Below are 70019 nucleotides of genomic sequence, written 5' to 3' on the forward strand. Positions count from 1 at the left end.
ACACTTGACTGAGCTTATAGCCAGCTAGTCCCATGGCCTCTAGAAGATAGAGCAGTTAATGTTCCCTTTTATTTTAGAGGATATGTCACTTGTATCGCAGATTTATACCATGATACAGCAATTTTGTCCAAACAGATGGATAATGGTGTCACCAGCAAAAAGCCCTGTTTTTATTGAGTTTAGAGCATATTGTTTAGATAGGGGAGTGTGCTGAACAGCTCCGCCAGCCCTTTCTCTCTTTATCTCTCTAATCTTGCCAGTATTAGATTTGATCATTTTTGTTTGAAGGAGGAAAATGTGGTTGTAATGGCTTCCTAATAACAAACACAGGGGATACAAATCCAGAGGCCCTGTTCTGTTGTGCTTCCATAAGCACCACTGATTTATAGAGGTCTTTATGACAGAAAGGAAAATGATCTGCTGCAGGTATAAATCAGGTGAGGAGTAGGAAATTGAACTTAGATATCATCTTGTCAGATGCTTAATGCTCTTCCTCCTGTCACATTCGATAGGACCAATTTGGAGAATCCTGCAGAGGTAAAAAGAAGACAATTAACAATGACAGTGTGGTAATAGATGAAGCTATAAAATGAACCTGCTGCCTGCAGGATGCTTTGTATGATTTCCACATGAGGTAGTAGAAGGGATGTGTTGTCCTCGCTCTCCATTTCTTCTCCTCTCTTGTCTCTTTTCGGTGGTTTCTTGAGCGCTCCCCCTCAGAAAATATGCATGTAAAGATCATTTTCCGTGTTCTGATTGGACTCTATAATTGAAATATTGTCCTGCTCATGACAAGCCTTGTAAATTTAGGTTAACCATGTTTTTATGTTATTGATTCCCAGGACATGTTCCATCCTCACACGGAATTAAATGGAATCAATATATCAGTTGTCACAACAAAAATTACGTATGTACAGGAGCATTAAAACCAAACACAACTAAAATAACCTCCAGCACTGCGCTGGCATCCAAACCTGGACAATCCATTTTATATGAGCCACGTTTAAGCGCTACGTTGAAACGGATGTTTGCTCGCTCGTCTTCCTGCAAGCGTGTCCTCTTCTTGGGATAGTATGTATAAATATAAATATATATCGTGGATTGTTTTGCGGTAATAACTGTCAGACTGTGTCGGCGCACAAACAGATGCCATCGTTCAGTGGTATAATGAGTTCAAGATAGGACGGAGAATGACAATGCTCTCTGATCCCTGAATGTCACTCTGGTATAAACCACAACACTGGTTTATTGCTGGCATCATGCATTCAGCAGCACGCCATGATGTGACAGACAGAATATTGGGGGGGGAAAAAAGAAAGAAAAATAAATAAAAACCCCAGAAAGCCATCCATCTGGATGTTTAAGTTTCCACTGACCTGAAATTTTTGAAAAGCTAATTTCTTGGAAGCTGATGACCTTTTTGGAGAAAGCTTTGTCAAACGGCAATTCAAGCTCAGGCACCTAAAGAGCTTTACAGTAATAACCGGGGATCCGCAGCTCGGGAAGCATCACCCCTCGCAGCTCATCAAGCCAAGCGCTTGTATAATCTAATTTGATTTTAATGCTTCTCTGAAGGAGATTGTGCTCTTATTACTGTGTAATGATGCTGTTGTCAAGAGCCAGCGGCGATGTCTAATATCACAACCATGTTAACTACTTCTGTGACACTCCTCTCAGCGTTTCCCACATTGTCTCCAGTGCACAATGGCCTGTGCCGTATATTTATGACTTTGTTGTTCGGGTTGCATTTTTCTTGAGGAATGACAGAAACCCAGTAAATCCCTTAAACTCCCTTCCTTATTACCTTTGTCTGATATGGTACTTTTTTCGTATTCAGTACAGTAGATAGAGCATAACGATGAAGGTCTTAGCTGAGATGAGGAGAATTTTGAAGTGCTCACACTCGGGGGCAGCAAATGGAAAAGTGACAAGCCTGGTGCACTTGTCTATTTTACTTATTCGGTGCCTCTGTTTCATATTCCGCCTCGCACCGTGGGGTTATTTTCCTCCAGGGTTCAGGAGGGCACGCTCTTTCATTTCTTCAGAAAATTGTTTCGCAGGATTTCAATCTTTGGCTGCTAGATATGACAAAACACAATATCAAGAACACTTATGTTTCTTATCTGCCATTTTTTCTGGGTATAAATAAAAGATCAGTATAAATTTGAGTCAAGTGGCCTCGAATGCACATGTGAGAGATGAGTATGAAAAGAACTATGAACCTTGGGACAGCCCCACTGTACATTTTCATCGCTTGCTCAAAATTACCTTGGCAGCGGGGCTTTGTGTGTCATTCGTCATCCTTGAAAATCAATTAGTCTCCACATGATAGCAATCCAGATGAAATCTTTTGAACGTCCAGACAATTGGACACAAAAACCTCTGAGTGGGTCTTTGGATTTGACATTATGTAAACCGCATTTCTTTTATAGTAATAACTTGATATGATGGTCAATTACATGCAGACGGTGGTAACTACAGCATAAAGTCAGATCGCTGCAGGGCTGTCCCAAATATTGATCGTGCCTCAACAGACCTTCAATTTACCACCCAATAAAAATCATTGGACCACACCATAGCGAGCGCCAGAGTAATTATAACACCTTTAAAGGCAGTGATATTTAAAGAGAATATTTTCTGTTCTGCGATCATTCAGCTGTCCGTGGACATCTTTATGCATTAAATAAAGCCAAACAGAAACCTGAGTGCTGTTCCACCGGGTTGAACATCTAGCACACGTATAATAATTCCACCGACTGTGAAGTGCAAACTGTCAAGAAATGATACAGCACTGTGGAATCCAAAATATTCCTCAAACATATACGTTCTCAAAACACACGGCGCACAGATCTCTTGTGATATATCACTTATGATGATGCACATATGTGCACTCTATGTATACTGAACAAGCTCCCAGCGGTGTGAAAACATCCAAACGTTGTCCTATTGATGTCCCTTTTTTTTTTTTTTTTCCCTGTTTGACTCTTGTCAGAGGTCAACCTCAAGCAGCATGTGGTGGAATCAGGCGTTACTGTCGGTGTCACATTGATGCATTACGAGGCCCGGGAGGTCATGTCTCTGTAAACATACATTATCAAAACCCATAGAAAACGTGTGATGTTGACCTCACCAATAGCGGGGAAGCAGGGTCACACGGTGGCAGAGAGCAACTTTGTAGCCGCAATGACGTTCTTGTTGCAAATGAAGTGGGGGGGGGGGGGGTCAAGCAATCAAGACTGCTCAGACTCTGTGTCAGCACCATTATCTTACACTGTCTGAAATGATCAATGAGCTAAAATAAAATGATCACAAGCTAAAATTGGCCTGCTAATGAAAATGGACTGTTTAAATACAAGCTGGGGGGCGAGCAGCTGGAGAGGGAAAGAAAAAGGGCACCAATTTAAACGCCAACAAATGGGAGACAATACTAGTAACAAGAATGCCTTAGACCTTTTCAATATATGTATTCATAATTTTCAAGTTAATATTAAATTGCTTTTGTATAAACTAATAACCAGGAAAAGGTGTTCTAAGCACACACGTACAAAGATGTTCTCAAAGGTTTTAATATTGTTTATACAGTACAAGATTTATACATTCGGCAAACATCGTCATTTAAGACTGTAAACAGCCATTTTATTTCATTTCCTATGCATTAATAGATTTTATTGAAAATACTGTGAAGCACAGACTTAAAGTATAAAAGGCACTTAAGGCACGAAACGGCTTTCCTCTTCGTAATAAATACATGTTTATTACTATTATGGTAACGCGGATTTGTAAACATGTTAGCCCCTCCGTGCTGCAGAGGAACCCCGTTATCAATGTCAAGAAAGACGCAGCATTATAGAAAAATATTTATAAATAATTTCCCCATAAATAAAAACATCCATGCGAAACATTTTTTTTTCCTGCAGGTGCTCATCAACCCATCTACTGACCTCAGAAATCCAGCCAAAAACAAGTAAAATACGAGGGAGAAAAACAACACGGATAAAGACATTTTCTCAAACACCAACAAAGACAAAAGTGTGTTTCATCTTTTAACAGATCTGTTACGGACATGCGATCAAACAAAGAAGAAAAATGGACTGTTTGGCTGTTGCTACCATATACAAAGTCATATTCAGCTCTTAACTATTGCTACAACTCTAAAAAGCAATTCTCAAAAGAAAAGGGCAATCTGTAAGTTGACGATCGCATTAACAGCCGCGCTGCTCTGGTGCAATTTAACTTACGGCATTTACTTATCAGCTGATAGTTTCATTATGTTTCATCAAGAACGGAGGAATAAAAAAAATCCAGCCCGACTTGTGTTGAAACTGTTGTTCCTTTGCTCTAATTCACCTCCATGGCAGACACATCGTGCTCGCCGTCCGATTTCTCCGAGCCCAGGTCGAGCGACTCCGGCGTGTTTTGGCTGTCTGATGGAGAACTGGGCTCTGTGGACGCTGGTGTGCCCGGCTCTGGGGTTTCACCTCCAGCAAGATCGTCCAGGGTAGTGTTTCCTGATAAGAGATGATATTTCAATTTAGTACAGTTTCACAACAAAAGAATCAGATTTTGGTGACATCTGATGTGAGCATTACCGTTGAGATCCTTGTCGCCGTTCACTTCAGGAGCAGGAGGAGGAGCGGGGGCCTCGGGCAGCATCCTCGGTTCACCCGTGACCTCGGGGAGTCGGGGGGCCAGAGGCCTGGTCTTCCTCGCGGGGTTCAGGAAATAACAATACGCACAGCGGAAGGCTGAAACAACGCACAAAATAAATAAACCTGCTGTACGTAGTTTATGTAACCTCACTAACACATTCTGAGACAGACATAGATTAATATACATGAATACGAACCGATGACAAAAAAATGGCTGAGATGCATAAACATTTCAGATTGATGTGTGGCGCTACTTTGCATATTCAATCTTGTTGTGTTTTTGCTTACAGGAGTTGGTGGTGGCAGAGGCATTTAAGAGCCATATGATATACTACGCTGCCAAATGCTAGAGGGCAAATGAAGGCACAGTGTTTGATGGAGACTGACAAAGGGTGCTGGGATTCTTAAAGTCTTACCGATGTATTCAAATTCTTCTTTTAATGCCATGCCGTTATGAGACAGACACTGCTGACATACGAGAGCGTATCTAGGAGAAGGAAAGACAACCTGGTGAGGACGGCGGACCGTACAGCGGCCGGTCTTAAAGGCTCAAATGAAGCTCAGAGTGTTCACTGCTGTGTTTGGGAGGTGATCTTCGTTATAACACCAACACATTCGACGGTTTAGAGGACAGCAACTGCAGAGCTGTGTCACCACTGTATTTTTTTTTAGTTTTAGCTTATCAAGTGTACAACACATTGTGTTCCCATGAGAAATATGTAGAAAAATGTTATCCAAACCACAATAATCACACTTCTTGAATAGTAACACACTTATGAACATCTAAATAAAAAACAGGAACTTTCAAAGTAAACACGATTTATTGCAAAATGTCAAATGATTTATGTTCATTTAATTTCACACAAGTACACAAAATAAGGTATAAATGAAGTTTGATAAGTACACACAAACTAAAGATCAGAAGACAACACCAAATAAAACTATGTGAATCTTTGTGTACCCTGCTCAAATGAGGAGTATAAACGTCCTATGCATGCAATGACTAAATGTAATGTTGAAAATCCACTGTGTCCACTTGTACCTGTTTTGAGGGCCGTCGCCGACGAGATACTCGATGACTCTGTCCACAGCACCCCTCTCCCTGGGGAACACCGGTCTGGCCAGCGGCGGGCCTGGGGGGTGCATCCCTGCTGAATCACAGCATGGACGGCTGTTAGACGCTCTGCAGTCTCGGCCGACGGCGTTAATAATCAGGGCTTGCTTACAGTAGCAGCTCTGCAAAACAGTTTTCTGCACAAACCATAAAACAACTGCCCCTTTTTTTAATGAGTTAACACCGGCTCTCACTTGCAAAGCACGTCCCAAATCCCTGCTGCGTTGGTGAGTTGTAATTAATATAATCTAACATCAAGAGCAATCATAGGAAGATGACTGGTCATTTCTGTGAGACTTGGCAGAGTCTCAGCATCCTGCTGGTTATTAATTTACCAACATATGGAAACTCTGTGGTGACTCTTTGTATCAAATTGCTTTTCACTTTCAATTTTCAACAGGAGCAGGTGATAACATCAAGTCATGTAAACCATTTGTGAGGTGTTCCCAATGCCAAAGGCAATTTCACTAAGCATTAAAAGACATTTAGTGAGATTCCACCACCATTGCCCAGAGAACAAACGCAGGTCTGGCTAATTAATCATAGTTAATGTAGTCTTGCATGGAGCATACCTCACAGTTGGCATTCTACGTGGCAATTACAGCATGCAGCTTCTTCTACTCAAGAAGCACATTTTCTTTACTGTTCCCACTTTTTTCCCCCCAACACTGTGCTTACAGTCCAGCAGTAGTTAATACTGAATATTCAATACATCCAAATCACACACATACTACTTTATAAAAACAGCTCTATGGGACAGTTTTCATCTTGTTGATCGGACAGTTAAAAAAATCTTTAAACACAACCAAATATGTGGAATATCACTGGCCCCAGGAGAGTAAAACAAAAACAGCTCATACTTTTATCAAAAAGTAACCAATTTCTTAACTTCATTCACAATTACACACTTGTTTGAGAAAGGTTGGACCTCTTTAATAACATTTTAATTCTACATTTCTATAATTACCCATTACAACTGCTGCATAGCACACCGCAGCCTTGCTGACAACACAAACCACAGAGCTTTGAGCAACTGGGGACACCGAGCCAGGGAAGAGTAAATCACACCTTAATCGACCACATTATGATCCGGTCCCCCTGTGTGCAGGTAACTCACCGACTCCTGGAACAGGTGTTCCAAGGGTCACAGGTTTCCTCATCAAGCTCTGCTGAGCAGCCATGGCTGACAGGTTCCTCTCTGGGGGTCCACCTGGAGCAGAGTGGGAAGAACGTCCAGGATAGGTGGGCCCAGAGGCAAGAGGAGGGCGGGCGGCGGCAGCACCGCTCGCAGGATTCACCACCACTGGGGGGGTCTTCGGGATGACATTGCGCTGGCGGAGCTCTAACGTGGGAAGAATGCAGGTTGTTCAACAATAGAAGAAAATGCAAAAGTCGTTAATTTTTCTCAGAAGTGTTCAACTTTAATGTTACCTTGTCCTGGTTTTGGAGACATTTGAGGTCCCTGATTGGATTCAAGTTCCTTAAGCAAAAAGAGCACAAAAAAAAAAAAAAAGCATGGCTGAATAAAGAGAAAATCTGCATTCATTTCCAGTTAACTTTTAAGAAAAGGCAAAAACAGATGAACTCACAATTCTCCTCCTGGAATCAGGATCAAATCTCTCTAGAATCATCTTGGCGTTTTTATAGGTCTCAGTCTCCATGACTTCTTCAAGCTGAGAACAGCAGCAGCAAAAAAAATGATTTAAAAAAATTTTAACATTTGGCAAAAAAAAAAAAATCTCTCCTTCTATTGAGTCCAAAGTAATTATTTGGTAATCATTAATTGCAAATAATATGAAAGCGCATAATTAAAATACTCCACCAATAACACTACGAGTACAAGTGACGCAGAAAAGGCACCGTGTGCGCGTCAAAGAATACAATAGAAATACGTTATTCATCCAATTGTGAATCTTCATTTTAAATAAATATCAAACATTTCTTAATGTTTACATATAATATGAAGAATAATTACATTCACTACTTCAATAATGGAGATTGTGAAAATCCATCAGGCCTAATTATTGAAAGTTATTAGACTTGACAGAGGATGACAAGCAATTTCTCAGATTTATTCCTTTCCTGCACTAAATGCTATTAATTAAAGTGACATTAGCCGAGTGGCTTATTGGGTTAAGTCACTGCACCAATCAGATGCTGCGTGCACAGATCCTACCATGAGCAACTATCTTCCTGCAAAATGAGACAGTTCCTAAAGGCCCTTCATAAAACTCGGAAGGAATTTCATTTTACTTCGCTTCGAGGACCATTTGAAATCGAAGTGACAATGTGCTTCACAGATGTTATGAGTTACTCTACAGAACTGCTTTCTGTGACATTTAAAGAAACGTCTTAAAGTAAACCTGGTGAACGGAAAGAATTGTTGTCAGAATGCTGAAGCAGGTGAGCAGAAGATCGAAAGAACCAACTTTCTTGGTTTACTTTTTTGAGCAGCACTGGCTAGAGAAGAAACTGAAATATCACTTACTATTTTTCTTTTTTGTGCTTTAAGATCTTCTAATTTTTCATCTAGAAGAAAAAAAAGAAAATTAACAACAATCTGATGAAGAACCACAGTTAATATTAACTCATGAAAGAAAAAGAAACTTACTATTTTTTTCAGTTCTGCGTGAAAAAATAAAAACAAGCAATTTCCGAAGCAGCCACACTCTGGAAAGAAAAAGAAATAATTGCTGGTCACTTCATTTAGCGGACACACAAAATGTGCATTTCTAATTTTTTTGTTTTACTTACAACAATGGAAATACTATGAAAGGGAGAGAAAGTATGAGCCGCCCCATCAACTGTTCAGGCAGGTACCAGAAATACACGACCAGGCAGGTGATCAGGTAGAGGAGAGACGAGTAAAGCAGCAGCCGTCCGCCCCATAGCTTCAACTGCCGTTGATACTTTTCACTATAGTCTTCAAGAATCTGTATATCCTGTGAAGAACAGCACATGTTGGGTTATTAAAAGTGCCAAATGTGGCAAAAAAAGTTTGTTTTCATTCAATGCTGTTCCAGAATCATAGAAGCCCCTTTAAATAAAAAATCCACTAGACAGCACAAAAATCAATGTTCTGATGAGTTGCTGATAGTAGCTTGTTTAAGGAGTTAGGGGAATATCTCGGGTCAGGTGCAGCTGTTCGCATCTTCCTTCACTGTGTTTGACAATATATGATGTGGTCACCAAACGAGACAGAGACTAAGGTTGCCTTTTAACATCTTTAAGTTTCAGAGTGCAGAAGCCAGTTGAGGCACACTGGGTGAAGTTATTTTAACATGACAAAACCAGAGTGCAAACAGAGCCACACTGAGGCTGTGTGGCTGTATTGGTCCACACCAAACAACTCTAAACTATATATATACACATACATACATATAGGTTTTGAAACATTAAAATGATGGAGCAGTTCTATTTTTTTCCATGTTAATGGATGAAACTGCTGCTACTTCATATTAAAAGCACAGTCTCATGCTGTAAAAGAGGAGCACTATTTTGACCGAGACACACTGATTATTTTTGGGTTAGCAGTTCCACTTCAGCAATATCACACTACAGAGGTGTATAACTCACCAGCAGAAACACACTGAAGCTTATATATTGAGTCAAATTATTACATTTTGTTCATGGCAATAAAGACAAGCTGGCTCATTATATTGTAGTTGAGCAACAAGTAATTGATCTTCAGACTTGTTTTGAAACGGAAATGCTACACCACAGCTCCAGAGTGCTGAAGGCTCCGCCACACCTAAATATAGTAGATGAACAGAAGAGGAGCCACTCCTGGTCACTATGGGTCCACTGTAACATGTGTGTGTGTCACTCCAAGCACTGTACATACTGATCTCAGTATGCATGTTGTAACGGCACACATACACAATTAAAAACATGTCTTATAAAAGGCGATTAGAAACTAACTGGATCAACACCATTCATTCAGAACTTCAGGACCACCTGACAGCTTCCTGATATGAGGGTTTCACATGGCCCCAAGGACAAGGGCTGAAAATAGCCCAACACTAGCTTAACTGTAGGAGAGCAGTAAAGCCACTTCGCACAGCTCCTGGCATTCATCCACAAATATTTGCTGAAGATGAAAAGCTGCATGCTTACATTATGGGTTCAATGTTTTTTTTAATTATTATTTGATATTAATGACAGTCTTGGGAAGTCACATATGTCTAGAACTTTGTATTCATATTCAATTGCAATTTACTTTTTGCAAAAACTTCTCTTTATTAAGATGACTTATATTTAACCCACCACAACAAGAATAACATCCAGGCTGACACTTTGAGTGGACAGTATGAGTCGACGTTTTGCAGGCTTAAAAAGCAGATGTGGCCAAGGCATTAAAAACTGTTAAGCAATACCCAGTTTTATGCGCAAGTTTCTAGCTATAGATCAAGTACCACGTGTCACCAAACATGCAGGAAATGTCTGTTTCCCCCTGGTCCTTATCTGGAGTGGAATGTTGACCTCAATGCAAACAGATAAAATAACCTGCTTTTCTGCACAAAGTAAAGCTGATAACTTTCTACAATTCAAAAGATAATACATACCTTATCAATTCCTTCCAAAACATCAACAGTAGACGGCTTAGCCTGTAAGACAAACATTGAGAAGCAGAAAAATACATTTTTTTCACAACAGTGGTCTTGTTTGTCAGCACTTCTTCAAAAATATCTGGAAACTTCCTGTTGCTTCTTCCCTATATGCAGTGTTGTAACTTCACCAGTCTGTTTTGTATGCTAGTGTGATAGCAGAAGACACAAGTGTACACTGAAATTGCATCTTTGCTGTGACTATTTAGGTTACAAGGCTTGTTTCTGTCAACCAGCATTAATGTAAGCCATTTAAAATACATCAGAATACCATAACCAGTTCAGTTTTTGAATACACACCCTCCACCGTGACACCACAGCCCCCATGTTGACAGTCTCTCACTGGGATCTTCCTCTGATGTTCGCCCCCCCCTGTTGAAAACAGTGATGAGCTGTCGTTATTCCTATCTCCTGAAATAAACACTGGCGAAAATAAGACTAGAAATTGACCAGAGTTACAATGTCGTGAACTGACTCAGCTGACTGAGATTAGCTGAAAGGGTGACTTGAGGGTCCAGAGTTTGTGGCACTGCTCCGTGTGGTTAGTTATCTTAACCTCAGGCTGCTTCTCTTGTGCAAGTCTTCACAGGTGTGAGACATGATTAACTGCAGTCCAAGAGCCTCGCACAACACAGCTAAAACTCCCCTCAGACCCTGAAGCATACACACGTTTAGGTTAAATCACCTTTCCAGAACGCACTGATTGGCTGCTTTTGGAAAAAAAAACTTGAACACGCTGGCAGGAATAAGCTGCTCCTGCTAACTCAGACTAGCAAACCTGAGCGACTTGTCTGCGAGTTTTCGGAGATGTCAGGAATTTAAAGCGAAGAAACAGCACCAGCTGAGAGCCGGGGTCGGCTGTCACGGTGCTTGCTCGCAGCTACAAAAATCCACAAACGTCTCTTTTACCGCCTGCACATTCCGCACGGCTCATTAGCATTGTCGTGACACCGGCTAACTTTGCGCAGCCGCGAGCTAGTGAGGCTAACAGCAGTTCACGGCTAACCGGCCGGGTCAAACTTTCTCCAGACTTTAGCGGCGCGAGCTGGGCTAACGTGTCCCGGAAAGAGCGCGGCGGTTCCAAGGACGGGCGACTTTACCTTTAGCGGACGAGGTGTCCGGTGTGAGGAGCAACCGGTGTCAGGACGGGAGTCCTCCTGTCTTCACAGGGCGGGTGGGGGAGTGGCCGCGGGGGAGGGCGCGTGGAGCAGGAGCGCGGCTTGAGCCTGCACGCGGGGCCGCTCTGTGGCCGAAGGGCCCCCATGTGCTCACACAGGGGGGGGGCACAGGGGGTGTCAGGAGGTAAACCTGTTGAGGAACGCTACTATTAAAAATTCTACAGAGTTTTTATAACTTTAACTTTAAAGGTGCAACACTGGTCACATAACTTTCACACAGGTTGCCAGTTTAGGAGAGTGTAGACAGTTTAAGGACATGGCACTGCGCAAGGCTGGCATCAAACCTGCTGTGCCGACATAAAATATGGAATGCTGCACTCCTTGTTTGGCAACATCTGGAACTCACATAAGATTGGCTCGGGAACCCAGAAGTAGTGACAGCCTTGCCCTGCCCATCCAAGGTATTCCCTTTCATCAAATCATCACATTTGGATCATCTTGGTGATCCAAATGTAATTGTTGACCCTTAAAGACAAGTAGGAACAGGCACCAATACGTATTTATGTATTTTAACTCAGATGGTCTGAGTGATCTGTGAGTCATGCATATGATCTCATACGTTTGGTAGAGAACAATATGCGTCTTGAATGCAGTCTGGGACAACAGAGTAGCCAGACAATTAATCATACGCAGTGGCGGTTGGTGGCAAATTTCTTTGACTCTTTTAAACAGTCCAAAGTCTGGTGAAAACGTGGATCGTGTGTTAAAAATCCTCTTCTCAAATTTGAAGCACTATCCTGAATGCAAAGAGGTCAGTGGTTCCAAAAAATCAAAGTCAATTTGGAAGAAGCTGAGTCTAGTGACTGGGTTGTTTGGGTTCAATTCCAGTCAGTACTTCAACCCCTGATTTATTAAAGTAAAAATTTCTTTGTTTTTAATTTCGTGAGGAGAGTGTTAGAATTGCAGCCCTGATTCTATTCTGTGTTTCCTTCTGTATGTTTTTGTCACATTTTTGGGTGGGTGGACTGAAGACTGTGAAGTTTATTTTTGAGGTGTCAGTCCATCAGCTGTCAGACTTGAATGAACTCGCACTGTGATACGCTGTACACATGCAATCCTTCTTTTGAGCCCACCTTGTATCATTTATTGCACAAATGTTGTTTCAGAACAGAATGTTTTGTACTCTATGTTGAAGGGTAATTGTGCAAAGCATTGAACCTAAAATGACTCTCATTGTGATTACATCCTTTAAATGGTTATCACTCTGTCTGCCAAATGACTGCAATGTTGTCTCACTTTTACAACTTGGAAAATAAGTTTTAACAACATTAATTTACACCACATTCTATGGCAAATGCAATGCAATTATCAGGTGTATTATGTGTTAAAAAAGAGCAAATCTGAAGAACACAACAAAATGCCAATAGTAAAAGTTTCCCATGGTGTTTTAATTTGCAGGTGGTATACATAAAATCAAATAGTGAGACTCATTAGTGAACACAGTGCCAGCCTGGGGGTGCCCATAAAAGAAAGATCACAAAATAACCTATTGTTTGCTGACAACAACAAGTTAAGTTGGAACAAATACTACAAACATGTTGCAGTTACCTCAATGAGTATAACATTTGTTGTATTCAGTGAAACAGCAGGCTTTCGCTGTTTAAATCTTGACAAAATTACCTAGACATCAATTTGCAGTCAATTCACAGCAGGTAAATAAAACCAGTCCAAAGGATTTATCTGCAGATTTAAAAAAATGTTTTTTGTTTTTATGATTTAACTTCTGTTTTTATATAGGACTGGACTTCCAAAATGGCTTCTTTAAAAAAAAAAAAAAAAGCCTTAAGATTAGAAGATAGAGCAGGTTATGTCCACCATTTAACCAACTCCCCCTATTAACAATGAGCAAAAGTTGAAATGATCAAAATATGTCTGTTTTGAAGAATGGACGATGTCAGTTTTCCAAACTCTAATGCTAGAATTGTATTCAAAAAAGTATTCCTCAATCACTGCTGTGGAGATAATCCTCTGACTGGGCACAAAGAAACATTATGAAATATCACATAGACGCATGGTGCTGTTATGCTGGACGCTGCTATGTTGTTCAGGGCCATCATCAGTCATCAGATAAATGCTACGATCCAGCACTCTAAAATAACATTTCAACCAAATGATCGGGTCATTTTAGCCATTTTAGCCATTTAGAACTCACACTGACCACACGTTTATGGTCATGCAATCTGTTGTTTTTATGTTTCTATGGGTAATTTTGGATTAATATTTATGATTTTTTTTTATGTTTAATCCACTGTTTTTACAAATGATAAGAAACTTGCTTTTCATTTCTTCACTGAGAGTCTGTACTTTATATATGTATATGTATATGTATATGTATATGTATATGTATATGTATATGTATATGTATTGGATTATACATGATTAACAGTTTACATTTGTCATGTTGCATTTAGGTAATTTTATTTGCTTTGACATGTATTTGCAAGCTTACCCCTGGTTGTGTTGGAAAAGATTTTTTCACATGATCTTGTGGTCAGCACTCTCATCCAACAGTGAGAAGGTCCCTGTTTTCAGTTTGGGCTTGAGGGCCTTTCTGTTTTTTATTTTGCACACATCATTGTGTTCCAAATAAAAAGTTAGTTGAATAGAAAATCTTTTGTGACTCACATTTCACAGTTGAAACATAAAGCATAGAAGTTGTGAAACAGCAAGTTGACTGTGTTATCTGTAAATTCACATAACAATATGCCATTTTTTGTTTGCATTTCACATTGATTAAGTTTGTATTAATGTCTAGTGACAGTAGCCTTCTTTTTTGGTTTGGCAAAATTGCATTTTGGTTGTGTAAGCTTGAAAAAAATAGAGATTAAAAATAAACCTAACCCACATTAAGTACGTGATTTTATGGACTGTATGTGCTTGGGTAAAGAGACAGTCTGACATCCCATTCACACAAACTGTATCCACCACTGATTCTGTATGTTCCGCCATTGTAAGGACTGAATAGCTTCAACAGACACACCACAAAAACACTGGCCACTGGTTGACCACAGAGACCCAGCAATGGCCAAATGGTGTGCAAAGGCTGTCAGCTTGGTGTTTTAGTGCCCTCGGTTCCCTCCCTGCCGAAGCCTCATCATTTGGCACAATTTGTAGTAGTCTCTCATTTTTGTAGATGTCCTGCCCTTTTCCCCACTCAAATATCTGAGATCGAAAGTTGCATACATACATGTGACGAGCTAGTCAAAACCCATAAAACTGTTTTTCAAATCAGCCTGTCAGACTGTCCTCTCAGAGCACTTTTGGGAGAGATAATAATGGTGCTGCATGTCGATGAGTTCCAAAATGAATGAAATTAAATCTAAATGGCCCACGTTTTCCATTAACTGTGCTCTAATTAAAGTCCGATTCAATGCTCTGGATCCAAACAAAATGTGACCTGGCTGTTCTATGTAAACATGTACGTATATCTGCGTCATCTATCTATCTATCTATCTATCTATCTATCTATCTATCTATCTATCTATCTATCTATCTATCTATAGCCTATAGCATTTTAAATTCAGGGCAAATACAAACAGCATGTGTAGATTACGAGCACTGACAGACTCACACTACAGTCGTGTAGTGTATAGTGTAGTAGTAGGCAGCTTCTGTATATTTGTTTACCAGTAGTCTGTTCTTGACCAGTGGCGTGTTTGTTCTCTTTTACTTGTTTGTAATGTTAACCATGCAGCTACTGTGTATTGACTGACCTGTGGTCTGTCATTTGCCGTCCTTCTCCTTGATAGAGAGCACAGCTCGGTTTGATGGGTCCACCTTGCTGATCTACTTTTTTGTACTGGAGCTGGCTGTGCACCGGTGTCTGTACTGCTCATGTTGTCATGTTTTTATGTAGTTGTGTCTGAATGTGAATCTGACGCAAACCAAATCGCCCTTCAAGGGACAAATGAATAAAATGAACTGAACTGAACTGAATGATTCGTTGTTTCATTATGCCAGGGGTTTTCAAAGTACAAGATGAAATGGTTGAAATGATTTCAGTTTATACAAAGAGACATGTAAAGGGAATATACATATTTTCATTCAATTCAATTTGGGTTATTTTCCTCATTGGAGTTACCTGTACAGTATGTGTATGATAATGCCTGTTTAATAAACTGTTTATAGGGTCCTTAAATAATTTAACTTTGCTACAGTCTTTATTTCATTTTTAAAAGCAAAAACAAAAAAGTGCATTCTTTTATAAGTGAAAAGGATAACAGGGATTTAACGGGTAACCCTCTCACCTTGAAACATACTTGGAAAGTAAATTTTCTTCTTTAAGCAGAAGATGAACACTTTTCCATTTGACAAGATACTGAAATTTTGTTGGATTTGATTTGAAAAAAAAAAAAAAAGCAGTGATCACAGATACAGTTTGACCTCTATGCTTAGTTAATTATCCAAATAAGTACTTTTGCAATGTGCAAAACTTTTGACAGAATTATTTGAGTCAGCGGAATTGGGTATACCCAAAATCATAGCTTTGTTTTGATCGCAGAAGATTGGACTTATAGGCAGTAAGTTTCACATGTGGCCCTCATTGGAAAGGCTCGATCAACAGCTGACCTGGGTGTTATTTCTACTGTTAGGTTGCGTGTTTGCCCTCTAGTTTCCTGAGGACAGGATTGATCTAGGTTCAGTGTCTCACTTAACTGCCGAAAACCCTGCACCTCCCTGCAGAGTGGAGAGAAGACAGTACAACAGTCCACAGAAAGTTGACAAATTTGCACACCCATCAATCACCTGGATGGAATAACAACTATCCTGTCAGTTTAGTCATGCCTAAGTATTCTTTACTTATCACAATCATTTTTACACTGTAAAAAAAAATTCCGCAGAATTTACGGTAAAATACTGGCAGCTGTGGTTGCCAGAAATTTCCCGTAAAAATTACGGTAACCATGTAGATGACTTTACGGTATAGTGACTGTAAATTTTGCAGTATGAAACTGTTATTTGTTTACAATAATCTCCTGTCAAAATTACAGTCTATCTCAGTAATAAACACAACACTTCAAAAATTAATTGAATTAATATTTGTTCATTTCCCAAGCCACTTTGTCCTTTTCAGGGTCACAGGGGGCTGGAGCCAATCCCAGCTACTTGAGGCAAGGACAGGGTCACTGGACAGTTCACCAGTTTGTCACAGGGCTGACACACATTCACTGGGGGTAATTAACCTGGCATGCATGATTTTGGACTGCGGGAGGAAGCCAGAATACCTAGAGGGAACCCACACACACACACACACACACACACAGGGAGAACATGCAAACTCCACAGAGGCCTCAAGCCCCTACCGGTATTTGAACGTTGGACCTTCTGGTTGTGAGGCAAGAGCGCAAACCACTGCTCCACAGTGTAGCCCATACACACAATGTGCGTGCGTGCCTGCTTGCGTGCGCCCGTTGCAATCCAGTCGTGGGCCGGATTGGGCGGTTCAGCCCGCGGGCTGCAATTTGACTATCACTGGTGCATAACATGCTGAATGATTAATGGTTTTCTCCTGTAAATTTAAACGTACACATCTGTGGAATCCGTGATTTATTCTGAATAATACTGCAGATTATAGACTTATTATTCACTTTTGTCTTCATGATATTTCCTCATAAATTTTACAATTCTTTGAAAAGATCACAGTAAAATTGTCTGTCTTTTATATATTGGAAAATTACAGTTATGCACTGTATCTTGATTTACAGAAATTCAGTGTATTTACTATGGTGATACACAATTTTGGAATTGACGGTGCTTTGCTGTTGCTGTTTGACAGTTTTTTACTGTATTTTTTACAAACTTTTTTTACAGTGATAACATTTGGATAAATTCCAAATTCATATAAATAGATTTTTAGTGTCAACTAAGAATTTTCTTGGAAACAAGTTATTCTCTATCTTGTTGCATTTTCTAAACTATTGATTTGGTTCCAGGTTAGCTGAAACTTAGTTTGACCTTTATTATTTGAACTTTAACCTTTATTGTTTGAACTTTATTTTTAAGGGGATCAGAACCAGCCTCATGAGCAGAAACCATGAGGGGAACAGGGGTCGAAGATCTGTTTCCTTGGGAAAACAATTATTAGTACAAACAATACTTGAAATTAGAAAACAAAGTAACTGAAAATATGTATTAATTACAGTAGAAACAACTTTTCTCCTGTTTACATATAATTCAAATGAAGCCTGTGAAACTGTAAGAATGTTGTACATTCCCCCCATCATCTGCCTCACAATGGTTTGATCCACTTCACCGTTAGCTACCTGGACTACCTGCAACTCTGAAATCTGTCACAAGAACCAAGACTTCTACTAAAGGTACAAATTCACAGTTATTGTCTTATATCGGTTAAAAAAAGCCTCATTAACGCGTCTGAACACGCTAAAACACCACTTGTGTATACCAGTTTCACTAGCTAGCTGGCTACTGTTTCCCGCGTGGTAATTCTATGAATGTTGCATTATTATGTTATTTCACCGAAATACCTTCTATTTTGTGCAAAATAAGTTCGATTTTTTTCAATATTCGACCTATTATCAGGCAAGAGACCATACAGCCGCTGCTAACTTAAGCGTTTCCTTTGTATTTTCCTTCTTAGTCTTCAGTTACACGCAATGGTGAAACACTATGCTCAAAAATATTTCATCAAACGCCTTATAAAGAGTTAATTCTACTTTATGCTTCCCTTTCCTCAGAGTGAGGGTTTCACCCTCAGAACATCATATTGCCCTGGTTTTCATACAGCCAGACTTCCAAATGGCAGCACAAAGTGAGTATCCTCAAAGAGAGAAATGGCTTTTCTTGTTCAGGTACTGTGTCCTACACTCCTACATGTCTCCACTATGGCTCAAAGCCTGCAAGTAAAACTGTCAAACCTCTCTGTACCTCTGCAGGTGCATTCAAAGGCCCAAAAAGATAGATAGATAGATAGATAGATAGATAGATGGATAGCTATTTTTTTCAGTGTGTTATTAATCCCAAGGGAAATTCAAGATTTAAAAAGTGATATATTTTCAAGCCAAAGGTAGAAAACATTTTCCATGATTGTTTGCAACTGTAGTCCAAATGTTTGTCAAATAATTTTGTGGAAAACAAAAGTCTTCAGACAAAAAACAGTGCATGACAAAAAGTATTACCATTGTTTTAAGAAACAATGAGATGATGTGAGCTGCTCCGAGTTGCCATGCAAACTGCAAATAATATTTATTCAGAATTGATATGGTGCAAAATAGGACATATGGATGGAATATTGCACTTCAAGTCTTGTGAGGTCGGGTGGTGGTCTGGAATTTGAGGTTAATGGGTGGTGATGGACTGGTGAATTTTACTCATGCTTTATCTCTTCTGCCTGATAAGGATTTTAACTGTCTTTATGTATTTCATGGTGATGTCCACTACTTTAATATGCCTTATTTTATCGTAAACCCTTGTTTTACTAATGGAAGTCTTCACTGCCATGCCTTATTTATTTTTTTGTTGACTGATCTGTTTCTGTCTCTATATGATTTTATTTTACAGACAAAAGTTGTTGAGAGAGGCTCTTCATTTAATCAGAGCTTAATTTGATTAAAAAAAAGTGTCAGTGTGATCAAACTTGTTTTATATAGAATCCTTAAATTTGCCATAAAGTTTAGTCTTGATCATAAACTGAAACCTCAGTGAGGCTTTAGAGAAACACTCCATGATGTGTAACCTCCATATTGCAATTATCAATGCCTCAATTACTTTGGTATGGTAATGTACTGGTTTGAACTCTTGCCTCAAGGTGATTAACTCTCCAGTCTAATTCAGTTGCTATAGGCTTTGTGTTCTGAGTTTGCTTGTTCTTGCTGTGAGTGTTAGTTCTCTTGAGGTACAACAGTTTCTTTTTCCCAGTCTAAAACTATACATGTCGGTTTAAATTGTAACTTGCCAGTGGGTGGGAGTGCAGATGGGTGGGGTTGTGTTTCTCAGTGTTTTCTCTGTGATGGATTGAAGACCTGTCCACAGTGTATACTGTCTTCACCCAAACTCAGCTGGAATTGACTCTTGCTTCCCAAGAAGCACGAGATGTCCGAATGATGGCCTGAAGGCCAACTTTGTTCCATGGTACATTTTTTTATTGGCCCATAGCAAATTTGAAAATCAGGTCCACTTATGAAACCCACACTTCACTGTGTTGTATTTCTGAGTTGCAGCTCTGTCTTGAACAAGGTACAGAAACAAGACTTACTAATGAAAATCCTTGCTGCTGATGTCAAAGAAGGAAATACAATGGCAAATAGCAAGTGAGTACGGAAAGTGTTTCTTCAACAATGGCTCTGGCCTTTGTGTATTTTTCTGAATGTGGCTCTCAGTGTATGGAGTATGGAGATGAATGGATGGATGGATGGGACAGTGTTGTAGTGGAAAGCGCTTCCACCTCACAGGAAAATCCCTCTTTTGTTATGAGTTTGCATGTTCTCTCTGAGCATATGTTTTTTATTCTGGATAATCTGATTCATCCCTTCGGTTCAAAAACATTCTTGTTAGATGAAATGAAATTTCTGAAGCAATCCATAATTCATTGAAAAATGAAAAACACTGAAACAATAAAAAAGTCAAAAGGAATCTGAAAAACATCAAAGGTTTTGCACCCTCCTGTGAGAAAAAGAAAACTCCGATGTGGTCTTTTTGCTTCTAGGAATGTCTGATAGATACTTCATGTCACCTTATCCTGTAGAAAATTACAATTTCAAACACATAAAACATTTTAATATACAGCACAGCACTGACAACTGAAACCCTTCCAACTATTTCACAATACAACACCAGCATCATTTTTAAACATGCAGGCATAAGCTGAGGCTGACCACATCTGTTCACTGGTAATGAGAGAAGAGCCAGTTGTTCCTGCTGCAGGGCTGAGGGAGTAGGGAGACCCATTTTGGTTTACTTGGTTTCTCTCATTATATTATCAAACTCTTCTTAGTTTTTCCATGCTCACTTATGTCTTTTTCCGTTTGATTTGATCATATTTTATGATCCTTTTGAGACATTGGTATCCTTGTCTAGACACACTGTTCACACTTACTTTGTTAACCGAATCAGTAACTTGAATAATGAGTGATTGACAACCTGTCATAATCAAAGTGTAATATATTTCCACAGTAAAAGGTTTTAAAATTATGATTGTTTTCCCAGCATCAAGCTGCTATGAATGGTAACTCATTCACTGAACCATGTGAGACTTTGACCAGCTCAAATAACAAGAAATTATTATCAACACCCTCCCCATTAGCTTTAAAATGTAGATAACTGTTATTTATATGTGGACAGAATAAGGAAATTTGATGTTTTACAGTTGGAATAACTTCTTTCAGTATGCTTCAGTTTTGTTTTGTTTAAAAAAAAAAGTTAATATTCATCCAACCTAAAAGCTTCTCCCTGCACTGGATAGAATTCATTTTACTGTTGTTGCTGGTGGAGTTATTGAGTGGTTTTTGAAGAAAAAAAAATCATATTCTTTAGATCTTTTTGATCTGACTTGTGAAATATGAAATCTTTTGAAGTGACTCATTTGATAATTGGACTGTCTCAGCAGAATGAATCACTACACCAATATAAGCTGGGAAATGTTTCCTCAAGGGAATACTGAAAAATAAAAATACAGTATTTACCTTTAATTCAAATAATCCTGTTGTAATAATAATAATAATAATAATAATAATGATCCACGTATGTCAAGACGACTTGAATTAAAAAAATGACTCAAACTTAAAACTAACACAGAAATGCAGACATGATTAGTCTCGACCATTCATTACATAAATGAAGTAATTATTAGTAAATCCATTTTTTAGTAGTTTGAAATTCAGTGTGCATTCATTCTTTCTTTTTTCCTTGTGATTGTTGAAGTATTTTGTGGAAAAATGAGGATATGTGAGCCTTTTGGTGTTAAAGGGTTAAAACCTGTGACAAGGTCCCTGAGTGCAATGCTAATTGGGGCAGAGTAAATCTCAGTGATACTCAGGACCTGGAGCCCCCAATTTTGACAAAACCATCTCAGTAATGCAAATAGGTCCTGCCTTCACAATTCACATAAAGTCACATTTGGTATTGTTCAAAAATCTTCAGACATTCTCGATTAATAAAACCACATCTGATTACACTGTAATCAATTGTAAACTCTCAGACAGTTTGACACTGCTCTATCCCTCCTGAAGAAACAAATAAACAAGCAAACACATTTTGACACTGATGAAATCTGTTGTAACTTAATCCTACAGCAGCAGATAGTATTAATAATATCTCACAGATTTTCAGTGAAATGTCATTAGGAAAAGTTGCATGTATTCTTTTGTTTTTTATACTTTTCATTAAAAAAATGTTATTCCCCGAAAATAGACGAATAAATAGCAGTCTATAGTACTACCTTAACAACATCCGGAGCCATGGACCTCTAAAAGAATTACTCTTAAACCAATAAAGGCAATTTTCCAAAATAATTGAGAACACGTTTCAATACATATGCATGAAAAAAGGATTTTCCAAACGACCGACTCATAGACTGGTGTAATTGATTGAGGGGATGACCCGCTGTATTAAATGTTATTTGAGAACCATCAAAACGCGCAAAATTGCAAATTGCCCAGCTTGTATCTGAATTAATACCTCATTCATCATCATTATGAGTTGATAAGTTAATTTAACCATTTCATTCCGCCTTAATGAGCTATAGTTGAATTAATGTCATGTAATATATGAAAGTAACATTTGAACAGAGGCAATGATTTGAGACAAACAGAGCAGAGACCGCTTTAGAAGCATAATGGTGGCATAAATCTCGTCAGGCTGTTGTTATAGGCTACTTCTGATGAAATCCTTAAGTCAAATATCAAAATCTTCTACCTGAAAGTGGGATATTATGTCTGATTTTTTTCCTTGTTGTATAGGAGCAGTGTGATTTTGTTGTAAAACATTTCTAAACTAATGGAACCTTGAACGCATCTCTGAAGTGGTGTTGTGATATCAGCATTTTCCTGAAAACAGGAAAGATAAGAAAACAGCTCTTTTACTTCCCGTAATGTTATGTTTAAGTCCCCCCCCCACCCCCACCCCCACCCCAGCCGCCCCCTGATGTGAGAGAAGACCCCACTGAGCTGTCTGCGCGCCTGCAGGATCTGACCACAGGGCTCTGCCTCTCTCTTCCAGCTCCACCTTAAATGCGTTTTGGCCCCGCTTGCTCCCTGTAGTTTAGGTTTTTTTTTTGTCCTCCCGCAGCAGCTGTCACCCTGCATTACTCGCAGTCAGCTAAATGAAACATTATTCTAAACATATGCATCGTAATCAGTCCGGTCACACTTACAAGAACACGCGTTAATAAGGCAATCAATCACTCTGGAACAAGCAAGTTGTTCTGTAACAGCTCATAAACAGTGTGTAATGAAGAATTGGAGGTTAGCATGACACGGCGCTGATCAGATAATCAATGTCAAAGATGCGATGAATGTCAGTAAATGTAGTTTTCATGTCGTTTCTATAAAATCCTCAATTTACAACAAGCAGTTCAATTACCCTGAAAATACAGTCAATTAAATGGGGGTGATTGGACAGTAGGGGCAGGATCATCGATCTTTGCATTTCTATCTCGCTGGTGGACATTTAATTTGGTTTTTCTATTAGCACCGAAATAAAGAAAATATAAAATATATTAAACAACCCTAAGATTTATTTTCTTGTCAAAAACCATTCAGTGAAGGTGACAGACAGTCTTCTGCATTATGATGAATTCTTTTTTCTGTCGTGCACATTGGATACAAAACTAATGGTGTTATTGTGGGCAGTGTTTTTCTGGCCTCTGTCTTTTCCCTTCCACTCCTCCATCTATCTCAATGCCTTTGTTGTATGGGTTGCAACCCTCGCTTTAGTAAAGAGCAAGGAAACCTGGTGATATATCACGCCCATATTTGCTCCCCTAATCCTATTTCTTTAATGGGGACGTTCAAAAAAGCAACTTATCTTAAAGTCCCCAGGGGCCATTCTGGTGTAGGCTATATTTTAACCAAGTGCAATTAACGACAGTATCAGCTTGTATCATTTAGAGGTAATGTAGAAATAATGGTAAATTATAGGGCCGAAATGACCCGTGATGGCAGGCCTCATATTCCCTGTAGCTTTTCGGTATGTTTTTTTAAATTAAAGTTACATGCTTTCTGCAGATATGATGCCACGGCGTGTTAATGAAGATGAGATGTCTTCATTGTCTGCGGAAGTGTTTTAATGTTTACCTTATTTTAATCACAAACCGGATTTTAAATCCACTCTGTCTCTCGTTAAAATTTAGATGGAGCGTTGAGCCCCGTTTAACTTAGTTTAATTTCGCTACATCGTCACGTAAAGACGCAGAAATGTGTAAAGTCATTTTTTATTTATTTTTCCAAGAACAAACACGATCAATAAATAACATGATTTACATTTCATATTGCACATTTTTTTTTCAAGTTAAAATATTTAAATTCATACAGTCATTGATATTTTAAATACAGAGATATAGAGTTATAACAGAGACCTCAGGGACAAAGGCCAATACATTTCTCAATTTCAGTTTTTCAGCCCTTTAAAGCCTCTTTTGAGTGGACTGTAAAGAAATGTTCTCTATCTCCTTATTTTAATTCAGAATTTTGCACAAAATAATAATAATAAAAAAAATCCATGTCATGAATTTGGACTATTGGTGCATTTACAAGCCAATTTGTAGGCGTGATGGTCCTACTGACGAGTACATCCAGTGTTTCAACATTAAAACAAAAAAACATTCAGCAAGTCACACAAAATAAATAAAAGAAAAATGTTTTGGAAAAATAGCCTACCATCCACATTTCGTTGTGCATTTTCCAGATCAGTAATTCATCTTATCAGTAGGACTATCCGTGATATTTGCAAAATATTTAAAGATTTACATTTCACATGTTTTATAATTAACATATTAGTGATGTCCCAACAGGAACGACTAAAATGCACATAGCCATTTCGGGTTTTCTTTTCTTTTCTTCTTCTTATTTATTTAATTTTTTTTTTACAGGCGCAGACAGTTTCTATTTAGTCTGAACTTTTGTCTTGCTCGGTCCCGTCACTGTTTGAGTGAGGAGGTCCTCCAGGGATTACATACCTATGAAAATACAGGACTGATATAATGAGGTTCAGCAATGTAAATAAGAGTGGCTGCTGTATACACTATATCGAGGTATTTCCATTATCAGCAAAAAAAAAAAAAAAAAACGACAGAAGAAGTGAGGGGCTCTTTGAATGCTGCTTTGTGGGTGATATTTTTGAAGCCTCCATGTGTCACTGAGTATCCTCATACAGTGCATTCTGTGTACCAGCAGCACTGTCGCTTTGTTCCAGCTCTTTTGTATGTCTAATGACTTCCCTCCGCGGGTTGTTAGCACTTGACAGCGGGTCTCAAAACGAAGAAGTTTCTTACAGTCATGTATTCAAAGGAGCTCCATCTAGGTACATGATTGGCAATTTTTGTCATGATCCTCTCATTATTAACATAAAAATTGACACGAAAGAGGCGGTGCGAAATTATATGCGCCTTCTAGCTGATTAGGGGAGTCCCTATAGAGGAGATGCTGGGTGTTGGAGAAGCTATTGCTGCCAAAAAATCTCAGTCTATTAGGCCTAGTGAAGAAAGATATGCAGCTGGGCTAAAAAAGCAGACCCTCTGCTATCTAAATTTAGTCAGCATAATAATCCCACGTTTGTATCTTCTGAAACTGAAATGAGTAAAGATGGCAGAATGGGTTGAATCAAATAAATATGCCATGTGACTCAATTTCGTTTATGAAAATTGGAGTGACAAATAAATTACAAACGGTACATTGGTTGAAAATAGAAGGTTTGGTATATTTTTTTCCCCAAATATGTAAATTAATCCAAAGCAACCCATTTAAAAAATGGTACAACACACGGGCACAAGCCTTTAAAAAAGTTGTTTTTTTGAGTTGGAAAATTTTTAAATGTTCACTATAATATATTATTTCGTTAGAAAGTGTCAGTTTTCAAATCGTAATCCGACTTTTTTTTTTTTTTTCTCAAATGAGTATCATCAGTGTGTGTGTTTAATTGCTGCCTGTTGGAGTGATATTTAAACCCGGGCTGGAGCTGGAGCGGAGCGGAGCAGGGCCGCGGGGGGAGTTATCTGTTCAGGGAGCTCTCCTCCCGCTGGTCCGGTGAAGGGACTGAGGTCTTGCTGAGGACAGCGGCCGAGTACGGCAGAAATCCACTCTCGGATCTTTGCCCGGACGCTGTGCAGGTGAAGTCTGCGCTGGCGCTCCTGGAGCCGAGCGCGCTGGCCGCCTGGCTGCTGTGGCAGCTGAGGCACGAGCACGGCCCGGTGGCCGAGGGCGCGCTCACCGCCGCCGCCGCCGCCGCGGCCGCGGCCGCCGCCGAAGCCGCCGCGGAGCTGTTGAGGCCCGCGGGCGACTGGTAGAGTCCCGGATGCCTGAAGCTGCACAGGAGCTCCGGCCGCGAGTAGGGATGCGACAGCGCCCGGAAGGTGTCGAGGGGGCGGATGGACGTGGCGAAGGGCGACGAGGCGGCCCCGGTGGCGGCGGCCGCGGCCGCTGCGGCCGTGACGCCGACGTGCGGGTAGTAATGCAGAGGCATGTGCGAGTGGAAAGGGTAGGGGAGGCTTCCTGTAGCTGCCGCGTGCGTCATCATGTAGGTGTAGAAGCTGGGGTCTGCCGGATGGGGCCAGGACATCGCCAGGCGCTGCCTTTTATCCTTCATCCGCCTGTTCTGGAACCACACCTGCACACACAGTCAAAACAAGGCCCATATTGAAGCTGCCATGTTTCCCTCACACTGCGGGTCCGCGTGGGCTCAGGGGAGACGCCGGGACCTGCACGGGGCTGCGCACTGATCACAATTCTCTCCTAATTCCCAACTTCATTTCCTAAGGCTTTTAATACCTTTTAAAATTAAACAGAAAAATGATTTTTCTGTTGACTTTTCAAACATAAAGCTGCAGATTAATTGCGCACGTGACAGTTGAATTTATTACATTGTCGCCTGTAGGCTAAATAACATTTTGACGCAAGTGCACATTGCAAAAAGACACATTTTAACAAAACGAAATGTATTATTTGCTTCCTGATTGTTCCACGCAATCGTTTGTAATTGTTACATTGTTACACTTTTTATTGGCATGCACAAACACGTGCGCGCGTGCACACACGTACACGCACACATACAAATACACACGCATACAAACACACACTGGAGAGGAAACACGGAAGCCATAAATGCAGCTTACCTTAATTGTAGTTTCGGGCAGATTTAGCGCTGCAGCTAATTCACACCGTCTCGGCCTGGAAACATAATTTTCCCTGTAAAACTCCTTTTCCAGCCTTCCGATTTGTTCCCGGGTGAAAGCAGTCCGATACCGTCTGACCTGGTCGGAGTTTGAACTGTTTGAGCCTCCCGAACTGCCGTTCATGTTCGAGAGGGAGCTCGAGCTCGTGTTGGAAGATCCAGAATTACTGTCTGAAAAACCTGGAAAAATTAATACAAAATTATTGTCTCCAATATTGAGAAAATGGCAATGATGTGTTTTTGTGATGGATAATAATTGTTACACCTACATTCATCTAAAATCCATGAAAAATCAAACGTGTGAAATATGCTACTGTAATAATGATAATAATAATAATAATAATAATAATAATGATAATAATAATAATAATAATAATACACCTTTATTTTGGTAGAAGAAATCATGGATATATGGATAATATTTTTTAAAAATGATTTCTACATAATCACGCATAAGGTGTAGAATAAATCGTACCTTTGTTGTTTTCCTTGTGCTGGCTCGGGGAGCGGTGCGCAGGGCATCCCACCTCCACATCACTGTTTATATCGGATTCTTGCGAAACTTCGGAGTAAAGGCTCATTTTTTTCCTGCTTTCCGAGGAGGAAATCTCCGCCGACGAGCTGTTCTCGCTGTTGTGGTGCGACCCGAAAAGACTGTCAATCTCGAATTTGCTTTTCGTCGGGATGTCCCCAAGATTTCCATGGAGGGAAGCCGAAGTTATTCTCGGGCTGAGCCGCCCTCCGTGCTGGGAGTTTTCCAGGGCCTCCAGCACCGAATTTCCCGGCGTGTCTGCGAGCCTCTTCCCCGCCACGGGACTGTGCAGACCTCTCTCCATCAATATCATCTCTTTTCTTATCCTCTCCATCATTAAGCCGAGCAGGACGAGAGAGAGGAAGAAGGGAAAAAAAAAAAAAAGAAAAACACCCACCCACCACAACACTTGTCCAGGGGGCTGGAGCACCAATGAGTTGTGTCGGAGCTAAATCCGCATGCAACTCAGCAACTGTGTCTAAATAACTGTCTCTAAACCTTTTTATAAGCAAGACGCAAAAAATGAAAGAATCTGAATGCAATCGACGAGCGACTGCTCAAAATGAGCCGTGCATCCTCCCCTTCGGCAGCAGAAATGTCATTCATCAAAAGTGGTTGCAGTTCGTTGTTAAAATGCTGGGCTGACGCTGCTCCAATGATCATTTATTGTAACAGGTTTATAAGCAAATAAATAGGAGAGGGCTGTCACTTGATGATGGAGGCGGCCTTCGGTCAGACGAATAATATCCAAGTGGAGAGGAAGAGAGGAGTGAGGAGCGAGGTGCTTGTCCCTGGGTTGATCTCTGAGTCTGTTTTAGATTGCTCTTGGGTTTGGCCTCTTGGGTGAAATTGACAGTCTGATTAATAAAATGAGCGGAGCAACATTTCCCTCTTCATTTAGGAATATTATTATGCTTTGATTCTCTATTGTTTGCCTCCCCTTTTGTTCACCCTCCCCCTCTGTAATCGCTGTTCTTTTATTTATCCCTCTTATTTCTTTCTGCTTTTTCTTTTTTTTTTTTTGGCCATTTCTGCGACTTAATCAGTATGTGGAGTGCACTGAGATTTAGCTTTAAGACCGCGAGAAGAGATTAATAGAAGGGTTTTTTCAGACCATTTCTTTTCTCTTTTAGGTTTTTGCTCTTTTTTTCCCCCTGCACTTGCTCTTTATATTCACACATTTTGACGCGGAGATAATTCGTTCATCATCACTCCTTCACCCCCGTGCGTGTTCACGAATGCACGCAGAATAAAGCCTGTAAAGATCTGTAAAGGAATAGGCCTCCTTTTAAACAGACTTAAACGTGTCACTCACGTTTTACGATTTAACGACCACCTGTCACGAAATATTGTCCTATTTTTTTTCTACATTTTTTTCTTGTTTCTTTCGATTTGATTTCGTGTTGAAATTAGCGAAATTATCTCAATTTAACACGTTCCCTTTTAATATTTTTCATGATCGTCAATCTTTATGCACCTTTCAAGTGAATTTCCCCTATTGATCCAACAGTTTTGAACACTTTCCCTTTACGGCTCTTTAGTTATTCATTATAAAATTACCAGCTCGTTTATCTAAGATAATACCTCGATATGTAAAGACATACACCATGCTTGGACTCCTCGTTTCTCCATGTGAGGACTGTAATAAAGGCTCCCGCGGATCATCCTCTGTGCGTCCTCTGGCGCCTCCTGCAGGTTTAATTAAAAATGACAGGCACTTCTAGATGTTGGAAGGGAGGCGTTTGCTGTAATTTACGTGATGTCCTTTAACGTGTCTTTGCAGACAAAAATAGTGTAGCCTGCTGGGCTCTGTAAAAGTTTTAGACTTGAATAGAATAATGCTGCGTATTCATCATGTATGGTATCTGAGTGGCTCCAGATTTACTCATCTACAGAAGAAAACAACACCAAATACAACCAATGTGCACTGAGATCTTTATTCAACATGAAGAACAGCAAGATCTGAAAGTAATGGTGTCATCCCTACATTATCAACTGCATATGTAAAAGGATCTGAACCAAATCACAGCCACAGATTTGTCTTCAATATGTTTTTAAACTACCTCGATGCAAGTTTTCTCAAAAACTGAGTGCAAGGAGAACTGAAGAAGAATGGTGGCCAGTCACACCACTGAATCCTCACCTGTTAATTCGCTCTGCATTAAGTGACAACAATAGCACATCAGTTTTTAAGCACTCTTACATCTTTAGCATCTAAACCAGCTTTGCTCAGCCCTGTTGTTTTGCCTTATTTCTGCAATATTAGTGCACAAAACAAGATTAATGGCCGATCAGACTGAGATAGGAGCTTATTAGGCTTTAATTTCACTCTTAACAATACACACACCTGTAATTTAAATACATTTTGACACTCTTAGTTGTTGGAATAGTGTTTATGTAAACTAATGTGTGATTTCTTTTAATGTTTTACAATGCTCTGGTTGAGTCCAATTAATGAATTTTGTAGAAAACAAAATAAAATTGAAGGTAAATACCGTCATCATTCTGTTCGTGAACACAATGTTTTTTATTTTGCTTTTGGGTGAAAAAAACCACAAAAAAGAATAGAACAAAACTCAAGTAAGACACTGATATTCGTTCCTGCTTTAGAGCATTGGGAATTTACATGTAATATAATTAGATAATTTGCATATGTGCTGGATTAATTGTGCATCTGATGAATTGCTTTTTTCATAACTGCAGGTTCAGGAAGAAAGGGAAAAGTGAGCCATTAGATGTAATAAAGGATGAAAGATGTTATTATGCTCAGTTTGCATTACAGTCATAACCTCAATTTATATGGAAACCGCACAAAACTAGACCCTCTTTACTCCACTAAAGCAATTTTTCCATAAAAATAGACCACTTTTTTCATATTTTTGATCTGTTTTGTCAGAGAAACATGTTGAGATATCTTTCTCTCAATGAACATTAACTTTATTGCTTCGGTCCTAAAACAAGCCCAGTTGTTTTCTAGCTATTGATACATATGTCTGATGGCGTTATCTTTACTGATCTGCCATCAGCACACCGATCTACCAATTGCCCTGGGCAAATAATGGATCCTCGTAAGGTTAGAGTTAAAGGGCATATCATTAAATTGGGTCTTTGTGCAGAGCGATCAGTAGATTGCCCAAAAATGCCTTATATAATCGCCCCTTGAGTGAACTGTCTAATAATCCCTTTGTAAGAAAAATCTGACTTTCATTCATTATTATTTATTACAGCACTGAATTTTAGTGATGACTGCCTTCTTTCACTTCCCTGCTGCAATTTCCAACAGTAAATCTTTCAAGTAGAAGACTTAAGGAGGTTCTCAAGCTTCTTTTTATTTTTTTAAGGACATGGTTCATGGCAGATGCAAGTGTTCAGCTCTGGACTGGAAGTTTCCAGCTGCACTGAAAACAAGACTCAACCACAGGAAATGTACCGATACATGTGTCTGAACATTCGGAGTCAATAAATATGAATTTGTAGCTTTTACAGGATAGGACGAAGCCATAAAGTGTAGAGCAGAGGTGCAGCTGGAAGGCGACATGTTTAAGACTCCTAATGCTCGCTGTCGCTTTTTCTCCTATGTAGTTTCTTGACTTTGACTTTGATTCTTGCTCATGTTGAACCACATGCGGTGTTGTTAAACTTCACAACAGGCTGCATGCTCTCGGAAGGTACACAGTGTGCTTTGGAGTTAATCAAAGAGCTCAGTGAATCCTCCCCTTGCTCATAAGTGACTCATCAAATGTGGTGTTTTGTGTAGTCTGTGATCTGATCGTGCATTACTGGTGTTTCACTTTGTGCCATGAAACTGGAGTCAAAGTTACTGAATGATATCCAAATACCATAAGAATAATATGATACTCTTGAAATTCATCAAGGAAGATTTCATGACATTTGGAAAAGGTGAATATGAAAAACAAGATAAGAATATAGAAAGAACTATAGTGATATTCAAAATGACAGTGTATTTGTTGAGTTACATACATTTAGCAACAACAAATCAAGTTTTAACCTTTCTTTAAAAACCATGAAGTACAATTTGACAAATAACATATGATTAATGATCAAACCCTGAAATAACAATGATAGACATAATAATGATGATTGATTACAGTTACAAATCAGCAACACTCTAGAGCATAATCATGATCACCTAACTTGACTCACATCAGTGCATTGAATATGTGAGAGTATCACACATTTTCCCTGATGGTGGTTTACTAGATCTTCAGGTAAAACAGGACGATCAGACACAACAAAACAGTTCATGTGTGATTGATTAAAGAATTAAGCAAGAGCAGTCCTGATGAGAGACTTGATTCAATATCAATCAGATACCTACTCAGAGAGTTCAGCATCTCTGTGAAAGTGGGATTAACCATCTGGTAAGCAAAGAATTCCACCCAGGCTCCGAGGCACGGAGGCTGAAGGAGCCGAGTGTCAAGAAGTAGAGGTAAAGTCTAACATAGAATACACTGCAGCAAAACATCTGAGAAAATGTGGAAGATATGAGGATGGATAAGAAAGTGTCTGGCTGCTGAGCATCCACAGTGAACTGTTGCTCTGTGAGGAAACCTGTCAACCAAACAAAACGTCTTTCCTCCTCATATTCCTCGTCTCCTTTGCCAAAGCGCACAGATAAACAAACAAACCACAGCAGCACTGGTCAGTATTTGAAACAGGAGCTGGACTTAGATTAATACTTGGGGGTTAAGAGGACACAGTCACATTTGATGGGCTTGGTGTTCCTCTAGTGGACATTGGCGGAACTGCAACTTAAAGAATATAAACAGAGTTGAGTTTATCAATCTGATCCCTAAAAGCTCAATTTCACTTCCACAGCTAACATTTTCCCACGTTTGTATCATTGGTTATATAGAGCTAGTCAGGTCATATATTTAATAGAAAATAAGTTAATGTGGGGTAAACATAACAAAATAAAAATGCTCCACAACAAAATAGTAAAAACAAATGTTTGTCAAAGAAATATTATCTAATTGTAATTTCCAACAAATAAAGAATCACATTATAAGGAATGCTCCAAAACATGAATTGCACATTACCACAAGTGTTAAGTAATAAAAATTATAATACATGTTAAGTTATTGATACATCCTGTAGCTGCAATTGAGGTGTTTAATGCTGAATATACATGTAAATCACCTCTTGGTCAAACATGTCAACAGTCCAGAAAAACTTCTTCAGAGAAACAAATCAGAGAAACTTCTCGCTCATTGGTCTTAATGTCATCTTTTGTGAAATACTTTTTTCAGCGTCTTAAGGAACTCCAGCTTTCATTAGTTAACATCAAGATTCTTAAAAATGCAGTGCAGTGCAGAGAACTAACATGCTGATATATAAATCATAAGCTAACATAATAATCATTCTTTCTTTACTGTACTGCTGAAAAAGATCAATTCAAGTGTGAACAGCATCATCCTATTTTTTCCTTTCTGTCTTACTTTCATTAAATATATACAAATATGGACTGTTGTTCGTTTACTGAACGTGCATTGCTTTAAATCAAAGAACAAATGAAACTTACTTGTAGTTTATTCCAGTTTATCTCCACCACAGTGACCATCTGTCTTGAAATTGGTGATTGATGATGCTGCAGTCAGGATTTCTTGACTTGTTGACTTGATCATCTGAGCAGAGTGACGGTGGCTCTGCCCTCTAAATGCCAACCGGCTGCTGCTGCTTGGACAAAAGTAGACATGAGCACTTTTTTCTTTTTTTTACAACCAGCACATGCAGCTTTTAGAAGACACATCTACAGCAGCTGAAAAAGAAAAAAAAAGAAAGTGAGTCTGGTTAACTATCACTGAGTATAGCATGCGCCCCTGTGAAATTTTATGTTATGAAGTTGATTCATATGTTTTCATACTTGAATTGCATTTATTTATAAGTTTCATGTCTTCTGTAACATAGAAAACGTGTATTGTGAAACTAGTCTTTCGTAATGAATATCAAACACTGAAATTACTCTTCTGTTAATGTAGTAAAATAATCTGCTTTTCCGCTTCTTAGTCAAAAGTAGGCTTTCACTGTGAGGTACTATTCAGACTTTTAGATCTTCATAGCCACGCATTATATAAAACATTCTGCCTTATATTTTTATCTGTTCACTATTGAATAATTTATCTTCATTTTATTGTTTTCCTCATGAATGTGCTCATAGCACAGATATTCCAAACTAATTAAATTGGTTATCTGTTGGCATTGCAATTTGCTACAGTTAAAAAGTAGCATGTAGTTACTTAGAGAGGGAGTTATGAGAAGAATACTTTGTACATACATGTACCTAGATATGCTCAGATAAAGAAAAGAAACAGAGATTGTATTTTATGCAACTTTTTGCCTCCTCAGTATGAGATCAGTATTTTGCTTTTCACCATCTTTACTCAGGGAATCACATGCCTTTAAGCATTTCACATGGAAGAGGAACTTATTAACTTTAAAAGTATCACTGTGGAACCAAAACTAGATTTCCACACTGTTAAATTACAGTGATCTGAATCAGTTCTGGTGAAGTTTAATGAAGCTAGAGCCACACTGCAGCCTCACTGATGTTTCGCTGTCAAAACGACTTCCTGTGTGTCAGTTTCCATCTTTCCTTGGGTCATATCGCCATCTAGTGGAGTGATCCTGTGAATGCACCTTCATCAGAACAGGACAAGATGCAGCCTCTCCCTCCTCCTGGACCAACCATGTTTGGAGGCCATATTCCTCTCCAGACAGCGGGGGTCCAAGAGGATAAGGTGCTTTGCTGCATGATTAACTTGATCTCATAACAATTTACAAAAAAAGAAAGGAAAAAAAAAGGGAAATAAAGAAAAGAAAATGTCAAATACCTGACATGGCCGTACCGTTTTTCCTCTCTGCTGCAGAACATTCTGGTTAACATGTTTGGTGAGATTTTCTTAAGCGAATAAAACACATCACATGTAATGGGGGGAAAAAAAACTATGTTCACCCCTCTGCTTCGCATCTTAATAGGATATATATTAAATTCTAATTTAAATAATACACACTTCCCGTTAGTAACAGCAAATCCTTACTCAAACTGAGCAGCTGCGTTGTTAAATGTTTATTTCGGCAACACATCTCCTTCCCGTGCGGCCCTCAACATGCCTGATAGCAGTGTCATAATTGTTGTTGCGTGTCTTTAATGGGGGAAAATTACTTTCATCTGACCGAGTACTTTTAGTTCCGCGCTCAGATCGCAGTTTCAGTTTCAACAGGCGCACCTAACCCGCAAATATTATATTTGCTAAAGCAGCTACAGGAACGCAGAGCTGCTGCTGATTTTTATTTGACGCTTGAAATACCGTGACACATTTCCTCCTCAGTTCTTTTCATATGCAGTAACACAACCTTTAATAATAATCATATTGAGAGACGCATTGGAGACATATTTCGGGTAAAAACAGCCTCCTGTACTCGTCGTTGAATAATTTGGAAAGAGACAAGCGAGAAACGCTCATCCATACGTCGAGGACTTCTTGAGAAATCTGATGTTGCTGAGGAGCTTTACTGTCTTTTATTCTTCTGGTCTATATTGTGGTGATTTCCTGGGTCCTGTTTTAGTTTTACTGTGCAGGCTCGATGGGACTTACAGTTAGATTAGACATGAAATAATAAAAAAGGTGACCCGTGCTTTAACTGCTATCATTATAACTCACACAATATCATTTTTTACCAAAAGGAATGCTTCGTTTTTTTCCCTTTCATTACTGTTTTTACATATTCAACCTGAAAAACTCTCAAAAATATATATTAAACCTGTATGTTAAAAGGTGTGTGTGTGTGTGTGTGTGTGTGTGTGTGTGTGTGTGTGTGTGTGTGTGTGTGTGTGTGTGTGTGTGTGTGTGTGTGTTTACTGTTTACTTATGGTGATTCCGTGTCGTTTCAGCCGTGAACTTGTCCAAACGATCGCAGCATAATGAAAAAAAAAAGAAAGGAAAATTATTCCAGACTTTCTTCTCATTTCGATCCAGTGAAAAAAAACAATAGCAGTGCGTCTGGTAAAAGATTCTCTCCGTGGCTGCAGCTTAAATAACGCTACTCCAAAAAAATAGGCTCCCTATATGGTCTGTACAGATCCACAGAGGGACTGTTAGTTCTAGTCTATTACTTTTTATAATTCTTATAGCACACTAAAGTTTCAGATGTTCCCAAATGTTTCTGTCGTGAGTCAGAAAATATTTTTCTATTGTACTCATGCAGCAGGCTCCGCGCGCTTTCTCCTGACCTGACGCCTTCATCTCACATAAGGACGATATAAAAATCTAAGGAGAGACTTTCAGAGTCTGTGAGACATTATTAAAAGAAATCAGAGTATTAAAAGGCGCTGGGTTGATCTGGCTGGAAGCTGCCGCAGTAGGTTTCCACCCTGCAGGCCGGAGGCAGGGTGTGTGAGCCGCTCGGGGAACTTGAACGAGGGAAGCAGCAAGTTTATTACCAAGGACAATAGACGGCGGATGGCTTCCTTCAAAGGGGCCTGGAAGACAACCAGCCTGAAGTTCCTCAGTTTGGCTCCTGACGCCCTAAACACGGAGCGCCGACAGCAGTAAACGACACTAAAACCAAACACTAAAGCTTCCCCTCATTTTGGAAACGTGGGAGCTGGTCTGGATGAGGCTGAAGCCCGGAGTCTCAAGTTCACACAGCGAGGAGCTTCATGAGCATCAGCTCTGAAACCCTCTGACAGGGAGAGATCTGATCCAGAAGAGGTTTCATTCTACTGTCTTTCACTTCTGCACTGTCATTTAACAATTAAACTTCACGTTATCAAATAAAAGCGATTTTATTATTTACAAGGCTGTTATTTTGCACTCAGGAACCTTTAATATCTTTTTGCACTCAGGCTGAAATGTTCGGTTATTTTTCCCCCTTTTTCCCTCGAATTTACACGTTTTTGGATTTGTTTCATTTGGTTTTTTTTTTGTTTTGTTATCGGAAATGTTTGATGATGATTTCTATAGCACTTTCACGGAGGAAAATAAAACGCAGACCCCTGTCTTAAATAGAAATCATGAAGCAGATACAAGTATGAATACGTAGGGCTCTGTTCACGTAAATAAGTTATTTTAACGTATATAAAAATCACACGGGTTCAATAATATTTGTAAAACTGTTTTCAAATAACAGAAAATAGCTGCGTTAAAAAGGAAGGTCATTCGTGAAATACCTTTCATTTTTATTTCTTCTATGGATAAGAATATGTATCAGACTACTTTTATTTGAGTTTCTGTGTTCCAAGTGCTCCATGTGATAAGAGAAATAAATAAATTAGATTATTAGTGAAATAGCTAATAGAGGTAGAACTTCACAGGTGTGTTGCAAATGCACAATAGGCACAAATTAGCTAGGAACCTAACAGAAATGTTCGTGATCATTCAAGCGGCGATTTCTGTCTTTAGCTTTAAAGTAATTCCGTTCATTTTTTGTCGCTGAATTGAATTTTGTGTTTCTTATTTTGACGCGCCTTCATAAAACACACGCGCCTGTGTGCGTCCAAATTTGTTATCTTCCTGGTGTCGCACACAGTCTTATAGTCTCTATTTTTACATGTGTATGTATGTACAGCATCAATAGTTTTCTGTGTGAGCAGGAAGTCATACTCCCGTGATTACTTGGAGATTAATATCAGATGTTATTACTGTGGAAAACAGTAAAGGAGGGGAAGAGAGGACAACATGGCAGGATGAAAGGACTGTACATAAATGTGTACTGCCACCTATAGGATCACAATCGCAACAGCTGATATTCAAAAACACTGCAGGTTTTCTGTTTTCTGAGCTGGACTTTTGTTTTGTACTGATGTGTAATTTTCTTTGGGTGGTCTCCAGACCAGAGGAAGCCCAGTTGACCGCGGCCTGAGCTTTGCGTGTAGCAATGATTTTTCTTTTTTCTTTTTTTTTTTTTTTTTTTAAGTATTTCTACGTCTAATGTGATCACCAGCTATAAAATGGAGCAGTGACTCAGTATTATATCATTCGGAGACCCAGTGAAACAGCAGCAGCTGCTCTCGGTGTTCAGTTTCAGCGTTTGAACTATTTTTTTTTCCTACCAAGTGCGGTCAGTGTGAGATTTCATGGGGACTAAAGAAAAAAATCATTCACATCATAAAAAGTAAATCTAATGTAGACCTAATAATTTCCTTTACTTTTATTCTAAACAATGGGTTATTGTATAACGGGAGCATTGCGGGGCTGCGACAAATACTGGTCACGATTTTCGGCTGTAAGCGTGTGTACCTGTAGGAGTGTTTCCTCAAGAAATATCACACTGCAGTCAAACATATAAGCATGGAATGGTGATAAGATGCTTGATGGGGATCTCCTGGATCATCTGAATTGGGTCTGATCTCTTTTGGATCTCAGAATTTGGCTTCTTTCACGTAGACGATACTAACAAATGGAAAGGTGTGTGCGCGTAATGTGGATTATTTTAAGGCGTTAACATTTTGCAGAGGCTCCATCTGTGCAGTAGGGGTGTATTCAGCATTTATTGAAGGGCGCTTATTGCATATGTTTCTTCCTGCAAACAGATCCTATCTAAGGCGATATTTAGCAAACTTTAATTCACTTTTATTAATAGGAAGAGATTGACCCTGCACGTGTTAAAGGCTGCGCGTAAAACCGCGTTTTGCGGCTGGAAGAATACCGACAGTTTTGTACAAATCTTGAAGTTCATTTGAGGGAAAAAAGTGAAGGGATATTAATAATTTCACACTGATTTCATGCTGGGGAATGTTGTTAAGTATAAGTGTATATGTAGTGTTTACACACGGATTTATTTCAGTATGGCTTGGTTGGATAAGTTACGCATAACATACATATAACGGAAAGCAACACCAGGCCCGCAATGTGGGTTATGTTAATGCTATTTTACACTTTAAATTAAATCTTAAATATGGCATATTGTCATATCTATCTATCTATCTATCTATCTATCTATCTATCTATCTATCTATCTATCTATCTATCTATCTATCTTCTGTGTCTATATGATTTTTCTGTTTCTTCACTCATAGTGTGTCCTGAATATCATGAAGCCTGAGAATGTGTCCAGTGTTTGTTGCAGCAGTGCTGTCAGTCCACAGTCACCTTTTTGCACCTCATGTCACAGCAAAGTGAAATCAAAAACCCGTGCTCATGTGTGAGGCTCTCGTGACAGCGAAACTCGACAAATATCCCCGGGATATTTCTGACATTTTCTCTTTATGGTCTTTAGAATCTAAGCGTTTGGCTGATATAAGTTCACCCCGCACCCACTCAATACCAAAATATGTCCTCCTGGAGTATTTTGCTTTGCAGCATTGGTAGCAAGGGTGGGGCGGAACAACATATTTTGCATATCACGTGACGCTGTATTAACAAATCAACAATTACCTTGCCTTTATTCTTCAGGAGTTGCTAAAAGGCTTGCAAGAAGCGTTTGAGGAAAGCTCCATGGAAATGTGCGAGCGGAATCCTTTAAATCCCGGCTATGTTGGTTCGCTGCTGAATTTTGCTCCCCCTGAGTCGCTGTATTTCTCCAACCTGCGCGGTAATGGAGCCCACATACCCGGGCTGCATCAGCTCCCTTACAATAGGAGAGAGGTGTGCACGCTCCCCTGGACTTCCTCAAGTTCGTGCGCGTCTGGACCGGCAGCACCACCACAGAGCCGCGCTTTTGGAGGCTACTGTCCACCGTTCCTGTCCAACTCGGTATCTATAAATACTAACTCGTCCGGCGGCCACGTCAAGGCGCATTTGGAGGAGACTGCTCGGTGCTTCCAGGACACGAGCCACAAGACAGAGGAGGCAGGCAGGCAGGAGGAGGTGTACGCCGGGGAGCACGGGATACGCGGGTACTCGGATCTGGAGAGCCGCTCTCAGGGATCGGCTCAGCTTGACCCGGATTCAGCAGGTTCATTGAGTGTGAACGGATCCAAACAAGAGCACAACTCCATCCACGCGCCCCCAAGTGACACGTGCTCCAGGACCACTTTTGATCAAGGTTAAGTAGCCTACGAATAATACTTTTCTTTTTTTGTTTACATTTTTATAAATGTCAGGCAGTAGAAATTGGCTTCTGAATAGTTACTCTATCTGCAAGGATTGATGTTTTAAAAATTCTCTCAAAATGAGAATCTGTTTCTTAGAAATTCTCCTGAGATCCTTGGTTAGTTTATTAAATAAATGGAACACAAATCGTCTGATTCAGTGTCAATTTATTGTATATTGCAGTATGAATAAGGTTTTAATTTCCCACAATACCATTCCTTATAGTATTGGTGATCTAGATTTCTGGTTTGGTCTAGATTTGTGTGTGAAGCTTTTTTTCTTCTATACAGCCTCAGAGGTTGTAGCTTCTGGTTCATTATGATGGCATTAGCATCTGCTTGTATTTATTCATATATGTCACACTGTGCTCAGTTGGGAGCTGTATTCTCTGTCTGTTCTATAAATTTGACCGTTCTTGGATTTGCTGTTGAAGTATAAGAAAAAAAAAACCACCTTGTGTCTGCCTCTTCCCTCCTCCAGGTGCCCCGTGGTGCTCGTCACAAGTGAAAACAAGAAAGAAGAGAAAGCCCTACTCCAAGCCGCAGCTGGCTGAACTTGAGAATGAATTTATGATGAATGAATTCATCAACAGACAGAAACGGAAGGAGCTCTCAGACAGACTCGAGCTGAGCGACCAACAAGTGAAAATATGGTTTCAGAATCGCAGGATGAAGAAGAAACGACTGATGATGCGCGAGCAAGCTTTCTCCGCATACTGATGACCTTTGGACTTGATCGTGACCAGCAGCGCAGCAGCACCAGAACTGACCATCCTGTCAGCCATCTCAGCTAGAAATCACTTCGTACGCTCCCCACTTGTTTCCCCAGTTATTTTGTGGCAGTTACCTAATCACTGGTTGGGTTGTGCTCTGTGATAGATCTTTTTTTTTTTTTTTTCAATGAATGAATGAATTGCTGCATTAAGATGGCGGGAGCCCTGATTTTCCATCTGCCCATATGTTTGTGGTCAGGTTAAGCCATTAAAAGCACTTTGCCTATGCGGGAGTCGGTAATGTTTGGTTAAATGTAAATATCAGTCGCAGTTTTTATCCAGCCGCAAAAGTTTCAACACTATTTGTAATGTCGACAACCTAAAAAAATTACAAGATGGTGGATTTTTTAAACTAATTTTATTTCCCGATCTGAAGAGATTGAGGTGTCCATATGCGCAATAGGAGGCCAGAGTTTCTGTTAGTCCAGAAACAGCGGATAAAAATTAACTTTCAATCCAATTTATTTTTCATACAGCATACATGTAAGACATATTTGAACAGGAAGAACAGTCTTTTTGTTTTCCCTGCATTGCGGCCTGCCCTTTAGCATTTGCGTGAAGTGGACGCAAACAGTCAAGTTCATGTTTACGGATGGATTAAACATCAGCGAGTACTGCAAAATGTTATACCTGCATGTCATTTTCCTAATTGTTGTTATTTAATGAAATGTCTTTATCCCTGTTTTATTGTAAAACTGTCTAAAATTAGTAATATCACGTCGCTTATGTTCTAACGAAGCGGCGTCCCGCGCGTCTCTTTTAGTGCCACAACGTGTTTACCTAAAGCCTGCAGAACAAGTGAGTTTGTGGATGTGAAAAATTCTGATGGTGTAACTTTAAAATACATTATATCTGTCGTAGATTAAGCGTGGATTGTTATTGCTTGACGCTGGTATTGCCACAAAAAAACGGACAACTCGTGCAATCGCAAACGTTAGAGGCAATCTGTGCAATCACAGTTGCGCCATTCATGGGCAAATTTATAAATGCATAATTAACCTATGTTTTAGTTTGGTTTGGACTATCTTTAAGTTGATCTCAGAAAGCATGTTATTGATGTGCACAATGAAAATCGGACCAGCCATCTTTACACCCGCGGGTAAGAGATTTTGTAAAGTGGCCGCGGCGTAAAGATGAATGCATTTGTAAATAAAGATTACATTGAAAACACTTTGTATTCCTCGTCGCGTGAAATATTTTTGTAATTTTCAGACATAATGTTCAAGTGAACATGCCATCTTAAGCTTCATGTGGTTCCCACTCATCTGTGGCGCTGCTCAGTTGGTTATAATTGTATTTATGGAGAGTTATTGAGAGGACACAAATGTCTCATCAGATTTTACTGCTGATGTGAAAATAGAAGTCGAGATGGTTTCCTTCCTCTACAGTCATGCCTGCAGAGGTGAGAGAGACAGGAGGACCGGATTACCTTTCTCACGGAAGACCAACTTCTCACTTTAAACTGTCTTAATAATGCTTTTGTGTATATATATATATATATATATATATATATATATATATATATATGTAGAAAAAAAAATTCTGTGATCGTTTTTTGAATTATTAACAGCTCTTTATATGACAGTGCCGCTCTCATTTTGAAATGAAACGTCCTTGGCTGCATCAAACCGCGCGCCTCTCCTCTCCGCGTAATTTCTCCTCTCAGTGCACAGACGCAGCAGCAGCAGCAGCAGCAGTTCTCACTCACAATAAAAATCTCCACATGTCAGAAGGAGGTTACTGCGGCTTTGACCAAATGGAGTTGGCATAATTCAAAACTCATATTCAACCAAACATTTCAGATTTGATCGTGTTCAGCTCGAGCGTTAAAAGACTGGAGCTGGGTTAGTGGGGGCTGTGCTGAGGCTTGTGGTATGGCACCATGTAACTGGGTCGTTGTTTATATTTACCAAAACATTTTTCACGCTGAGAGGTGGCGAAGTTTAAGTTTACAGTTCTCAAGTGGTCAGTCTAATTTTAGAAGGAGATGCCTGAACGCACATATAGACTCGTTGCATCTTTATCAGGTCATCATGACTGCATCCTGATGCGTTTCTGTGTGAACGCTGCAGTCAGTGGAGCATTCGAGAAAATCCTCAATTCTCAAATCTGATGTGTAAGAAAACAAGGAATGCAGATTTATTAGCGATTCTTGCTTCTTTTTATTTCTTTCTTTTATTTTTATTTATTTATTTATTTATTGGTCGATTGACTATTGAAGGCTATTGAAATCAGCTTTTTAAAACGTGTTTTCTGGCATCTTGCGTTTCCAATCTTTAAGTTCTTGTGTTTATAGACGCATCTGTGGCAGGCCTCCTTTACTCTTCTTGGAGTCTGCCTCTTTAAGGAATGCAACATGTTTCACGACTATTAACTGAAATTGCTCTAAAAGCTATTTTGGACGCCTACAATGGATTTTCTCTGCGCCCGACACACAGGCGTTTCCTATAGTATTCGTTGTTTTATTGGTTTACTGCCAGAAAGCGTCACATAGCTCCAGCTTCTAAAGATGGTGGGGGTGCCCAAACAAAGTTAAGGTCAAGTTAGTAGACTGTGCATTGCAGCTTCCCACAAAATGGGGACAAAATTTGCTTGTTTTGTACAGAAACCACTTTTCACTTGTGTTATTGATTAAAGCAATACACAGTTTTGAATTGCGTTTGTTAAATTGGAAGTCTTGACTGAATGCGCAAAGAGAACAGGCAGGCTCAGAAACAGGGCGATTTTTGCTTTGCTGTTTTGGCCCTTCAAAGCTTGTGTATTTTAGTTGATTTTTAGATAATACATATCGTGGTTATCTATTTTTTTAATTAACTACGAATAATGAAGTTCGTGCGTAAAACTGATTCGAATGAAATGGTTTAGTGTGCAATGCTAGTATGCAATAATAATAATAACATAATAATAAAATAAAGTAGTAATAATAATGACAAATATTATTATACTTATTAGAAATAGATCGTTTCGATCGTTTATCATTTTATTAATACAATAAAGGGGAAAAATCTATAGCCTAAAACTAACACATGGACCGATGTGCAACAAGTCATCCTAACTTTTTCTGTTTTTAACTTTATTTTAGTTGAGTTTAGTTCAGTGTAGTTTATAGTCGTACAGAGTTATTTCAGTCAAAGTTTCACTTGTAAAAGTTGCAAATTTTCGGATAACCGAATCATTTGTTCAATGTCTGTAGTTTCTTTCAAAACGCGCATTTTGGGGTTATTTTTCGTACATAAACACAGTTCTACGTGGTTAACTGCAGGAGAGGAGTTCACAGGATTGTAGTGAAGTAGAAGACAGAGAAACGGACCAGTGAGCTTGATTTTACCCCCAATAACAATAAAACTAGTTGCCTTTAAGCTGAAGGCGCACTGCGTGGGAAGCTGTGAAGTATCTCCTCGTCTTTAACCACAATTTACTGGCAATCAAAATGAAGCTGCCTTTCTTTGAAGATAAACCTTTTTTTCAGTTTCATTTATTTCTTTATTTTGATTTTTTTTAACACAGTTAAGTCCATCACTACAGTAAAAACTGAAATAAACAGAAATGTTCTAGCACATTGGGTGAGAAAAAAAATAATAGTAACAATAATATTAAAAAACACATACAAGAATATACTCACGTTTCAATTACTGGTGGAGGCTTGATTGCGAGGTATCCGTTTGCCAGGATTTCAACTTGTTTTCCCCACCGAGAAGGAGACAAACACTGCAAGCATGGCTGCCTTCGTGCCATAAAATGATTTGGCTGCAGAGGCTTGTTGGCGAATGCTTGGTGGACATCACCTAGACCACAGACGGTCAAAGCCAGTTGTTTTGGACTTGGCAATGCGGAATGTGCTTTGTGATTCATGCTTGCAAATGACTTCTGGTTTTGCTAAATTACCGTTTTCTCTCTCTCTCTCTCTCTTGCATTTGCAATGGTAAACCGTGCAGGCCTGTTTCATTTGGCTAACTTCAAACGCAGCCATCTGCACCGAATGTTTACCTTCAAAATTAAACGCAAAGCAGCAAATAATTTGGCATGTTTATGCAAAGTGAACAAAAAGTATTGCAAAACTTGGAGTAGTTTGCTCATTCCGCAATTGAATATATATGCAATATTCCATACATCCTATGTCGTGGTGTTTTGTAATTTGTTTTGTGGTTTCTGAGCTTTTTCGCACCCTGATGCAGGCCCAGAAGCTTACATTTGACAATGAATCCAAATTATTTCCTTCTGGCGCTTGTTTGTGTGTATTTAATTGTGCTCCAACCGTTATGGTGCGCAGTGATTATACGCAATGAAGCTTAAAATTTATTCGCATAAAAGCAGACTTGATGAATCGCGTTTAATTCCGGAGTCTTCTGGTTTAATTGTGCAGCATGTGCAGGCACGGTGGCCCTGTTGCTCTTCTCTTCAAGCTTTTCATTATAAGTGAGCTGGTCAACTTTGATATTTTTCTAACTGTTGCTATACAAACGCACAATGCCCGCTCCGAAGTGCGCTCATTTACTGACGCAGAGAGCATGTGCGGGTGTCATTACACATCATTACACGATGAGGATGATGTTGCTGTAAAGCTTTCAATTAAATATTCCTGCGATGGTTCCACAAATTTCTTTTTTCCGTGAGCCATAGGGCAAGAAGGCTGGAGAGGAGTTCCCTCTGCAGCCAGGGAGCCAATGGAGTGTCTTGCATGCGCTCACATGAGTTTCTCCGGACAGTTTTTAATGACTGATATTGATGTATGGTAATTTCTTAGCCGGATCACATGACACAATTACCTCAAGAATCGATCAAGATGTATTGCAGGTCTGCCTACGTTTCCGATTTTTTCTCCCTGGCGGGGTCTTTCCACACGCCTGTGGTGCTATAGATGGACAAAGTTTAACACAGTCAAGCTGCCAATTCCTTTCCTCTGTGGCGAGGAGGAAAGGGGAAGAAGAGATATGACGGAATACGATGATCGCGGCTGTGCGTCAAATATGTTTTTACCGAGCTGCACTTATTACGTTTCGACGCCCGATTTTACATCAGTCTCCTCCTTTTTACCGCAGACGACTTCGTGTCAGGTTAATTTCCCGTATTCTTCAAACATAACCCAAGTCCAACCTGTTCGAGAAGTCGCTTTCAGGGATTATGGACTGGACCATCCCAAATGGCACTACAGGGGCAATTACGCGTCTTACTACTCAACGGACGAGATAATGCATCGGGACTTGATCCAGTCCTCGGGCAGCAGGGCGGATGTGATATTCAAAAACGAGTCCTTGTACGGCCACCACGGGGGGACGAGCTCGCCGTGCAATTTCTTCGCCAGCGTCGGCCGGAACGGGGTTCTTCCCCAGGGCTTCGACCAGTTTTTTGACACTCCCAACTCGGACAAGCCCAACGCGGAGCCCCCCAAACAAAAGACAGACTCTGCCGCTCCCGGTGATGCTGCCAACAGCGATCAGGCGTTAACCAAACTGGAGCAGCACGGCGCTGACCCGACCGGGAGCGTCGACGAGGACTCGTCCTCCAACTGCGGCGACAAGAGCAACCAACAAAGTAAGTCACTTTTTTCCCCCCCAATTTGTGTCGGATCAATTTGTGCAGCTCAGACATGAGGGTGTCAGACTCAGTGTCCGCCGCCACAACCGTCCAGGGTTATATGCCTCTTTATAAGCATGCAAAAGCTTTTTATATCCCAATAAGATCTACTTTACGGTTGTAAAGGTATTTACAATGGGAAACAGTTAAGTAACAGGAGTTAAAGGTTTCCTTGAGCCCAGTAACAAAAAGTATGCAGCGGAATTTTGTATAGATATGAGATTAAATAAAATTAGAAATCATTTGTGAGTCTCATAGCTCCCTGATGCAATATACTTTAACGAAATAGAGAACTTTATTACAACATAGTATGCAGGTCAACTTTTACATAAAAAATCAGTGCAATGTGAGGTTTATTTCAACGTAAATGCATCTTTACGCGCGAGTGTGTGTGTGTGTGTGTGTGTGTGTGTGTGTGTGTGTGTGTGTGTGTGTGTGTGTGTGTGTGTGTGTGTGTGTGTGTGTGTGTGTGTGTGTGTGTGGCACAGAATGGGGCCTTAACGCAAACAAACAAACAAACAAACAATCGAGCAGGTATACGTCCCATTCTGAGCTGTTCACTGCATCGACGTTTTAACTTTGTGAGTTTTGATCTTCCACCTTAAAATCTGTCTTTCACGTTTTCCTCCACGCACAGGTTCATCCACCAAGTCCAGGAAGAAGAGGTGTCCCTACTCCAAATACCAAATCCGAGAACTTGAACGAGAGTTTTTCTTCAACGTGTACATTAACAAAGAGAAGCGACTTCAGCTGTCCAGGATGTTAAACCTGACTGATCGGCAGGTGAAGATTTGGTTTCAGAATAGAAGAATGAAGGAGAAAAAGCTCAACCGTGATCGCCTTCAGTATTTCACTGGAAATCCTTTATTCTGATGCCTCACATACACACACGCATACGCTCTTTCTCACACACTCACACGGGGTAAATAGCAGCTATAACAATTATAACTTAAAAGACTGGACTTATATTTTATTTCTGATTTTTCTGTTTAAAACATTAATTTCTTGAGAAAACGAAGGCGCCATATTTTTTTGGCAATAATTCCTCGGACTATTTATTTGTATTCACGTATTATCCCGTTATTGGCAGTAGATATGTCCGCAAATTGCGAGCTGTGCTTTGAAAATGTTTATATAGAATATATGTAGGCTTCTTCCTTGTGTATGTACATTTGTAAGACGCATGTCTTGTACGTCGTGGTGTGAAATAAAATACGCAAAGACAAATGCATCATAGTCCCGGAAACGTTCACATGAATGCAATCAAATATGCCATAAGACACAGGGGGATTTTTTTTCTTCCTTTTTTTTTTTTTTTTTTTTTTTTTTTTTTTTTTTAGAAGATTCGTCAATGGAGAAATTTGGCGCTTGCAGACTTGTATGGTCCCGTTATTTCCTTTGCTTTGAAACGCTGGATTGTTTACTAAACCTTGAACCGTCTAGACGGCATAATAAAAGTAGCTGTAAATGTCTAAATAGGGGGCTATTGGACTTTGGTGTCCCAACCCCCAGACCACATGAGGACCGATTCTCCTTCCTGTCTTAAAAGTACTTTAACTCCAGGCTCGAAATGCATGGAGAACTCCACAGATTCCATCTCATCCATATTTAGCTCAGTTTAGCATCACGGGGCTGCAGTGTTGTCTGTATTTACTGGATAACAGTGGAATACATTCTGAGGACCGCCATCTGGAGGATGGGTATGTTTCAAGTTTATCTTATTCTGTAGTGTAAAAAAAACATTTTTTTTTTTTTTTTTTCCATTTATTGCATCTGGATCTGCTGTGTGGAGGAATATGAGTGAATGTCTTTTCGTCTGTGATGCAGGTGATGTGCAGCTCGGCTGGCTTTGCAATAATTGAAATCATCTGAATGGCACACGTGACTGTTTTAGTTCGTTCTGCTGTATTTCGTGCCAGCGAGGGGAGAGACTAATTACATCCGCAGATTTCCACACAAGCAGTCGCTTTATTGAGAATTCATGTGATGCATTAGTTGATCTTTTTTTTTTTTTCCATTTGAAGTCTGTTCAGCGAAAATTGTATATTTTTTTTTGTTTCGGCGTAACGTGTTAGAAAAAAAAGGAACTTTAGAGAGGGGTTCATGCTGATTTCATTTGTGATGGATCTCACATGCAGTTATTTCCCTAAAAGGCTATTAGAAAAGTGAGGTTTCATTAAGCGTTCAGCTGGGCTGTCATCTTGTCCTGCAGTGAAATTGCATTACCAACTGTGTGGGGTATTTCACTTTGATTCTCAGTGTATCCACATGAGGGCAGACTTTCAGTCTGGGTCGCCTGTGGAAATGCACACTTCAGCCAATTTAACATCTACCCTGCATGAAAATGAGTCAGTGTGGAAGAATAATAACCCCTTCAGCAGGCATGTTTATATTCTATTGTAATTATTACTTGTCACGCTCCATCCAGTTGAGATGTGCTTTCACCAAAATGTCATTTCTGTTTTCATGATGAAAATCTTCCCCCCAAAAAATACACCTATATATCACGAGATTTAACACAAGCCTGCAACCACCAGATCCAAAAACGAGACCCCGCATCTAATCTTGACAGACATTATTCCTTCGTTGGTTCTCTGTGTTGATGTGACTCTTATTCCAGTTGCACATTTTTAGGTCTTGTTCAGTCCTGTTTGAAGTGATGCGGTCAACACCAGCAGTATGATTTTGCTCCCTGTCTTTGTACTGTTGAATTTGAAGAAATAATATCTCGAGGCTGTATAAAACCCATGATCAGTGATAGCTCTCTGTCTAAAGGCTAAACTCAACACGCCTTGTTGAAAATAACACGTTTTTGTTTTCTTAGTTAATTTTGCAGCAGTGTAATTATTACTTTAATGCCACCCTCGACAGTGATTTATAAAGAATAGCTAAATACATAAATATAGCTGCAACACTCAAGATACACTTTCAGTCGATACAAACTTGGTTTTGCTTGGAATTACATTTATTGCATTGTCTGTGCAATCCTGTTTAAAATACCAGCTAATCTCATTATTATTATTATTATTATTATTATTATTATTATTATTATTATTATTATTATTATTATTATTGTTAGAAAAAAATCCGTGGACCATTTGCTGTATTTTTTTTATAAATCCTCGTTTGACATAGTGAAATCAATCATCACAACGTTGTGTGTATATTTTGTATTTATGTATGTATGTATATGTATGTATTAATTGTTGATTTTACCTCAATATTATAATCATACGATAAATGGTTTGTTTTCTCAGTATACTGAAATAGCCCAGTGTTAAATTCATGCACGTGTCATTATTAAACCCATCGCCATTAAAACAAAAGAGAGAGAAAGAAAAGTATATCCGTGGTGTCTCATGTCTGATTTGAATATTTCTAAATAACGCAACCCGCGTCCATGACGTGACTGTATATTTTTGGATGCATTGATGTTGCGATGATTTGCATATCACATGTTTACAGCCAACTATAAATATCGAAGAGCCTTTAAATAACCGAGTATCCACACATACACACACATACACACGCCCGCACTCACACACACTCACACACTACATTTCCTAAGTGAGCTTACATAATGAAGAAATATATATATTTATATTTTTTTCCCGAGCGACTATTTCTGTATTTTATGCTCTTTGTAAAGGCCTGTATTGCTCATTATTTCGGCCTAACTGTTGATTTTTTTCCCCTCATCGTGGTCTGAATGTCTGTTTCTTCTACTCTCTTTGTCTTGTAGACATTTTCCTTCGATGCACATTAAAACAATGAGGCACTTAACAAATGATCCTGCAGATCCCGCACATCGCCACCTACAACGGGGCCATTTCAAAAATACACACTTCATTAAATACAACAAAATGCATGTTTTATGATCTTAAAAAAAGTAATAAAAGACTGTTTTGGTGTGAATAAAGTAGAAATATTTCAGTAAATGTACAGCTTTTGAAAATTTAAAGTTGTCCGTGCATGTACAGCTATATTGAAATTATATTCAGTGTTTAATATATTAAGATATGTTTTGCACGTACTCCATAAGGTGCTGAAAATATCGAATGTGTTAAAACAGCTTTATTTAAACAACAAACGCACAAAAAAGCGTAAATGCGCCAAAAAAATAACCCAGACTTCAAACCACATGTTCTTTTTTAATACACAGAGCAAACTACATTTATAGTTGGATTTTCCTTTATTGTTCCCTCCTATTTTTGAATGGAAATATATAATTGAAACGGTGTGTGCAGACACGGTTGCGTCGTTGGTGGGCTGGCAGTCTTGATGAGGGTCAGCGTGAATAAAAATAACACCATATTCACTGGAGCCGGTTACATCTTTGAGAACAGTCTGCAGTTGTCGCCTGTGCTCCTTGTAGGCTGCATTTCATGTTCTGACGCACGCACGCACACACACACACACACGCATACTATCTGTTTCAGCTTGGTGCAAAAAAAAAAAAAAAAAAAAGATTCTTCTAGATCTTAAACACTGCAGGAGGAGGAAGCTGGTGGTCGAACAGGTGTGACCCAGATGAAGGTGAAATGTTTGCGGTGCGATCCAAAGAGTCTTTAAATGTAATCGTCTCGCTTTTATTGATCATGCCTTTAAGTCCCGCGATGCTCCCGCCGCCCGCGCGACTCTGCAAAACCAATTTCAAGTCCGTGTTGTAGGTGTCGCTGTTGACCACGTCTGCGTGCTGCAGCAGTGCCGCGTGCAGGGGAGAGGAGGCTGCGTCTCAAGGCCATTTTCAAATCTCATTGGTGGGTTTGTCATGTGGTCCGGAGGCATCCTGACTTACAGATTGTTTTTCCTAGATATGTCAGCTTACAAAGGACATCTCTCTCCTCTAAAGAACTTAAGCCCCCAAAAATGTCCTTTCCCAGTAGCTCTCCTGCGGCCAACACATTTTTAGTGGACTCTTTAATTGGCGCGTGCAGGACGGACAGCTTTTACTCCAACAGCAACATGTACATGCCGTCCGGCTCAGAAATGGGAACTTACGGAATGCAAACCTGTGGACTCCTGCCGTCTTTTGGTAAAAGAGGGGAGGTCAACCACCAAAATATGGGCATGAACGTCCACTCGTACATACCTCAAATAGATAACTGGACTGATCCGAGCAGACCTTGCCGAATAGAGCCGCCCGGTCAGATGTCAAACTGTACATTTTCACAGAGCATAAAGGAGGAGAGTAACTGCTGCATGTACTCCGATAAGAGAGTGCAGAAAGTCAGCTCGTCAGAGGTCCCCGCATATTCTAACGCCATCCCCGAGTCGTGTCCCGTCGACGGTCCCGAGATCCCGGTCCCGGGCTATTTCAGACTGAGCCAAACTTATGCCAACGGGAAGCAGCCGGAGAACTACTGCCATGAGCCGCCGCCGAGTCCAAACCCGACCCTGATGCAGCTGAGCCGGCTCACCCCCAAGCCGCAGTCCTCCGCGGTGCCCTCCAATTTCGCAGAGGTGGAGAAGAAAATCGAGGACGTCCCGCAAAACCCCGACACCACAAGGACACCGGTGCCCGCAGAGAGCCCGGAACCCAAGTCCGGCTCGGAGGAGAAGAGCTGCTCCCTGGAAGCCCCAGTGTCCAGCCCTGAGCTGCTCCATAAGGAAGGGAAAGGTGGGTTGGCTACAAAGGAAAAGCTTTTATCTTGTGGCGCTGAGCTGAGAAAGCTCCAGCATCATAAAACCAAGTATAAAACACAAACAACCCTAAAGTCGTAATGTTTAATGAGAGTCTTTCTCAGGTTGCAGTAATAGGCAATAGAGAATGGTTTTACCATGCAGCGTGCTCCCTGCATCTCCATTCCGCTCAGGTATTTAAATTTAAAGTTGGTAAACAAATATTTTTTTTACAGTCTGTTGCTTCATTTGGCTTTGCACTGTTTTCAGAAGTTAACATAAGCTGCACTAATAATCTCACCATCTGTTCTCTGTGAATGTGGTAAGTTTTATAATCGTTAAGACACCTATGAATTATGGGTGCGTAATGTTCATTACCGTTAGCCACCGTCCTGAAAATTACAGAGAAATTGTATTTAAAATGGATTTTAATGATGATTTTCGAAAAAATTAAATAACAGTTGCATGTTGATTCGTTTTAAGTTGCCATAAAGATAATAGATTTGGGATTATCTTTCAAGGAGAAGGAATATGTGTTCCTGTTGTGCGTCTTGATCAGTTGGGGTTTGATTTAATCTTTGTCTTTATTAGTAGTGGCATGTACGTGACTAATAACATCCCCTGCATTTTACTCATTCAGGGAAAGCATTTAGATTATGTGTTATTTCCCAGAGGTGAAATCCAAAAGTAGCAGATGAGATCTGTTGTGTGTGTTGTGTGTGTGTGTGTGTGTGTGTGTGTGTGTGTGTGTGTGTGTGTGTGTGTGTGTGTGTGTGTGTGTGTGTGTGTGTGCGTGTGTGTATGTGTTTTTTTTAACAATCTGATGGCATCGCTCACGTGTGTGTGTCTGTTTCTGATCTGAATCTCCACAGACTGCAAGAGTGACACGTTAACAAACAACTGGCTGACAGCGAAAAGTGGCAGAAAGAAACGGTGTCCCTACACAAAGCACCAGACCTTGGAGTTGGAGAAGGAGTTTCTGTTCAATATGTACCTGACCCGAGAGCGCCGCCTAGAGATCAGCAGGAGCGTCAACCTGACCGACAGGCAGGTCAAAATCTGGTTTCAAAACCGCAGGATGAAACTGAAGAAAATGAACAGGGAAAACCGTATCCGTGAACTGACCTCAAACCTCACCTTCTCGTGAGCTCGCATGCGCCAGAGCCTCGCAGCTGTCTCCCAACTTTTTCTCCCACCTTGAGTTTGATGCTTCAGTGGCATTGGACGTTCTGATCTGAAATTTCAACGAAACTGTGACTGTAAATGCTGATCCTAGTGAGTATAGTGTGGCGTCGTGTATTTGTTTTGTTTTTTGTTTGTTTTTTTTTCCTTTGTTTCATCACAGGGTAACACTTTTTTGGTCTTAAATTATTGGAGAGGAGTCTCTTATTCCTCTCTACAAAAAGACATGGATGTCCTCCTGCGTGGAGACGGAGTTACTCTAGATTTCAGTCATGAAAGCACATTCATTGTCGTATGTTATCGTGCAGCGTTTCTTTTTGCAGAAAGTGCAAGCCATTCGCTCAATAGTGAGATGTTTCTATGGGCTTTAAAGTGGTGGAAAAGCGATGTTAATCTGTGAATCTATTGCATGTTTGTGGCATGTATCTTGCAATAAATATATTGTGAAAGAATTTTGTTTGATGTCTGCGTACGTCCTAAAGGAGTATTCTGAATTCTGAGAATTTTTTTTGTGCGTTTTAGTGAAATATTTGGCGTTATTAAGCTTCGACGCCTAAAATGTTATTTAAAAGGTTAACGGCGTGGGAAAATGCTGGAAAAGGAAAAGTGAAATATTTGATTTTTCGCAATTCAACTCTCAAAAAAACGTACTTTGTCTGAAAATCTTTATGATTCGTGTTTATAATTAAGCTTTTAATGCAATACTCAGTGCGCCTCTGAGATTAAACTTGAAAATAATCTGTATTCTGTTAATAGTTTTAAATCAGCATTTGTGCTTTTAAATATAGTACAACAACAAAAACAATCCTACGTGATTTGTAAAACTGATCGCAAAAATTGCACAAAATGTTTCTAAAATGACAGTAATGTGAACTTTCTCTGCGTTCGCCTTCAATAGTGTTATTTATAAGAAAAGTGCAACAGAATGTTGCAGATAAACAGGATGTTTGCTCTCGTCGCGAGGCCTGTTTGTGATACTCTAATGGTCTCGATGCGTTTAGATCCAAAAAAGGTTTAAGCGACTGCTAGTAATTCACACAGAAATAGTGATAATTTGTCTCAGACTAGATCCTCAGAGTTGTGACAGAGGAACAAACCGCGGATCTCTGCACATTTGTGAAGTTTAACGTTCACAAGTCAACAATCCCACTTCACAATGCGTAAAAAATATCAACCCTGTAACGCAGAGAAAGGCACATATAGAGGATAATACTCTTGAATTACGCCTCTCAGATAGCAACACACAGATGGACTTCGCCAAGCCTTTTTTTTTTTATTGACGGCATGTATAATCACACGCACCTCATAAAACATTTATTGATACATTATTACTCCCCTTTGAATGAATACAATAATTTCACAACTGCGGTTTCCGACTCAACTTAAAAAATTAAACCAAGCTAGAAAATACGTTTCCTGGCCAAATATTAACAATGGATACGGCACATTGTGAACGGAAATGGCGTCTGTTATTTTACAACATGTTATTACATCTATTTTACGAGGACTCTGCAAGTCTATAAACCATTTTACAAGCATTGTGGGTATCAAGACGATATTATAAGAGTTTTCTCAAGCATTAAAATACGCTGGATCTGTGTTGGTAGCCTGGGTGGGGGGTAAAGTGTCTTATTCCTCTTTTTGAGCTGCATGTATTGTTGCAACGTCCCGCAGTCACACGATCACAAGAAAGAAAAGAAAGGAAGAAGAAAAAAAAAGACAGGGGGAAATGCGTTTTATTCGAGCGATCGTTCTCTCCCTCCAGTCACATCAGATGGGGCTTTTTATTATTTGTGAAATGAAAAGCGAAATTAAACCTGAGGAAAAGCGGAGAGCACGGGCAGGATTGATTTACTCGCTGTATTGGTAAATATGACCACGTGATCCATGTAACCAATCCCTGTAGATGCAGGCCAGCAAAAATACTATGATTGTTCATAGAGGGACGCTTCCCGTAACAGTGCAAGGCTTATTATATGACTAGGAAGAGATCAAAAAATGTCTTCCAGTGGCACGCTCAGTAACTGCTATGTGGACGCGCTCATGGGCCAGGAGCCGGAGGATGTGTACGGGGCTCGCTTTATTCAGGCTCCACACTCCATGACCCCGAGGCCGTCAGGTGCTGCCGGGGACAACGCAGACTTCTCCTCGTGTAATTTTGCGCCAAAGTCCGCGGTCTTCTCCTCGTCCTGGTCCTCGGTCCATCCTCAGGGGATTTATCATCCGTACGTCCACCACCACCACCACCACCACCACCAGCCTCATCTGCCCGCCTCGGACGGCAGATATGTCGGCGTCCGGTCCTGGATGGAGCCCATCTCCAACCACGTTTCGTTCGCCGGATTCCACTCCAACAACGGCCGGTCGTCCTCGTACGGGACGAATAAGCAGCCGGAGGCGGTGGCGGCGGCGGCGGCGGCGGCCAAAGCCGCCGCGGAGGGCGACGACGCGCCGGACGCGGAGCCGCGGCCGCTTTCCGGGGGCTTCGCGTGCGGAGGACCGGAGAGTCCGGAGAAGGCGAACAAGGAGCTGAGTGGGAGCGAGCTCTCCAGCCACAGCGAGTCCAAAGAGGAGAAACAACAACAACTTGACCCAAGTAAGTAAACGGAATAGCCCGGTTCTGATTTACAGCCCCGAGAACTGTATGAGCTGGGTGTGTAAAACTGGAGGTTTTACTAACCTATAAAAGTGTCTCGTACTATACCGTGGCTCCGAAAAAAAAAAAGAAAAAGAAAAAAAAACGCTCTGGAAGGGTTATTGCAGGAATCCTACTGTTTATGTCACGAGACACCCAAAATAGATATTGCAGTTTTCGATTAGGTTGTACTTGAGGAGACTTTATGACTACACATAGATCTGATTTATTTTTTTTTCCCCAGTGCAAACAAGCAAACCTGGAATAGAAATAGTCTCTTTTTCTGTCAGATTAAACATTTCTAATGTCTGAGTGTTTCCAACATGCTTTCTGTGATTCTCCTGAGTGTGACCTTTATTTAAATCGCTGAGATTTTCAGTTTTAAAGCTCTTGTCTCGTGTATGTCCTGCTTTTCAGACAACCCTGCAGCGAACTGGATCCACGCACGCTCAACGAGAAAGAAGCGATGCCCTTACACAAAATATCAGACTTTAGAGCTGGAGAAGGAGTTCCTCTACAACATGTATCTGACCAGAGACCGGCGGTATGAGGTGGCCCGCATTCTCAGCTTAACGGAGAGACAAGTGAAGATCTGGTTCCAGAACAGGAGGATGAAGATGAAGAAGATGAACCGGGAGAGGAGCACCAAGGACCAGCTATAAAGCCACTGCTGCTTCTACACATTTTTGACGTTTTATTAAAAAAACAAAAAAAACATAATGAAAAAGAAAAATCCAGGAAGCCATCTGAACTATTTGATTTTGGTAGGAGCCACCATAGCCATTTGATTTTTTAATTGTCTTCTTCCATTGCGTGTCAGTGTCGTAAAATATTGGCTCTAAATGCGTATACAGGAATTTCTGGATGAGACACAGACGGATGAGTCCAATAATGTTCTGAGTCGTCTTAAAATAGTTTTTTTTTTTTTTCACAATTCCACACGAACTGTTGATGCAGCAGGGAACGTGCCTATATGTACTGCTTTTACAGCTATTAAAACTTGGAGTTGTTTATAAATCATTTTCACATGTAGTTAATCTGATTCCAGGTCGTGTCAGTACATGCACATGACCAGGGAAATGTGAAGTGACCCATTTCCACTCATTTGTCCAAATAATATAGTTACACGCCAAAAAACTAAAGAAGAAAAAAAAATAGATGTAACTGGGGTAAAAAGGGAAATTGCCCTCTTCAGTTCAAACAAAAATAGATCCATGTTTTCTTTATCTAACACATTGGACAACTGGTATGTCCACACGTTTTTGGAGCAGAGCTGTGCGTTTTTAAAATTTTAATCCCATGAGACAACATTTTAGAAATGGATTTCCTGTCTTTAATTACAGACGGATAGGTTTTCCTTTTTTAATCCTATGAGCCCCCTGGACCAATGTTAAATTCAGTCCTTTTCAGCGTAGAATTACAAGTAATAAAGTGTTTACGATTGGGAGAGGTGTTGCGGCGGATTTCCAATTTATTGTCCAACTTGTACGAACAATTACTTTAGAGCAGGAAGAAACGCGGTCCAATAAAGCTATAGAAATGGCTAGACGTCTGGCCTAAATTAGTTTATGGGACTGGCCAGTAATTACTCTCTCCTTTGAAAAGCTCCTTTTCTTGGGCGTTTGCGTCTGTTGCTGACAAACAGAACGTAGACACTTTTCCACAGGGTGTCTGGTCGATGAATTGTTCCAGAGGAAATCGCCCCCCACCTTAATGGTCACGTTTATTCATCAACTGCATTCCCACCGATGGGAAAAAAACTTCACTTTGACTGGTGTGCGGTGGAGTCCTGCACATTCACAGGACTTTTATTTTGGATTGAAATGTTAAACAAGCCACAGTGTCCCAGTCTTTATCCTCCAGGCAGGAGGTGGAAGTTTCCCTGCACAATGCTTGAAGATTTTATTTTATTTTACGTTGCTGTGAAACTTGATGGTCTTTTTTAATTGTAATTGTCTATTTAAACAGAGAGAAACCCCTGGAAGACACAGCTGAAGATTAGTTTAACCTTTAATGAAGCTTTTTTTCTCAGATATATGTGGAAGCACTAGAGGGCGACGTTGTTCTTTGGAGTCCCTGTTGCAGCAGCTTGTAGTCAATGGTGTCCACACAATTCTTCATATATTCCTCATCAACATGAAAAACAAGTCGTGTCTCAACGAGCACGTTTTTAAAGCAGCACAATTGAAGGTCTATTTTGTAAAAAGCTATTGCAATTTCCAAATCTAAAACTTCCAGGCTCCCATATCCGAGCAAAGGGAGACACGTTCTCCCATCTTCAGCTTGAATGAATGTCCACAGAGGGCAACAGCTGGGTAAGACAAACAACAACAGAGACAGTTAGAGTCCCACTTCCACTGATGGAATTTCCCCTTTTGGACCGTATCCTCTTTTGAACTTCATCAAATTGCTTTAGTGATGCATTTAATACACAACTGTTTCCCCTTGCAGCTTCAAAATAAAGAAACAAAATTAATGTTGATATTAGGTCTTCATTAATTAAACCAGGATTGATTCACATCCGGTTTGGTTTTTATTAAAATATACAATGATTAAATTCATGAAAGTTATAGTGTTTTCTTTAAATTATAGACCTGAAAAATAAAAAAAAGTATAGGTTGTCCAAAACATCAATACAATAATCAAAATGTTGTTGAAGCATCTCATAATATTCAAAGGAAATGTCACACATGAGTCAAATTTAATAATCTGAAAATGATTTATTTATTGTCTTACAGGAGCTTTAAACTATTATTTGACATATTTGACGAAAGCTCAATAAATCTGGCATTTTTTCCCCGACTGCTGTGTTGTAGTTCGGTCTGCAGAGGAGTCGTGATAGGAGAGATAACTCAGATGTGCCGGTGTGTGTTTCTATGCGTCCTGAGGAGATAACACGAAGATTACTTCAGCAGTCACCATTAAAAGTTGCGCCTGTCAGGAGCACTCCCTCTTCTTTCATGTATCCAGACACTGGGAGCCGCCGGCGGCTTTTACAGCTCAGGAAGGATCCGAATATTTACCCGAGATCTGACATGTCTATGCTTGATTTAGACTAATCGAGTGGAGTGAGGATGTTAGTATGAGATATACACTGCAGTTTAAATATTTGATTCAATGATTACATGTTTAAAATTAGATTCCAGACCTTCACAAAATGCACCAATAATTTACTGATAACATTTTAAGAGACATCTTCAACCTGAAGTCTGATGAGAACATTCTGAGCTTTGCTTTCCAGCTTTGAGTTAGAAGTGAATGTTGGTGGTACATTGTTCCAACAGCTACATGACACCGTAAATGTGAATGTTCCATTCTCCATGCAGCCCTGGGATCATGTGCTGCTGGACCATGAGTGTAGAGGTCATCTATTTCAGTCTCACCATTAGCTGCAGTCATGAAGGCTGTTAGACCCGCGGATGTGCTCTTTCCAAACCCTTTTTACAAACCCAGCTCTTGCTCAGCTTAAGCCCTGCAGTGTGTGTGTGTGTGTGTGTGTGTGTGTGTGTGTGTGTGTGTGTGTGACAGAAATATTATTGTATAGTTTTTTTTTTTTAAAGCCTAATCGCATTTTGAGGAAAAGGTTGCTTCATTTATCTCGCCACTTTTTTTATTGTTTTCAGCAGACATTTTTGAAAGAACTTTGTTTAGTTTTCAGGGGGACAAAATAATCAGAAACCTTTGATTTCGTCAAATAAACCCAGTAACCTCTGTGTGTATTCACACAGGAGCATAATTTGTTGTATTTTGTGGATACACTGCCCCTGTACCGACAGCAGAAGCTCTGTATTCTTCAATGCGTCGTGACGCCTTGTGAAGTACCTGAACGCACCACCATGTGTTTCTATGGGAGAGACTGCGGAGGGATTCATGGTAACACTGCGGATTAACACACAGTGTCGCCTTGTCGTCCGTCAGTGACACACTGCGGCGTGTTGACGTTTGTCTTCAGCCGCCAGTAAAGCCGATCTGAGAATCTGCAGCTGAAATGTCGGTTCCCTTTATCTGTGGTAGATTTTAAAGATCTGTTGTGAATGGAAACCTTTGATCAGGCTACAATAAAACAGCATTGGTAAAGCTGCAGTGATGCCAAAAACACAAAATTCATAATGGAATATCAAAACAAGCACAGGAAAATTGCAATAATTGAAAGTATGTATAAAAAAAAAAGGATTATAAAACATAACAGTTTACTTAATTCTTTGGCTCAACTGTTCATCTTATCATATGAGGATAATTTCTCCTTTTGATTTGAAACTTTTGAAGTTGGACTATTTTCAGACAAACCAAGAAGAAAGAAAAGCTGATGAAACAAACACACACGGAGACGTGCTCCGACTGCTACATCTTTATAGTCTTTTAGGTGTTTAACAGTGCTGCAGCTGTGTGTAGCCTATTAACCTGCACCACTGCAATTATCTCACTAATCCACCAAACATACCCCCGCATGTCTACATGGATTAATTTCAGTAAGGAATCGAGAGTTTTAAGGATGTTTCCTTACAAAAAACATATTAAACTGTTTGATTTCTAGCTGTGAAGAAGATATTTTTGCAGTTCCCACTCACAGTTATGAGCACCGATGAGTGTATGCACCCCCCCCCCCCCCCCCCCCCCCCCCTCTGTAATCTCAAATAAACCACAGTAAAACGATGTGAGAGATAAAAGTAAAGCAGAGAGTATCTGGCAGTGCAACATGAGCCAATAGGTGTTAACCCACTTGTTCCTCCAGCAGCTCTTCTCAGCTGACCACATATGACTATTAAACGACATTACAACAAATTGTTGTGTAGTAAAATAAATCCTGATGGTGTGGGGATCTCTTTGTCTGTTTCTCTCTCACACACACACACAGACACACACTGAGCTATAAGGCAGGAAACCATAGAACTGCCTATAAATCGCAGAGCTCAGACTCATTCAGGCCACCAGATGAATTGGAAGGAAATAAATAGTAAAAAAAAAAAAAAAAAAAATCCTTCTTCTGCTGCAAAAATATAGTCACATGCACAGAACTGTGGTTTTCATTATCCAGCTTGGAAATCTTGAGGGTAAATAGCGTGAAAGTATTTCTCATCGTGTTTTATTTGTTCCTGTTTTTTTTTTTTTTTTTCATTTTTTATTTATGTGTAGCAGCTGGGCTATAGGAGCTATAGAGGATGACATGGGAGGGAGAGAGAGAGAGGGAGGCCTATATAGTCGTTTAAGATATTTTGGTGCAACATGAAGAAGTCCACAACTGATTTTCATTTCACTATCACCAAATCGTATTTTTAATCTTTATTATAATGTGTGCAGTTGACGATTCTGGACGTTGATTAAAAAAGAAAATCAAAAAGAATGGAAAAAAGAAACAAATTCGTTATTGATTCTTCGGTTGTAAATGTTATTTGCATATCAATAATTTGTTAAGGCCTTTTATTGTATTTTTGAACTAAATCTGGAGAACTAATCTGTATTTCAACTGTTTACTGAGCAGTTTTCTGTGTTCAAAAACACTGCGGTGTTGTTTAAGCTTATTTTTTTCACCAACACAATTTAATTCAATTTGTATTTTGATGAAGCAAAACATTTTTTAGAAGCTCCAAGTGGAGTTTTGCATTTTTGCATAAGTCCCTTCCCATGGCGGAGCGAGCAGAAGAAAAGCTTTGTTGTTTGGAGAACATGGAGGGGCTTCTGCTATTATGCGCAAAGATGGGGAGAATTGCTGCAGTCGAAATTCCTTTTTGTGAGAGGACAATTTACAACTTGGTAATAGACCTTTTTATGTGCCTCCATCGCCTGTCATTGGATGCCACTGGTCATGTGTGAGAGGCAAACGTCTTCATGGCCCTTTTCCTGATTTCCCAGGCGATTTTTTTCCCCACTGCATTCTGCGTCTATGGCGTTAAACCGATACTCCACGGTTGGCTTTCCTTAAAAATCACCAGTCATTCGTTTCATAAAGGTCCGATCAGCACATATTTTTGGGCTCTGCGCTTTTCGCCCTCCTTGGATGACAAGAGGAAGGCTGCAACTTTATCCAGACCTGTCTTCTCCACGCTCACAGCAGCCTCGGCTCCTCTTAGCTCTTTCTTTAAAAAAAAAAAAAAAAATCAAAGTGCAACTAGATAAACTCTAAAGGTTAAACATGGATTACCTGCCGGCTTTAGGTAAGATTTCTGCGTGATAACGGTGTTTATCTGCGCTCGTATGTGTGTGTATGTGTGTGTGCATGTGAAGTCTGACAGCTTCCTGTTTCATTAGTCATGTAAATTAGCAGCAGAGTGCGGCTCTGGGTGGTTTGGTGCTTTCACATGTTGCGAGGTGGACTGGAATAAATAACCTTCCATTTTTCACTTTAAATAGGTGTTTAATATATGAGCACGTTTTCAATGCTGCGAGAATTAATGAGGAAACCTTTCTGAGCTCATCCGACATCAAGTAGAATAGTTTTTTGAGGTTTATTGTTGTTATTCTCGTATTTTTAAAGTTATTCTGCTTAAAATATCTTGTTTTGAAGTGGCAGATGAAGGTTTCTGAGATGTATTATTGACGCAGACAACTGCAGCTATTTTTTCAGCCTCTGTTGAGAAGCTTCATGTATATATAACCGACTGTATTCAGGTTTGTTTTCTTTTTTTCAAACCTAAAGCTGCATTTAGCTGCAGGTTTTGCGTTTTTACCTCCTTAACTTTTAAAAATGTGCTGCAGATTCCCCGTTTAATCATTTTCGTGCTTAAACTTGTTAAACATGATACGTTGTTGCTGAGAAATCACTTTGTTTCCTCATATTTTTCCTCGAATTCCTCTAATCCTGCAGAATAAATGAGATTTGATAAACCTCGCTTTGCTAAATTCGACACACGCAAAGCCTGATAGAAGCAGTCCAGTTTTCATAGCTGTTTTCAGTTGCTTGGAGATGGGGGCCAACTGAACAAAGACAGTATTTCACTGTTGCCTGACAGGCAGCTGCGAAAGTATTTACAGCCTTACTGCAATGCGGCAAAATGGACCCCATAAGACTGGCTGGAGCAGGAGGACATTAGACATGGTCACTCCGGGCTTTCCGTGTTCACTACGATAAACGAATCTAACATGATTTTTCCTATATGTGTGTTTCTTGTTTATAATCTTGTTGCAGGGGCCTGTGCACATTTTGAAAGAATGGGTGGGAATTAGACATGTAATGCTCAGAAATCCTCCCACGCCTTTAGTTTGAGTCATTTGTCAGCCATCTCAGCACCAATGAGTGGAAAAGGAGATATTTCAAACAAATTTTGGCTCATATCATGTTATGTGAAACGTAAATATATGATGTAATGCTCTTATGGTTCGTTTTCCTCATGGTGTGTTTGTAGAAAATCTGAAATGAAGGAAATTCTCCCATCAGTCTTCATTGATGTTAATATGACTCATAACAACATTTTATTGATTCAAAAAGGACCTGATGTTTGAAATGTTTTCTAACACACACTAAAACTGAAATGTTAATGAGATTTAATAGCATTCAGGGTGTGTTGGACTGGTTTTTATATTCAGAGTAATTTGCATAAAGCTCCTCACAGTCTCTGATCCCCTCCCACTGGACCAACTGCAGCACGAGACACACATTAATACTGAAGTTGACGATTCAAACTTAGTTATCTGCTTAAGCTCACCTTCCTTACGCCCTTCCACCCTGAAAATATGATCATTTTAAATGATTTCGTTTGGATTGATTGATATTTTTTACAGTGGAGGAGAAGGGACACGTGAAGGCGCCAGCAGAAGGCGCTGTTGCCCAACAGTCCGCCTCTCTGCTCCGCCTCAGCTGTCCTCCACCCGCGGCTCCTCCAGCCCGGTGATTGGCTGAGGCAGGCGTCACGTGACGCTGCTCGTTTTTTCAAAGTTTTTTTTTTTTTTTTTTTTTTTTTTTGGAAGAGTAGCTCGTGAGAAATGTCCCCCTTTAGCCTGTCAGTGTGTGGGATAAAGCTGGGCCTGTTACCAGACGAGCTGCAGGGGTTATCCATCTATTGGTTGCCGTGAGAAACATTTATGTTCTCGAGTGTTCTCCAAACCCATGCACTTGTCATAAAGCTCCCTCAGACACGCCGGCCCTTGTTGGCCACTGAGTGTTTTGTTACCGCTGATCGTTTTTTTTTTTTAAGCTGAAGCTGTTGAAGAGACTGTGGATTTATTGACATCAGTCATTTTTGCTGATGTCGGTAACCCAAGCCGTGGTTCTCACTTACCGCTGCAACAACACGAGATCAAATGGCCTGATCCCCATGAAGCTGCAGGTAGATCTGATCACAGAAAACACCTGACAGCTGCAAACTAACATCAGTCACCAGAGAAAGCCGCCCCCCCAAGCCCCCCCTTCTGAACTAATTTGCAGGAAAATAACTTTTTTATGTGGACACACATGTATAAAAATGACAAATCTCTGATTTGACACGTTGTCGTTCATCATACCTGCCCCACAGAGGCAGACACACAAACCTCTGCGTTATCAACTCCAGTTTGGTCAGGGGGGGAGGAAGGGGGAGGTGGGGGGGGGGCAGGACAAACTGCACCGCGCTCTGCTGGGATTGGTCCGGAAGGATGAATGACATCAGTCTTACTGTGGCAGGTTGACTGTGGGAGAGAAATGCGTGTGCACGATCAGTGTTTTGCGACCACATTAGAGGTCAGTGCACTTTTTTAAAAGGGTGTCAGATGGAAGAAAAAAGGAGTGAAAAGTTTGAACTTAATAGGCTTAACTTAAGAAAAAAAATGCACAAGGCCTCAGAGGACGGTTTTAATTAGCCCTGCCTTTTAGGAGATCAAATCAAAAATGTTTTTTTTTTTTTTTACAAATCTCCCAAAATAAACTGCACATTCACCACATTTCCCAGCATGCTTTGGTACATTTTTGAATACCACAGCCTCTCAGCTTCCTCATTTCTACCACTTTTCCTCAGTGCACATCAGCGTAATAGGCATTATTGAGTAAGTGCAACTTTGAGGATTATTTATGGGCCTGCGCGGCGTCGTGAATGGCTGAGAGGAAGCACGTGACGCCATTAAAGTTTGTTTTATGGCCTGGGACTTGACACGCCAAAATATAATTCTCATTGTGTATTAGTAAGACGGTCCAGATGGGATAGGATGAGGGCCTGACTGGCCAGGGAGCTGAACCCGGACCGAGTTGTGCTCTGCCTGGATGTGTTTGTGGCTCGGTGGACCATGTGTTGCGGTCTCTGCGGTAAGCTGTGTTTTCTCGTTATGCTGGACGCGTCATGTCACGTGCGTAAAGCTCGCTGCGCGCTCAAACAGTGCGCACAGACAGAAAGTTTGTGGATGCTGCGCAGAGAGGAAGTTGTGTGCAGTTGTTCTAACTGAGCTGGATTATTTTTAAACCCCAGTAATGTTGTTCGTATTGTTTAAATATTTATTCACTTGATATTTTGTTTTTCTGTTTGTTTGGAGGCTTGTAATTCAACCGGAAGTCACCAGATTGGCCTTCGTAGAGTTTTGGAGAGTTGTACTTCACTGTGTGAGAGCTTCATATTGGATTGAATCTGCTGTTTTTCTGGTGTGCACATGAGTTTATTATTTAATTCTTCACAGATCATTTCTTGAATGGTTTACTGGCTAAATATAAATGTTTAAAACGGATTTTCGGTCACTAAGAAAGCCTGTTTGTATATATATTTTGCTTGATGGATTTCTCCTGTAGGCCTCGTCATTAATTTAAAAAATTCGTTTTAAAAATAAACTAGCTTTAATACCAAGTTAAAAGCTGATTTATTGTTTTCGATTCTTCAAATGCACGAAAAACTAGATCAAACAGGCCTCGTTTTGATTTCTCGCCAGTACTGAGTTTTTTTTCCCTGAAGGAAAGCGTGAAGGTGTTGGAGAAACAGTCCAGCCTGGCGGGTTTTCCTTCATTTAAGTCAAGCTGTCAGGAAACGCTGACTTTATCATTCTTTTGTTGTGATTCTCGGCTTTGACCCGTCTGAAGGACGAGCTGTGGAAGGTGAAAGGCAGGTCAGGCTGTCTAATAAACACTGAAATGTGAAGTGCAAGGACGATTGGTTCTGAACATCCCAAAATCTATGGATATTTGGTGTTTTTATACAAATTTCAGTCTATATTTGCAGATCAGAGCTCCTTCCAATTCGTTAAAAAAGACCAACCAGAAAAGCTTTTTTTTTGCTTTTGTAAAATGATTTTTTTCTTACATTTAACTTTAAACGCAGCTCAAAAATAAACTATCATCAGAAACGTCTATATATGTAAACAGAACCATACTGAACACACTGAACAGTAATACGGTAAGCAAAAGGCCAAAACACAATTTTTTGTAGTTTAAAAAAAGATATATTATAATTTTATCATCTGGAATTATTTTAGAAAACTGTTACATTTCAATTACAAAAACATTGATATATTTCCAATCACAGCCTCATTTACGTTATTAGTTTGATTTTCTGGACATGACAACATTTTAAAATTTACCATTTTTCCCTAGTAAACAGTTTCTTCATTTATTTAATTTAAGCTTCAGTTTGCTCACATTAAGGTTTTTTAGTGTTATTTTGCTGCATTTTGAAAAAAAAAAAAGAAAAAAAATCAAGCTTTTGCCACCTTTAATTGATTTACTATGAAGGATTTCCTTCTTCTTTTTTTGCAGAGGCCTGACATGGTGGTTTGGTTAATGGCTGCTAAACTTTTGCACCCTTTGAGCTGTCAGCTGCAACGAAAATAATTAAACTTTTGGATCAAGTTTGTAAATGATTCAGTTTGACCTCGGTGGCCTTCAGCCTCATTTCTGTGACCAGTGGTGATAAGCTGGACTTTAATAGGCAGCGAGTGTCCACCGGTCAACTGCTGATGCTTTTATATGATGCTTTTCCTCCAGATCAACAAGAGATGTGAGCACACTCCTAGAAGAAATAAGCTATTGGAAACTTTTTTTTTTAATGTGAACTTGCTGCAGTGGAGAAAACCTGGAGTGAACTGACTGGAATATCAGGAAAATACTTCATTGTGACAAGTAGCTGACAATGAGATAGATAGATAGATAGATAGATAGATAGATAGACAGATAGATAGATAGATAGATAGATAGATAGATAGATAGATAGATAGATAGATAGATAGATAGATAGATGCTTTCTTGTGGGTTTAATTAAATAAATAAAATTATATCACTTCATTCAGAATAGCATTGTTCTTTAGCTGACTGTATAAATAGAGAAAAAAAATCAACAGTTTAGCAAACAGCATCCAGACAGTCCTCATATAAACAATGCACCATATTTATATTGTCATCAGCCTTACTTTCATCAGGCTCCGTTTAAGACTAGAAAATGACAAATGGCTTTACATGTGATTATTGTGCACGAGAATAAATACTGCTCCACTGGAAATCGCTCACAGTTGAGAGAAGATTACAACAATCACACTTTGTTTGCCATCTCTGATCCGAGCGCTTTATTGTGTGTTTGACCACACTGGTTTGTGATGCATGCCTCGCGCAGCCCGGTCGCTTTCATGTTTCTGTTTATCCTGATTTTGAGGTTCTTTGAAAAATCAAGCTCTGGCTCACAGTGCTGCACGCAGATCCTGATGTGGTTCTGGGGTGGGGGGGTAAAAGTGGGCATTGTCGCTTCCCGTCGTCTATATATACCCTGTAGAACCGAATTTGTGTGATAAAATCACAGTCACAGATTCGATTCTAGGGGAGTATATGGTCGATGAAAAAACTTCGATTCATTGACTTATTGCCACTTTTACCTGGGTTTGAGGGTCTCTAATGTGCCTCCACTTGTGACAGTGACAGTGTGGACGTTAATGAGAGTAGATCTGACAACTCCACATTCCTCGTGGGACTCACTTTCAAACCTAACGCTGAATGTGTCACGAGAAATACAAGCAAGGAGGGATGCTTGTGTTACAGTTTTGGTTCCACGTGCTGGAACTGGACACCAAAAGGATTTACCGAAAAGACAGTCCAGCTGGAGCGTTTTCCCCTCCTGTGGGTTGTTTCTGTCTCTGCATTATTGATTCCCGGAGGCTGCCGCTGCTGGCCAATAGGCTCCCGATTTCAAAGGGAAGGCAGCAGATGAAGTGATGAGATTCGTGTAACTTTTGGATGACCCCCTCCTTGACAAAGACAGTCTCCATCAATTGTCCTCAGTCATTATTCGCAGCCTTTATGCCAGGGGGCTTTTTGTATCTTTTGTTGGTATCTCTGTTGAACACCGTGCCTTCAAGTTACAATACACAAACTGAAATATTTGTGATCATCTTAGATTTAAAAAAAAACAAACATCTGTTCTCTTCTTTTGGACCCTCTCACAATTTCATATCTGTGTATTTTTTTTAATGATTTCAGATGTTCAATTGAAGAAAGAATGTGTAACTTTCCTGGGGTTTTTACAGAATCACTTTTTATTTCCTACCGTGCATGCACTTTTTCTTTGCCTTTTTCCCAGCAAGGTTTAATTTTAGGGTGCCTGGAGTAAGTAGAAATGCATTTAGTTGTATGTTTACCCGTGTTTGGACCAGCATCACCTCTATTGGCCGATCTGGTCACATGGTTCGCTAACTTTATTCAGTTGACACCAAGTAGGAGGGCTTTATGGAGGGAGGAAAAAAAGACAACTCGAGAAAAATTAGTATTTTCTACCTTCAGAAATTAATGGCCATGAGTTCGTATATGGTGAACTCTAAGTATGTGGATCCCAAATTTCCTCCCTGCGAGGAATATTCACAAAATAACTATATACCTGAGCAGGGCTCGGACTACTACAGTCCATCGCAGGACACAGACTTTCAGCATCCAGGGATCTACCCACGGTCAAACTACACGGAGCAGCCCTTCAGCTGCAACACGGGGCAGGACTCCACAGTGCAGCCACGGGGTCATGTGCACGAGAGATCCGGCCACCCGGGCCATTTTAGCGCACAGACTGAGCAGGGGGCCCCGGTCCAGGCGGCCGGACCCCGGACTTGTGGACAGCAGCAAAACACAAAGAGCCAAAATGGGATACAAGCCAAACAGCCCGCAGTAGTTTACCCCTGGATGAAGAAAGTTCACGTAACTACTGGTAAGATTTTCCTCTCCTTCTTCCCCTCGCGGATCAGCCGAGAGCCTGTAGTTTAGAGATCATTCAGTGTAATATTTATAGGAGTCTTTGAAAGGCCTCACCAATTACACAAGTCATAAATTTTTATAGCTCAGGAAATAGGCCGCTCCGCGAGCGCCTGGAAGCTCGTGAAAACACATATTGACCAGAGGTAATGCCCTTAAATCTGCTTAAATTCAGCTAAAATCAAGAGTAGTTTCCTGTTTGTCGCTTCCACGTGGATTTCCTTAAAGTTTGAGCGCCTCGCGCGCAGAGACTTCTCCTGTAGTGTTGGCTGCATGCTGCTTTTACGCACATTTACTGACTTCTTTTTTTTTTTTTTTTTTGACTCCCATTTGGGTTTATTTTTCCTTTCTCCCAGTGAACCCGGATTACACAGGATCCGAGCCCAAGCGGTCCAGAACCGCGTACACCCGGCAGCAGGTTCTGGAGCTGGAGAAGGAGTTTCATTTTAACAGGTATCTGACCAGGCGGCGGCGGATCGAGATCGCGCACACGCTTTGCCTCTCCGAGAGGCAGATCAAAATCTGGTTTCAAAACAGACGGATGAAGTGGAAGAAAGATCACAAACTCCCCAACACGAAGGGCAGATCAGCACCAGCCTCCAGCCATCTGCAGAGCATCCACAAGGACAACCAGACTGATATCACAGCATTATAAGACAACGAGGGGTCCTGTCTTCACGTTCACGCTGTACATAAAAAGACAAAGGTTGCATCTGATTTTTTTTTTTTTTTTTTGCATGGACTTATTTTTTTCCATTTTTCTTCCTTTTTTAATTTAACAATTACCCAACAGTGTTGACTCAAGACTGAGTCAAAAAAAAAAAAATCAATGTCATTAAAACTGAGAGGTTTGCAAGTAGATCCTCGTTTCTTTTGTTGGAATTTCCCTCAAAGAGACAGAAAATTACATCGAAACTTGTCCTTTTTTTTTAATTATTAAAAAATATTCTTTGGACGTTTTCGGCCCTGAGGACATTAAATAAACAAACTCGACTTGATTTCTTGGATTTAAAGGAGCTGCCTGTGCTTTCCTCGGACCCTCAGTTCAAGACAGGGGAGGCCATTCGTTACAATTCCACACGCACAAAGCTTATTTTATTTTTATTTTTTTCTTTTCTTCAGTAGAAAGCTCACACATAAACGCACAATGAATAAATAAATAGCTATATATATATCTCTCTACTTGAAGGAAACATTATTTGCATAGAGCACGCCAAACACTCGACCTCCTTTCGTACTTTTGCAAGATTTCCCGATGAATGTTTCAGTTTTTTTTTGTGACTTGTATGTTTTAACTTATTTTGTACAAAAAAAAAGATAGCTTTGAAATTTTGTTCGCCTAAATATTATTCCCAAACGTAAGACATTCCTGTGTGCATACTATTCAGAGTGCCCTTATAAATCTCCCCTGACATCTTTGTAAACAGTGTACATTTTCTGAGGCTCTCTCATGCTGGTTTGAAAAGATCATTTGTTCCTGCATGGCATCGAATTGATATTGGATGTTTCTCATCAGGAATAATCAAATCCTGAATATTTAGGAGTATAATTGTTTGTTTTTTTCCCAGCGATTTTCATTATTTATTTGTTTAAAAGAAAACGTGTAAATTTCGTATAGCACACAGTTTAATTGAAAGTATTCGTTGAGCGGTTATTA

At 40.0% G+C, this 70019-nt stretch overlaps 8 protein-coding genes across 10 annotated transcripts in view; 6 read left to right on the forward strand and 2 right to left on the reverse strand.

The window, feature by feature from the left end:
* Positions 1-3554: 3554 nt before the first annotated feature.
* lnpa (limb and neural patterns a) lies at positions 3555-11563 on the reverse strand. Of its 2 annotated transcripts, none has more exons than XM_030112780.1 (13): positions 11471-11563; positions 10671-10742; positions 10329-10370; positions 8518-8705; positions 8375-8433; positions 8252-8292; positions 7353-7436; positions 7195-7243; positions 6881-7105; positions 5692-5797; positions 5066-5136; positions 4590-4745; positions 3555-4508 (listed from the first exon to the last, which is right to left on the reverse strand). In XM_030112780.1, exons 2-13 carry the CDS (start codon positions 10695-10697, stop codon positions 4339-4341), a joined length of 1218 nt encoding a protein of 405 aa, XP_029968640.1. In that variant the 5' UTR covers positions 10698-10742; positions 11471-11563; the 3' UTR covers positions 3555-4338. The 2 variants fall into 2 exon arrangements, with proteins under 2 accessions (XP_029968640.1, XP_029968639.1); XM_030112779.1 differs by having other exon boundaries at positions 5692-5800.
* Positions 11564-25708: 14145 nt separating this feature from the next.
* evx2 (even-skipped homeobox 2) lies at positions 25709-27756 on the reverse strand. The gene is made up of 3 exons (XM_030112395.1): positions 27363-27756; positions 26829-27067; positions 25709-26323 (listed from the first exon to the last, which is right to left on the reverse strand). The coding sequence occupies exons 1-3, from the start codon at positions 27754-27756 to the stop codon at positions 25709-25711; spliced, it is 1248 nt and encodes a 415-aa protein (XP_029968255.1).
* An 11119-nt stretch (positions 27757-38875) lies between these two features.
* Positions 38876-40191, forward strand: hoxd12a (homeobox D12a). Its single transcript, XM_030112405.1, has 2 exons — positions 38876-39425; positions 39953-40191. The coding sequence occupies exons 1-2, from the start codon at positions 38876-38878 to the stop codon at positions 40189-40191; spliced, it is 789 nt and encodes a 262-aa protein (XP_029968265.1).
* A 4969-nt stretch (positions 40192-45160) lies between these two features.
* Positions 45161-46691, forward strand: hoxd11a (homeobox D11a). Its single transcript, XM_030112069.1, has 2 exons — positions 45161-45776; positions 46456-46691. The coding sequence occupies exons 1-2, from the start codon at positions 45176-45178 to the stop codon at positions 46689-46691; spliced, it is 837 nt and encodes a 278-aa protein (XP_029967929.1). The 5' UTR covers positions 45161-45175.
* A 3996-nt stretch (positions 46692-50687) lies between these two features.
* On the forward strand, positions 50688-52782 carry hoxd10a (homeobox D10a). The gene is made up of 2 exons (XM_030112047.1): positions 50688-51438; positions 52313-52782. The coding sequence occupies exons 1-2, from the start codon at positions 50688-50690 to the stop codon at positions 52585-52587; spliced, it is 1026 nt and encodes a 341-aa protein (XP_029967907.1). The 3' UTR covers positions 52588-52782.
* A 1584-nt stretch (positions 52783-54366) lies between these two features.
* hoxd9a (homeobox D9a) lies at positions 54367-56216 on the forward strand. The gene is made up of 2 exons (XM_030111970.1): positions 54367-55218; positions 55675-56216. Exons 1-2 carry the CDS (start codon positions 54621-54623, stop codon positions 55917-55919), a joined length of 843 nt encoding a protein of 280 aa, XP_029967830.1. The 5' UTR covers positions 54367-54620; the 3' UTR covers positions 55920-56216.
* A 5005-nt stretch (positions 56217-61221) lies between these two features.
* The window catches only part of hoxd3a (homeobox D3a), a 19368-nt gene continuing 10570 nt past the window's right edge, over positions 61222-70019 (forward strand). The window contains exon 1 of one of the 2 annotated variants that reach the window (XM_030111939.1): positions 61222-61409. The gene's annotated coding sequence lies outside the window, so the exon portion shown is untranslated. Of the gene's footprint in view, positions 61410-64329; positions 64466-70019 lie in introns of those variants that run through there. The other variant, XM_030111937.1, reaches the window with a different exon arrangement.
* The window catches only part of hoxd4a (homeobox D4a), a 3020-nt gene continuing 221 nt past the window's right edge, over positions 67221-70019 (forward strand). Inside the window, exons 1-2 of the mRNA XM_030111942.1 lie at positions 67221-68318; positions 68719-70019. The exon at positions 68719-70019 is cut by the window's right edge and continues 221 nt beyond it. Coding sequence (XP_029967802.1) covers positions 67850-68318; positions 68719-69017 — 768 coding nt within the window. The 5' untranslated portion in view covers positions 67221-67849 and the 3' untranslated portion in view covers positions 69018-70019. The remainder of the gene's footprint in view (positions 68319-68718) is intronic.

The sequence above is a fragment of the Salarias fasciatus genome, chromosome 16 (assembly GCF_902148845.1).
Source record: "Salarias fasciatus chromosome 16, fSalaFa1.1, whole genome shotgun sequence".
In the NCBI taxonomy this organism is placed as follows: domain Eukaryota; kingdom Metazoa; phylum Chordata; class Actinopteri; order Blenniiformes; family Blenniidae; genus Salarias; species Salarias fasciatus.

What these genes read in the sequence shown, in the direction of transcription:
- lnpa (XM_030112779.1), bottom strand. Translation starts at nt 10,697, where the DNA reads ATGGGGGCTGTGGTGTCACGGTGGAGG. An exon ending in ACGCAGAACTGAAAAAAATA is followed by an intron (nt 8,293 to 8,374) that starts GTAAGTTTCTTT and finishes TTTTTCTTCTAG; the next exon opens with ATGAAAAATTAGAAGATCTT. An exon ending in CTGATTCCAGGAGGAGAATT is followed by an intron (nt 7,244 to 7,352) that starts GTGAGTTCATCT and finishes TTTTTGCTTAAG; the next exon opens with GAACTTGAATCCAATCAGGG.
- hoxd12a (XM_030112405.1), top strand. Translation starts at nt 38,876, where the DNA reads ATGGAAATGTGCGAGCGGAATCCTTTAAATCCCGGCTATGTTGGTTCG. An exon ending in CAGGACCACTTTTGATCAAG is followed by an intron (nt 39,426 to 39,952) that starts GTTAAGTAGCCT and finishes TCCCTCCTCCAG; the next exon opens with GTGCCCCGTGGTGCTCGTCA.
- hoxd11a (XM_030112069.1), top strand. Translation starts at nt 45,176, where the DNA reads ATGACGGAATACGATGATCGCGGCTGTGCGTCAAATATGTTTTTACCG. An exon ending in CGACAAGAGCAACCAACAAA is followed by an intron (nt 45,777 to 46,455) that starts GTAAGTCACTTT and finishes CTCCACGCACAG; the next exon opens with GTTCATCCACCAAGTCCAGG.
- hoxd9a (XM_030111970.1), top strand. Translation starts at nt 54,621, where the DNA reads ATGTCTTCCAGTGGCACGCTCAGTAACTGCTATGTGGACGCGCTCATG. An exon ending in ACAACAACAACTTGACCCAA is followed by an intron (nt 55,219 to 55,674) that starts GTAAGTAAACGG and finishes CCTGCTTTTCAG; the next exon opens with ACAACCCTGCAGCGAACTGG.
- hoxd10a (XM_030112047.1), top strand. Translation starts at nt 50,688, where the DNA reads ATGTCCTTTCCCAGTAGCTCTCCTGCGGCCAACACATTTTTAGTGGAC. An exon ending in GCTCCATAAGGAAGGGAAAG is followed by an intron (nt 51,439 to 52,312) that starts GTGGGTTGGCTA and finishes GAATCTCCACAG; the next exon opens with ACTGCAAGAGTGACACGTTA.
- evx2 (XM_030112395.1), bottom strand. Translation starts at nt 27,756, where the DNA reads ATGATGGAGAGGATAAGAAAAGAGATGATATTGATGGAGAGAGGTCTG. An exon ending in GCACAAGGAAAACAACAAAG is followed by an intron (nt 27,068 to 27,362) that starts GTACGATTTATT and finishes TAATTTTTCCAG; the next exon opens with GTTTTTCAGACAGTAATTCT. An exon ending in TGCCCGAAACTACAATTAAG is followed by an intron (nt 26,324 to 26,828) that starts GTAAGCTGCATT and finishes CTGTGTGTGCAG; the next exon opens with GTGTGGTTCCAGAACAGGCG.